The sequence below is a fragment of the Mesoplodon bidens genome, assembly GCF_964165515.1.
Source record: "Mesoplodon bidens genome assembly, chromosome: 14".
NCBI classification, from domain to species: domain Eukaryota; kingdom Metazoa; phylum Chordata; class Mammalia; order Artiodactyla; family Ziphiidae; genus Mesoplodon; species Mesoplodon bidens.
The window spans coordinates 75,995,562-76,067,650 of record NC_138170.1 but is presented as its reverse complement, the minus strand read 5'-3'; the positions used below and the strand labels follow the sequence as shown (position 1 = coordinate 76,067,650).

Sequence of the window (72,089 nt, the reverse complement as noted above, 5' to 3'; positions counted from 1 at the left end):
AAGTGACTTGCTCGCAGGGCTCCCCACAGGGTACAGTAGGATGAGAACCTAGTTTGTCTGACTCTCAAATCTGTATCCCTTCTACACCGTCCCCCAAATATGCCCAGAGTGGAAGCCTGACCTTTCTGTGCTCAGCTTTCACAGATGCCAAGTGGGGGCCCTTTCCGAGCCCCCTTGTGCGCCTTCCCTCCAGTTCACATGTGCCATCCAGACCCTGTGAGAAGGACCTCACTCCAGACTCTTCTGCACTGCAGATGCCTTCTGCAGTGCTTAGAGATTCGGAACACAGTTCATTCTCAAGTAAACAATGCCGGACTTTTGGGATAAGCTTGGTGACTTGAAAATGATTTAACAGCTAACTGCTGGAAGAGACCTGGAAGCATTCTTCTCAGGTGCCGACACAATGTAAACATAGTTTTAGAATAATCTTAGATTTGATGCTAAAGGTGATGAATGGTGCATGAAAATTTACCTTTCCAGCTGCTTGCTAACAGCAGTGTAGACAAATGCTTTGGCCCCTCTTCTACACAAGAGGGCGCAGGCTTGGGGCAGCTAAAGAACCATGGGATCAGGGTCAGAGGGCCCCCAAACACCTGCTCTCCAGTCGCCTGAGCCCCCCACCTCGCCTTCCATGAGCCAAATGAAAATGTTGGAGGCGGAGGGAAGGCGGGTTTTCTCTCCTCCTCTGCCATTCCTGCCTGCTGCTACCCTCTCCTCTAGCCAAACCTCCCTGTAAGGTGCAGGGTTGACCTTCTAGAAGACTACCAGATATTGCTCCCTTACCTCTGACTCCCACTGTGGGCTTTGATCGAACAAAAATGACGAGAAAAACCCAAAGACACCATCGGGTACTTTGATGAGGTCAGAGAAAGTGCCTTTCACCTTTTCCATACATCTCTTTGCCCCCATCCCCTCCCCCCGTGGGCCTGGCTCAGGGTCTGGAACTTAACTACGTGTGGTCTTGCTAGGTGCTGGTCTGAGGCCAGTGATCAGAGGGTGCTGGGTTGGGGGCAGCTGGCAGATTGCCTGATGTGGGGCGGGAACCCAAGGAACACTGGGCACCTACAGCTCGGCGCAGCCGGCTCTGAGGCATTATTGCAAGTCTGCACAACTTAAAAATCTGCAGTTTGGGGGCGGGCGGGGGAGCGCGGGGGTGGGTCCCCGAGCGAGCGTCCCATTTCTCCTCCGGGCGGTTCACTGAGCGTTCTCGCTCACTGCAGAGGGGCGGGCGATGCCTTTGGACCACACGCCGGCCTTGCTGAAGTCCTGGTTCGTTCCTCAACCTCGGCAGAAGGCATCGTCCTCTGACCTTCGGGAAGGGGACCGGACTCGTCCTCCCTGCTCAGTGCAGACGTCCGCCACCTCTCCTGATCTGGTAAGTCGAGGAATGGAGCGTGTGAAACAATCTTGTTCTGCACTGTGCTTGAGTCTTCAGGCAGCCGAGCTGGTGGTAAACAGGCAGGACCTGAGTCTGTTTCCTCCTTCGCACTTTGTTTTAAAACAAGTTGGGGGCCGCGATACTTACTAAGAAAATCCCGGCAAATTCGCAGGGCTTGGCTTGGGAGGAGAGGCGGTTGCCGGAGCCGCCGGGGCCGCAGAGGAGGTCATCTGTCTCCCGCAGGTTCAAGGTGCTCCCAGCCCCGGAGGGCTCGCAGGTGGGAGGCGCGGGGCGCGCTCCGGCTTCCCCCCGGCCTGGGCGCGCAGCTCCACGGGTGACTCTGCACTTGGGTCTGGGCGGGGGCGCGCGCCCCGCGGGGCCGCCTCTCTGTCCATCCAACAGTTCTCCTGTCGCGCGGCCTGATCCCGGCAGCCAGCAACCGACCGCGACACAGCGCCGAGCCCTCGGCCAGGGGAGCGCCGACTGGGAGCCCGAGGCGAGGCGGCGTGCGGAGCTGGGACCAATGGGGCGGCGGCCGAGCGGCCGGCCCCGCCCCGCCCCGCCGGCGGCTCCCGGGCGCCGCGCTCCTGCCGGGCGGGACGGACAGACGGACCGACGCGGGCCTCCCGGCTCTCCTCGCCGCCGCCGCGGCGGGCGCAGGGCCGCGCGGAGACGCCTGATCCCTGCGGCGCCGGCAAGCGGCGTGGCAGAGCGGAGCCAGCCAGAGGCGCCGGGACTCCTGCAGGTACCTGCTTGTGTCCCTCCTCCCCCTGCGCTCGGGAGACTTCTCCGTGCGACCCCGCAACTTTCCCCGCCTTTGGCTGCCCAGCCCCGCCGTGGCCCAGGTCACGGGTGCACGACCCCGCAGATCTACACCCGCAGGGGACTTCGCATCCTGCTGGGCGCCTGTCTCTCGCGCTGTCCATCCTCCGGTCCCCGGACCCGTCGTTGCTGGAGTCCTAAGGATCCGCCTGTTGCGCGGGCTGCCGGCAGCCGAGACAGTGTCTGGGTGCCTCGGAAAGCCGCAGGGAGGGTGTCTAGAATCCGCTCTTGAGCGCGGGGTGGAGGACGGATGGAGGCGGGAGAATCGAGGAGCCGGGGAAAGGCGGCACTTCGCGGAGGGGCATCCCTGGGGCGTTTCCTTAGCCGGGAAGCCTTTCCTTCTCTTCCTCGAGAGGAGGCGCTTTCCTGACGAACGTAAGTGCTTCCCAGGCCGCCTGCTCCGCCTTCTTCCCTGTCATTCCCCCCTCCCCTTTGCCCTGCAGCGGTGCGAGGCGCCCCGCGACAGTTGCTGCTGGGAAGAGCGCACCCAGGGCCCTTGCTCTGGTGCCGCGCTGCGCCCAGGGGCTGCCGGCGCGCTCCGGGTGCGAGCGGCTTGGGGCTTGCAGGGCCCGTGTTGAGTCGCCCGCAGACTGCGTTTGGATCAGTGGTAGCGATGGGAGTGGGTGCCTCGGGGTCGGGAACTTTCCTTTCCCGCGCCTCTCTGGGTGGCTGCCCGACTTCTGCAGGTGAATGGGCTGGCGAGCGAGGCAGACCTGCCGGCAGGGGCCGTGGCGAGGCGGGCTGGGCGCCTTTCGCATTGCAGGGATCACTCTGAACCGCCACCAGCGCCGCTTCCCCGGCTCTGCCTCTTGTCGTTTGTGCCCTTGGTGTCTCCAGCGTCTCGGCGGGGGACACTGAGCCGGTAGTCTAACTGAGGCAGCCCACGACTGGGGTGGACGGCAGCAAAGAACTACCTCCACCCGCGGGAATGACCCTGGGGCCCTAGTTGGATGCTGGGGCGTGGTGGTGGGGGGTGTTTCTCCTCGCCCTCCTGGAGAGTAGACTCTTGATTTTTGTCTTTCATGTCACCCTCCGAGAGAGGAGCAGGTGAGAAAAACCGGATGAGAAACCGTCCCCTCCCTTTTCGTGTATTTGCTTAAGTGATTTGCATAAGCGCTGGCTTAGAACTGTGTAAGTTACCCCTAGTTGCTCCCCTTTCTAGACTACTTGCAGATACCTGCCCAGGTAAACAGGCAGCAAGCATTTTCCTGAGCACCTGCCCCCTTGCTAAAGTCAGATGCCTTAGTGCCTCTCTCCCTACGTGTCTCAGGCTGAGAGAGGGTGGCGTTGATTCTGTGGTTGAACTTGGTGTACTGGGCAGACCTCATTCTACGTCTGTTGTAAACTGCTTGAGGACACTGATTCACTCAGAGTGTATCTACAACCAGCCCACAGTGGCTGGGCCAGACCTTGGTCATACCCAGAGCGTGGTGAAGTTTCTGCCTCCCAGTCTATTCCGTTTTTCCTCACCAGATTCGTTCCTTCTCCTGTTCTAATATTAAATTAGCCATTTCAGAACTAGGAATTGTCAATATTAGGGTAGGGAGGAGATGATACTGAAGTACTCAAGAATTCTGAAGCCAGAGCATGTTGTGACTATTTTAAGGAGACTTGCAGGATCTGTGTGGACTCGGGCTTGTGTCTGAGCCATCAATACCTGGAAAATCAGCCTGAACCAAAAAGCCATTCATGAATACAGCAAAGCTAAGGTTTTGCTGCTTAAGTGTGTGAGAGAAACTTGGGAGGTTGGAAGCAACCTTTGTTCTGTTCAGAAATATTAAAATATTAAAAAGCCAATGCTCTGACACTTGAGTTTGCCAGCAAAGCACTAGTTAAGTTTTTTCTTCTTCCTTATGATTATTATTATTTTAAAAAGCAGGGGAAGAGTGGGCACTTCAGCACCTCCTCTGTCTTCAGTGGATTTTGCTCTTCGCTGTAATCCTTCACAGACCCGGCCTCCCTCTGTTCTACCAGAGATCTCCATCTGCCCTGTGTCTGGCATTTGGGGCTGGAATGTGTGTCAGCTCCGTGAGAGAGCAGGCATCACAAGGCTTTTCCTCCACTGCTTTTTTTTTTTTTTTTTCTGGCCTCGCCCTGAGAGGCATGCAGGATCTTAGTTCCCCAGTTCCCCAGACCAGGGATTGAACCCAGGTCCCCTGCAGTGGAAGCGTGGAGTCTTAACCATTGGATGGCCAGGGAACCCTTCTTTCTTTCTTCTTTTTTTTTTTTTCTCTTTTTATAGATGACATTTTTTGTCTGGATACCATATGCCAGCTATGCTGCTTGGCACTTTTCCAGGCATTATATCATTTAATCCTCAGAACACCCCCATTGGGAAGTGAGGCTTCCCTTCTTGGTCACAGTGTTTCAGTGGGAGCCAGCAATAGATGGAGCCCCTGCAGGGCATTCTGAGCCTGATGGGAGACCGCAGGGTGGGGCTGAGCCTGAGGTCTCGCTGGCAGGCGAGGACAGCTATCCAGGGTGGGGTGAGGTAGAGGGGCGGGTGGGCGTGCTTATTGTCTCTACTGATCAGGTGTCAGGAAGGTAGATCTGCCTGGGTGCCACTTGTGTGAAAAACCTACTAGGACTGGGGACCTGGGCTCTAGCCTGATTTCTACCTGCTTATGGCTCCTTGACTCAACATAAGTCACTTTGCTTCTCTGAGCCTCAGTCTATTTAGCTGCAAGGATGTAGACATCTGATATTGTTGTTCCCCTGTACCAGGCACTATGCTGAAAGCTCTCCATGTATTAATTCACTTCATCCTGATGACAACCCTAGGAGGTAGGCTCTTTGATTATCCCATTTTAATTTAATTTTATTGGCTTAAAACAACGGAAAAATGTTCTCTCACAGTTCTGGAGGCTGGAAGTCCCAAATCAAGGTTACCCACAGGGGTACACTCCCTCCAGAGGTTCTGTGGGCAATCTGTTCTTTGCCTATTCTAGCTTTTGGTGGCTCCAGGCATTCCTTGGCTTATGGCTACATAACTCTGACCTCTGCCTCCATGAATTAACCTATTGTAGATGAGAAAACAGAGACAAATGAGTATCGTGTGCAGAGTCACATAATGAGGATGATGTGAAGCCAGGATTCTATCCCTGGCAATCTGGCTGTGGAGCCACTGTGAGATTCTATCCTTCTTGTTTACCCCTATAGCCCCGACACTGTGCCCTGCACTTAATAGGACTCAGACTGGGCTTGTTGAATGGTGACAGGGAGAGGTGGCTTGCTGTTACCAAGTGACTTTTTGGCCCCCTGTCTCCCCTTGGAAAGAAACTTGAAAACTATGCAAGAAAAATGATCTTTTTTTCTTTTGCCAAAGTTATCCTCTTTCCAATGGAATTCTGCCCAGCTAGTTGGGAAGAAAGGAGACAGATCATAAAGATTGTGGGCCAAGGCCACCATCTTTGTGCCTCACAAGGAGGGCAGTGGATGTGGAGGGTCCTTGGAGGTGGTGGAGTTTGAATTTCATCCTGAAGCTGGCTTTTGGTTATTGCTCTTGGCTAGTCATGGTGCTTAGTTGGAGCAGGGGAGGAGGAGAAAGTACTTTTGACTGTTGTTATTTTATTTTGCATTCGGTGACATGGTAGGTGAAACTTGGAGAGAAACCCCAATTGTGATGAACACAATAGTGACGTTTAGAATGTGCAGTCAAATGTAGAAGCTGATTTGGAAGAATTCCCATCCTTGTCTTCCTTTATCATTTCTTTAGATCACCCTTTGCAACTTTGCAACGCACACACCTACCCCTTATAAAAGTAAACTCTTCTTGCTAAGCTATAAGTAGTTCCTAGATTAGGTTATAGTGTTTTTCTTTGTGGGCAAGGGGGTCTTGCTGTTTCTGGAATCCTGAGGAGCCTTGCATCATGTTGGGGTTATTTTTTTCAGAAGCTTTTCCAGCACATTTCTGCTTACTTTCTATTGGTCAGAGTTGTGTAAGAGGGCCTCCCTGGTGGCGCAGTGGTTGGGAGCCCGCCTGCCGATGCAGGGGACACGGGTTCGTGCCCCGGTCCGGGAAGATCCCACATGCCGCGGAGAGGCTGGGCCCGTGAGCCATGGCCGCTGAGCCTGTGCGTCCGGAGCCTGTGCTCCGCAACGGGAGAGGCCACAACAGTGAGAGGCCCGCGTACTGCAAAATAAATAAATAAATAAATAAATATAAATAAATATAATAAAATAAAAAGGATTGTGTAAGAGGCAGAGAAAGCAAGCAGCTTTTTAAAAAAATGTATTTTTTAACTTTTTATTTTATATTGGAGTATAGCTGATTAACAGTGTTGTGTTAGTTTCAGGCGTACAGCAAAGTGATTCAGTTATACATATACATGTATCTATTCTTTTTCAAATTCTTTTCCCATTTAGGTTGCTACATAATATTGAGCAGAGTTCCCTGTTGCACCATGGTTTGCTTGGTGTAGATACCTTACAAAATTGTCTTTAACTGCACAAGCGTTGGATGATAAAGGCCCAAGACCCCCTTTTAGGCAGTAACGTTACAGCTCAGCAGTTAATGTTGATAGCAGCTGGCTACAGTGTGCTTGCTGAAGTTCCCAATGAATGAAGCATCCTGCTGGGGTCCTGAGCAGATCAGCTGAGCTCAACTGAGCACCCTGCACATGCTCACCAATGTTGACTTAATGATTCACTTCTGTGGTCTTGTATATATCCTCTTTACATATACACTTATGCACAAGCATTTATTCAACAAGTATTTGAGTACTTACCCCATATTATGTACAAGGCTGGGGCTGGGTAGGAGACAGACATTTAACAAATAAATGCAAACATTTGAGCAGTGGCAAATGTTCTAAAGAACTTCATCCGGGAGAGTAGCAAGGGTGGGAGGGTGCTAGTTTAGATGGGGGAGCTGAGAAGGCCTTTCTGAGGAAGAGACTTCTCCTTCTGAGGGATGGAGAAGAGTTTATCACGTGAAAAGGCAGAGAAAAAGATTTCCAGGCTGCACAGTGTGAGGATTCTAAGGCAGGAATGAGCATTGATGGTTGGAGGAATGCCAGGAGAACTGGCCAGGGCACTGGGAGGAGGTTGGAGAGGAGGGCAAGGGCCAGATCACGCTGTGCACTTTGGGCCAAGTTCAGGATCTTAGAGTTTATCCCCAGGGCTCCGGGAAGGAGATAATGGAGTAGTGGCAGGGGAGTGTCAGCTTATGTTTCTAGAAGATCACCTGTGAAGGCTGTGAAAACAATATTAAAGAAGAAAAGATTAGAGAGGTTCCAGCATGGCAGGTGGGAGCCTAGTTAGAGGCGTGCTGGGGATGTGGAACCTCAAGCCAGCTTGGACTGAGCGAGAACGAATGGGCGGTGAGGAAGTGGAGACCTGACAGGTACAGGTTGATTATGAAACAAAACAGAGACGAGGTGAGTGCAGGGGAGGGTTTGCATTTATGTCCGTCTGTGTGGAAGGCGACCGTGGCTGAGGTTAGGGAGCTGAGTCCAGCTTCTCAGTAAACCAACACATACCCACCTCTGTATGTGAGGTGACGTGGTACATACTAGCCCTTCTAGAAGGTTAGACATTTGTCTGACTCTGTCTCCAACTGCTGGGTAAGTTTAAGCGTATCACTTGTCCTTCCCTGTTTTTTTTTCCCACAGCCTGGAAATTTTATGATTAAAAAACTAGATAATCTTTCTATGAATATTCTTCTTCCATAATGTCCTTTATATGTGTTAATTTGGATTGTTTTTATAAATTGAATTAGGAGAACTATGAGTGCGTATGTGGGAACATTTGTGGCGAGATTCTAAGCATTTGGTCCTTGATGATCACCAGTAAGCTGCTTTCGAATTGGCTTCAATGGAGAGAAATCAGTGGTGGTGAGGAGATGCCAAGCCTCTCCAAGATGTATGGGGGCGAGGCCCAATGGAGAGCCTGAGGCATGGCTAGAGGCCAGTTTTCTGTGTTTCAGTGGAATCCTCCTTTACCAGGTCTTCCTCGTCACATGAGACTCTTCCTCTTTACTTACTGGTATCTTGTAAAAAGATGCAAGAGAGCAACATATGGTCTGTCATCTGGGAACCCATGTTTAGTGGAGTATGTTGGCCTAAAGATCAATAAGGAACATCACAGATAGCCTGATGGAGTCTTGAAGAAGCGGTGGAGTTCCCAGTGACCAATTTATAGTTGTAAGGAGAGCATAAACAGGACCACATAATTGAAAATTACTCCAAACATTGGTTAAGAGGCCTTTTGAAGACTTCTTTCAGTAATGGTGACTTATATCCTGACAAATAGTTAGTGCGTTGAGATAAAAGAATATCAGCAGACTAACATTTTCGGCTTGAACATGTTTACATTTTTTCACTTACATTCTTCTACGAACTGGTTTGGCTTTCCCAAGCCCTGACTGGCCTGCCAAAGTGAACCTAAAATCATCTCCTGTGATTTACTTAAGGTAAAGAGTTTATTTGGCTAAAGAGATGGGAGATCTCCGTGGTTAAAGATCGTGGTTTGCAGATTTGGATACGCCGGGGTTCTGGCAAAAGTGTTTCAGCACTTTTGTCATTGAGGTCAGTAAATCATACCTTCTGGGTAGTGTTTTCTTGTGGGTTTTTAAGATCCCAGTTTTCTAAGTGTGGTACCCTCATGAGGCCACTGATGTAAGACCTCTGCCCGCCCTCCACCCCTTGGTCATGAGCTGTTGCCTGGCCAAGATTTAGCCCCTAGGCTGTTTCAAGGTTGAGCCTCCTTGGTGAAGCTTGTCTCCTCTGTGCTAAATGTGTAAATAAAAAGTGTCATTATGTGAGAGTGTTTATCGATCTATCTATCATCTATGCTGAGGTGCAAAATGATCTCAATATCCCCATGCATTATCATCTCCTTAAATCACAAATCCTACAGTGTAGGCTCTCCAAATATGCAAAAATAGGAATCTTATGAAAGTTCATATGGGGCCTAAGAGCTTCACCGTTAAGCAGTTTCCCCAGGCTTCTGGATCTAAATAGAAATCAAACGTCAGCATGGTGCCTCTTTTTGGTGATGAGCCCTGAGTTCTCTTCTCCCAGCTCCTCCAGGCTTAAAATGTGGCAGGTGCAGCACACTTTGCCTCCTCATCTTGTGTCTTTTCTATGGCACTTTGAAGTAGAGAGTACCCAGTAAGATGTACAGTTATGTAATGGGGCCCTAAACTCCCCTGGCTTTGCTTTTTTACCAGTTGCTCCTATCACCCATATCAACAGTTGCATGCCAACAAGCCCTGTATTACAATCCTTCATTTGTAAGTTAGTGTCAGCAACTCGGAAATAATTCCCACTTAAGTGTTAGTAGGCCTCAGGGTTAGGTTTCAGAATGCCCCACGAATGCAGAATTAAGTCCTAAGGAGTGGGGCGGTAGATGGCTTTGAGTAGTGGACGTGCAAGACTGTGTGGTGTAGACGGGAGGGGATGGAGCTCTCTCTCCTGGGGACAGGGTCCTGCCTCACACACCCATCTTCTCAGATGCACAGCCTAGAGGAGGAAGGGTGCCCGTTAGTGTGGGCTGCTTAGCTGATTGGGCGAAATAGACAAATCCACAAAAAAGTACCGTATCGGGTAGAGAGTTTCAGTTTTGCAAGGTGAATGGTTGCACAACATCATGAATGCATTTAATACCATTGAACTGTACACTTCAAAATGGTTGAGATGGTAAATTTTAGGTATTTTACCACAATAAAAAATTTGGGGGCTTCCCTGGTGGCGCAGTGGTTGAGAGTCCGCCTGCCGATGCAGGGGACACGGGTTCGTGCCCCGGTCCGGGAAGATCCCACATGCCGCGGAGCGGCTGGGCCCGTGAGCCATGGCCGCTGAGCCTGCACGTCCGGAGCCTGTGCTCCGCAACGGGAGAGGCCACAACAGTGAGAGGCCCGCGTACCTAAAAAAAAAAAAATAAAAAATTTTGAAGAAGGAGAAATTGAGATTCCAGTACTATGAAATAACGTTTTCAAGTGTTTTTCTCTCAGGACTTTACATGCTTAAAAATTATTGAGAACCCCCCAAGAGCTTTTGTTAATGTGGGTTATATCTGTCAATATTTATATTAGAAATGAAAATAGATGCATTTCAAAGTATTTAATTATTAATTCATTAAAAATAACAGTAATCATCTCATAACATGTTAACATAAATGGCATATTTTTATGAAAAGTAACTAGCTTTTTTAAACAACAAAATTATGAGTGGCATTGTTTTACACTTTTACAAATTTATTTACTGTCTGGTTTAATAGAACACAATGGAATTCTTAGAGGTGCTTCTCTATTAAGTCTGTTAATGTTTTCAAGCATCATACATCCTCTGGAAAACTCCATAGGACACTTGTGAGAGAATGCGAGGGAAACAGGAAAATAACATCTTAGTTTATTATGAAAATAGTTTTGACCTGATGAATACTTTAAAGGATCTTGGGAACCTCAGCGTTTCCTGACCACACTTTGAGAACTACTGCTATAGAATAAATCTCCAGCCAAGTTAATTTTTGGTTGTGTTATATGTTTTAGTCTCTTTTCCTCTAATATTATCTGAATTTGAACTTTAACAATTGCATATATTGCTTATCTATGATTTCAAATGAAAGAACTAGGTGGCTCCTTAAAAAAAGAACTATCGCATTATTTGTTTTTCTCAAGCATGCATTTTTATTTACTGTGGAATGAGGACTTCCTTTTAACATCTCAGAAGGAAAGTCTGCACCCCTTCAGAGGCTGTGCTGAAAGCTGTCCCTGGGGCCCTGTCCGACTGTCACATGTTACTGCTGGGCTCACTGGAGGGCTTGGGGGCTCTCCTTTCCTTCCTTCCTTTTCGATCCCACCTCATTCTTCATTGTATGGAGAACTTGGAAACTCAGAGAGAGGTGAGCACACATAGGACGTAGATACGTCAAATTGAAAACTTTCTGACTTGCATCACCGGGGATCTCCTTATTTTATAATGTTTTTCATATTGATAAAGTATGGAATTAGTCATAGCGGATAGTTCTGGGCAAAGCATTAAAAAAAATCCTCTCAGGATGGTTTTCAGGAGCTGGATGTGGATGTTTGTGAAGCATACAAACATTTTTTCTCCCTTCCGAATAATGGATTAGGTGTTCTATAAACCATCATATTTATTAGATGCTATATAAACCATCATATTTAAAATGTTAAGTGAAACTTCTTTTTCCACCCCATGAAATAAATCGTCACTGTGGCAACTTACTACAGCAACAGACATTTGGCTGTTTCAGAGTTTTGTTGTAAATATGCTGAGGATTTATGATTTGGCAAAATCTGTGACTCCTAGCAGCAATAAATACTTTTCTACAATCCTTTGGAAAGACCATAATGTGTCAGGGGTGCAGACTAGGTAGAAACAATAGCTTGGTCAGGCATTCTCATCCTGTTGTCCTGGAGTCTCCAGGAAAGACTGTATGATGTGAAGGCCCCTTCCAAACAGCCTTCTCCAATCTTTTGAGCAGGAAAATCCTTGTCCTTTACCCTCGTGCAGAACGTTAATTTAGTGATGCTTCCACCAAACATCTCTCCCACTTCTCTGCTGTATATCGGATGCTGATACCACTGTGTATTGGTGATATTGCTTACAAACATGGTTCGGTTCTGCAAGCATGGAGGGTGGTGCCTATGTAGCATGAGATGTGTATGCGGGCGCGTGTGCACGTGCGCACACGTGTAGTACATCAAGGGGGAGTGTCCTGGAAGAGGTGACACTGGAGCTGATTTCTTGAAGACAAAACTGGAACTAACTGGAAAAGAAGGGAACAGAGGGAACAGCTTCAATGAGAAAGAGAGTGAACCGTAAGGTTGGGGATGGGAAAGAATCTGATGGGGCTGAGACAGAGGGGTCGGAAGTAGATTGGGGGACACAGCCGTCAGAGAGGCAGGCAGGGGTGTTCTTGCTTTGACATCAGTGGAGGAGTTTGAACTCTATCCCAAACACGCTGGGGAGCCACTGAAGCTTTATCTACACGACACCTTCTGACCTGTAGTTTAGAAAAGCCTCTCTGGCTGCCTGCGGAGGCAGAAGGGGTGTCAGTGAGAAGGGGGGGCAAGATGCTGTCACTGACTTGTCTACTAGTGGGATTTGGGTGCATTAGAGCGGGGCCTCTATCACCCAGGTAGTTAATTTGACCTGTTCCTTAGACCTCTACATTCTTTTTTGGCGGGGGGTACGCGGGCCTCTCACTGTCGCGGCCTCTATGGTTGCGGAGCACAGGCTCCGGATGCGCAGGCTCAGCGGCCATGGCTCACGGGCCCAGCCGCTCCACGGCATGTGGGATCTTCCCGGACCAGGGCACGAACCCGTGTCCCCTGCATCGGCAGATGGACTCTCAACCACTGCGCCACCAGGGAAGTCCAGACTTCTACATTCTTTATCTTTATATTTTAAGGTCAAGAATAGAGAACTCTCTGGGAAGGTTGAATGGAATTTTTGGCCACACATCTGTTTCCACTTCCTGCAGCCCCATAATTTCCTTTGGGTAATTATTCCTCCCTGTCTGAACGTTGTCTTGGTGGGATGGTAAGTGTTAAGGATTTCCCCGAGGTTCCTCCTGCCCCAGTCCAGCCATTGGGCAGGCAGGTGGCGTTGCCCAGCCTATCAGGCGCTCTGTCAGTGGAGGGTCTGGAGGACGGAAGAGTCCGTGGCGTGTTCCTTGCTCTGCCTAACCACACGTCTTCTTCTATCAGTCGTTTCTGTTTCCATGTCCTTCAGAAGTGCCCTGGCTCCGGTCTGTTGCCAGGTGTGGTTCTTCAGACTTCTCTTTGGTCCTGAGAGCTTCAGATAGCCTTCTGACTGACGCACATTGGATTTGCTAGTGAGCCACCCGGTTGCTGTTTGTATCCAAAGAGCCTCCGGTGATGTGGGAAGTGTCCGAAGGCCTTACTTCACACCAGAGCCTGAAGACTAATCTCATAGCCTTTTCTACTGGTTTTGCAAGGGGAACAGGGCAAATACAGGATAGCGTTTGCTGAAAGGGAACAAGGGAAGTACTGAAAGGGACACAGGAGACTAAAGCCCTGACAATGAACGATGCAGGCCTCCCAGTGTGGCTGCAGGTGATCCTGGCTGCAGGTGTGTCTACCTGGGTGTGTGTGTGTGCGCGTGCATGTGAAAATAGCATCAAAGAGATGGGGCAATCGCTGTGTATTTAGAATTTCAGTTCTTACTCAGATGACACTCAGGGCTCTGGCAATATTTATGTAGTACTTATATAAAGTATTGGGTACTGCTCGAAATGTGATATACATAATAACTCATTTATTTCTCATAATAATACTTCGAGGTAGGTATTATCATTTTATCTTATATTACTTGTTCATCTATCTAGCTATCTAATCTATGTATCTACCAACAGATGAAGAAACATCAATGAGAGATTTTAATAATTTACCCAAGTCATAGAACTAGAAAGTGGCAGAATTGGAATTCAAATCAAGTCAGGCTAAGTACAGAGTCTATGTTCTTGCCTATGAATTTGAACCTTAGCTTTAGATACTATCAGGAAGACTGACTGTACATACTTTGTTGAGAAAAGTACACACAAAAATTGTGACCCTTGTATTGAACACCTGTGCTCTATACAATGAACTTTGAAGATATTTGTAGCTTCTCGTAGAAAGAACATGAGATGATAAAGGTTACATGTATTCTTCCCACACTTATTTAGGGATATAGGATAAAAGTGAAGTTTGCTGTAAGTACATGAGCCTGGTGTGTGAGGACAGACAGCCAACAGGAGCAGAGTGTGACCAGCTTACCCACACGGGCCTCACTCGGGGAGCCGGGCATGGGCCCAGGGCTTGCCCTCTCCCATGTGGACTTAACCATTCTGAACCTCAATTTCCTCATCTGTAAATGGTGGATTATAATAATGCCTGCCTCTCTGGGTGGATCTGGGGATGAAAGATCATTCATTCATTCATTGTTTCTTGCTGGGCATTAAGAATGCAAAAATTAAGAAAAAATAGGCCCTGCCTTTGAGGAGCTCACAGGGTCATGGTGGAGGCTTTGAGGAAATTGTTCTACTGCAGCTCAGCAAGTTATATACTCAGATGGAGGGAGATACTGGTGGATGGGGGATGGGGGGGGACCTGGTTTTGGGGTAGAGAGAGGTCAGGGGTCAGGGCTTGGTTTTGAGGAATATGATAGAGAATATGAGTCTTGAAGTGCATTCTGAGCAAACAAGTGACAAGTTAGGGGCACTTGTGGAGAATTTCAAGTAATTCTTTACAGCTCTAGAGTTTGAGGTGGGTTGTGACAGGCGAGGATAATGGATGAGGAATGATAATAATACTGACAGCTAACATTTAATTGAGCATTAACTATGCACCAAGCACAGAGAGCTTTATTTGTATTATCTCATTTTTAGTCCTTGTCACTGCCTGATGTGCTATGTGATATTTTGTAGCCATGTTTCACAAATGAGGAAATTGAGGCTCAGAGGACTTAAATGACTTGCCCAAGTCACATGGCTAGTGAGTGGCGGAGCTGGGATTGAGACTCAAGCGGTCTGGATCCAGAGTTTATCCTGAAGGCCAAGGGAGCCATCAAGCACATTAAGGTTGTGCATTTTAGAAGGTAATTTTAGCTTGGATTGAAGAAAGAATTTGAGACTAGGGAATGGGGACAGGCCTAAGGCAGGGAGGATGGTCAGAAGTCTATGGAGTAAACCATGGAAAAATACCAAGTGTCTGAATTAAAGCAGAGGCAGGAGAGAGAGAGGGGAAGGAAAGGGATTTGAAAGATATTTGGGCCAGAGGATGAAGGGAAAGTGTGGATGTGTTTATTTCAAGGTCCCATTAGGACAGTTGAGTGGATACATCCAGTAGGCAGTTCCATGAGTCCACAGTGTAGGAGGAAGCTTAGTGCTGGAGATCCACACCTGACCTCTGGAGTTGGGTGAAATTTTCAGGGAGAAGAACAGCGGGATGAGGAAGTACCCACGGGGTGGGGAGGTGACACAGACTTGAGACCTGCAGATTGTATCCAGGCTACAGATCTGTTTGATTTGGCTTACAGTATTAAAACATTAACAACAAAGTTGATAGCAGTGAAAAAGTTGGGAAAGTTCCCATAAAAATAAGATTTGTGGGCATTCTTGACAGTGTGGGGCAGTCTGGCCACCTGATGCTCACAGATAAGGGACAGCGGTCCTTTTTTGGCAGGGCTGGTGCTCTCCTGCTTGTCACAATGGCCAGGTGACCTCCTTTCTTTTTTCTTCTTTCGTTTTTTTTTTTTGCGGTACGCGGGCCTCTCACCGTTGTGGCCTCTCCCGTTGCGGAGCACAGGCTCCGGACGTGCAGGCTCAGCCGCCACGGCTCACGGGCCCAGCCGCTCTGCGGCATGTGGGATCCTCCCGGACCGGGGCACGAACCCGTGTCCCCTGCATCGGCAAGCGGACTCTCAACCATTGCGCCACCAGGGAAGCCCACCTTTCTCATTTTGGGCACCTGCTGAGCCCCCGCAGGTATTTTATTTTGTGACCTCAGATTTAAGATTTGGGAAGAGGAAGCAGAGTTTCATAGGAAACCAAGAATAAGTAGCCAGACAAGTGACGTCAGTGAACGGCAGGGGCCGCGAGGTCAGCAGTGACAGATGCCTCGGACAAGTGAGTCACGCACAGACGGGTTTGGTCCCCTGAAGGTGCCTTTAGCAAAAACACTTAGTGCGGCGTTAGGGTAGGTATTGTAGCAGAAGAAGGAAGGATGAGTGTAAAAAATGTTTTCAAGCAGCTGTGTTGCGAAGAGGAATTTGGGGTTGGGAGATTTTATTTTGTGTTATTTTTTGATATGTGAATGCCTTCAGCATATCTATATAAGGACGTAGGTGATATAAAATAGTACTTTCTTCACTTACCCTTGACTTACATTTTATAACTACAAGGAATCCAGTCTTGGCTTTGGTTGTTTAGCAGATTATCCTACAAGAAAAAGGTTGTTCTTATTAAAACTACCTGCTCCCAGGGTATAGAATGGCCTGAGGTACTTTATATGCCTATGAAGACGGCCCTGTGAACTTCTGATTTTACCGGCATTAAAGGCAGCTTTGCTATTCTGATATGTAAGCAGCAGTGCCTTCAGAGGGGTAATTCTACATTTTAACAACAGCAAGTTAAGTCAAGCCGTGGCCATGTGGTGATGTATAACCTGCATTTACTCATGCCTTTCTAAGCTGTCCATTTCTTTTTTTATCATTTGCCAGGTGGAATCTGTGTGATGATCTTATCAACCAGCATCCCTTCTATTTCAGTCTGGGTTCGTGTGCTTTTATTGGTTTTATGCCATATGCCAATTTTTCCATTTACTTTTTTTGTATTTGTTATGCTATAGCTTGATCTAACTTATTGTGTGTGTGTGTGTGTGTGTGTGTGTGTTGGAACTATCTTGTCTTTGATGTAAAACTCTTTTTATTAAGGAAAAAAATGTATCTCCCTTCTTCAGTGGCTGATAAACAAGCTACTTTTCCTCTGTGGTGGCCACAATTTCAAACCCACATCTGCTATGATTTTTCTTTTCTCCCAGTAGTGCAGTGGGCAAGAAAGACTTTAAAATTCGACATGGGATGGAAGCAGCCAGTAGCCAAGCTATGTGATAAATATAAACCAACTAATTGATTATCAGTCAATTCAACATGTAATTTTTAAGAACCTCATATGTGTCATGTGAGGTTCAAGGCACTGGGGGATACAGTGATGCATAAGGCAAAAGTTTCTGCTTTCATGGAGCTCATATCCAAGTGGGGAAACAAACTATAAATAAAATAAAGAAACAAAGCATATGTCTCTACGTGTATTTTAGGGATTAACAAATGCTAAGGGGAAAAAATAAAGTAAGGAAGGGGGCTTGGAGTTTCATCGAGGGATATTTTAGATAGGGTAACCAAGGGAGGCATCACTGAGAAGCTGTCATTTGACTAAAGACCTGAGAGAAGTGAGGAAGGAGCCATGCAATCACCTGGAGAGAGAGCATTCTAGGCACAGAGATCAGCCAGTGCAAAGGCCCTGAGGCAGGAATGTGCCTCACTTGGCATGATTAAGGACTGTTACAGAGACCAGTATGGGAATGAAAGAGAGTGAGAGGAGTAGGAGATGAAATCAGATGTCAGGTGGGGGAGGGGAGATTTTACTCTGAGTAACATGGAAGCCACTGCTGGGTTGAACACAGGAGCAAAGTGAAGTGACTTACATTTTGTCAGGATCTCCAGCTAAGGCATTCTCAACTCTTTTTGTGCCACGGACCCCTTTGGTAGTCTGGGAAGCCTATGGACCGCTTTTCAGAATAGCATTTTTAAATGCAAAAAAAAAAAAAGTCACAAGATAAAGAAGAATCCAATTGTATGCAAATACAGTTATCAAAATACTAAAACCAATTTATGACTTAGCAATACAGGTACATGTTCTTCTTTATTAACTCATTAAAGATAATCTAGCCATTTCAGATCACTGCAGTTCCTGGTGCACTGCTCTACCTGGTGGCAGCCTCTAATTTTTCAGATGTTCTAGAACAGTGATAACTCCAAGAGGGTTTTTTTTTTTTTTAATTTTTCTGACTGTTTCCTTGTGGCTGAACAGTTCAGGAGACCTGGGGTGTGGTCCCTTTGTTTCAGCAGATTCTCTGTATGGCCACATGCAGTCCATTTCCCTTCCACAGAGACATCTCTCACCTGGGTAACTCCTGGCTCACAAAGGTGTGGCCCGTACAGGCAGAATTCTTCATTATTCTAAGAAGAAAGAATCTATTTAAATATGCCCAGGGAATTCCCTGGCAGTCCAGTGGTTAGGACTCTGAGCTTCCACTGCAGGGGGCCTGGATTTGATCCCTGGTTGGGGAACTAAGATCCCACAAGCCACACGGCATGGCCAAGAAAAACAAAAAGTTAAATAAAATAAGTAAATAAACAAATAGCCCAGGTCATAGGGCTATATCTTGGCCAAACTCACCCATTTTCCGCTCTCTGTACCTACCACAAGCTTTTTAGCCTCCACGCCTTTGCACGTGTTCTTTCCTCTGCTTGGAGAACAGCCTTAGGCTTACCTGTCTCCTTTACTTGTTCACATCTGACCTGAGTCTCGGGGCTCAGCTCTGATGCACCTGGTTATGTAGTTGTCCTTCCTTCCCTATCTGAGGAGGACCCTTTACTTCCTCTGAACTGCAGCACCGTTTTGGTACCTCCCCTAGTGTTCATATTCTGCCTTGGGTTGCAGTTGTTTATTTACCTATTTACCGCCCTCCAAGCTCTCCTAAGGTGCTGTAAGCTCTGAGGCCAAGAGCCATGTTGTGTTTTGTTCTCCGTAGTTCCCAGGACAGGGCCTGCCCTAAAGCAGATGGGAATGAACAGCAGGAGCTTATGATTCCTACATATGACGCCACAGCACGTCGGCAGAGGGTCCTCTTTCCCTCAGATCTGGAAGTTCACTTAATGTCTACCCCACTCCCCCTCCTCCCTTCCCAAATACTGACCAAGGCTGCTTATGACCTTTTATGTTCTCAAGTAGAAACAACTCTTTTCTTAAGTGTTTTGTAATACTTGTAAAGAAATTTGCACAATGTTGGAGGTATAGAGTAGAAGGGAAAAAATCACCCAAATTCCATCATCCAGAGAGAATACATTTCACATTTTGGTGCATATTCTTATAGATTTTTTCTTTTCATTTTATAAAGTCAGACATAGTTTATAAAGATCAGAATCCTGACACTACTGTATTATAATTATTTTCTTCCTTTCCTTAGCATATTGTGACTATCTATTCATGAATCTATGGGCAGTGGAGCACAGTGGATAAGAGAAGAGCTTTAGAGCCTTATTGTTTGAGTTCAAACCATGAAGCTATCACTTAAGAGCTGTTGACCCTGGAGAGTTAGTTAACTTCTCTATTTACCAGTTTCTCTGTCTGTAAAATGACTCCAATAAAAATATTAGTTGAACCAGTGTTGTGAGATTAAGTGTGTTCAGGCACGCAAACACTTAGAGCGGCGCCTGACTCAGTATGTGGAGCTGTTACTATCATTTCAGTGTTTTTAATGGCCACAGAGTATTCCATTGCATAGCTACCTCCTAATCTATTTAACCATTCCCTTACTGATGGCCTTTTAGGTTCCCTGTGACTTTTTACTCTTATGAATAATTAATGATGCAGTGAACATCCTTATCTCTACATCTTCGGACACGTGTCTGATTTATTTCCTCAGGATGCATTCCAAATTTTGTGACACACATTACTAGTGTCCTCCAGAAGTGTTCCTTTAACCGGCTGATCCTGCTACTGTCATTGCATGATAGTTTTTTTTTTTCCCTGCACCCCCCAGAACTGTTTGCTTTCAGTTGCTTATTTTATCACTGTGTTAGTGTAGATGTTTGATGCATCAGCCATTGAAAACGGGACAGACGAGCTCAAGCACAGAGTCTAAAGTCCCCGGGTGAGCTGATTTGCCTGTTTCCTGGCTGCAGGCTGAGCCCCTGTTTTTGGTCAGCCACAAAGCAGGGGGACTCCTGCAAGGTGGAGGGAACCAGGCTGTTCCTTCCTGGGACCGGTGGAATGGTGGCAGTCCTGGAGGACCATGAAAAGGTCAGTGGCTGTGTGGTTCTGCTTTTTCTTATGAGGTGCTCACCCTTCCACAGGGCTTTCTTTATGTGGATTGTCTTTGGAGGTGACTCAGCAGCAGCCTGCTCCCTCCCTCTGTTCCCCAGGGGAGGTTGTCTAGGAATAGAACCTGAGAAGAGGACAGTGGTGTTTAGTTACCTGTGCTTCCAGCTCTTGGGATTTCTGGGGATAGTATTGCATTCACTCATTCTGGATGGCCAAGAGAAATATAATTTATATTAACCTTTCAAATGTCATTTAGAGGCCTTGCTTTAGAAAGCAGTGACTGGTTTCCTCTCCGAAGACCAGAACCCCTCTCAATTTATTTTTAATTCCTGAATATGTTAGACCCTGGGAAGTTTTCATTTTCTTCTTGGGACAGAGCAAAATAAAGGGGAAAAAATCATTGTTAATTCAAGGATTTTTCAAATTAACTTAAGGTACTTCTTGAAATTTGATAGTTTGGAAAAACTGAGTCATTTGGAGATATTCTAAATAATCTACTTCCTGAATCAACTAGACAGTGTTGTATTATTCTGATTGCTTTGGATTATAGGATTTAAATACAAACATAATTTACTGGCACATTAAATTCCATTATGGTGGCCTGGTTGCGATATTTTAATTTTATTTAAGCAAAACCCTGGACCACACTTCTCACTAGTGAAGCAAGGTAGAGGTGAGGTCAAATTTCACCTTTTCTTATTATTTGTATTATCTCATTACTCTTTGATTTTATTGAAAATTGGTCTGTGGATGAATGAATAGGGGCGAGACTACAAAACTGATATATATTTGCATCTTTTCCTGGAATATCAATGAGTTTCCTCAAGATTGACAGATTTGGTTAGGAGTGGGTGTGGCCAGGCGGAGCACCATGTCCCACAGGAAGTAGGTCACATCTTTGAAACTATATTAGTGCACGGGCCCTGTGTGTTATTCTGGCACCAAAAACATTAGCAAACATAAGACAGGCTCTCAGAGAAAATCACTAACCTTTACTCCTGACTCACGTTGTGTGAAGCATGCTTTGAGTTTCAACAAAAGGTTAACCTTGCTTTTATCTTTCCTCATTTACAAAGTTTTGCTTGTCTGACACCAGACGTGCCGGGGTTGAATTCTAAAAGAATAAGTGTTTTGGGGAAATTTCCCCAGCCCTTCTCAGCAGCTGAAGTGTTAGTATTATCTCTCATTCTGACCTTCCTCAACTTCCAGATCCCAGATAGGTGTCTGAGGATTTTTCCACTCTGCTCGTCGAGCAGTGGTTCACAACTGGGGATGATTTTGTTCTCGAGGGGACATTTGGCAATATCTAGAGACATTTTGGTTGTCACACCATGGGGGGTTGGGAGGAGGTGTACTGTCCTCTAGTGGGTAGAGGCCAGGGATGCTGCTCAACAGTGCATAGGACAGCCCCCAGGAAAAATAATTATCTGGCCTCAAAATGTCTATAGCGCTGAGGCCGAGGATCCCTGCTGTAGAAGTTTGCAAAGTCAGGATGTCTCCAGGGGAGCTAGCTGGTTGCCAGGAGGGTGCTTCAAGGTGTCATTTACCTGGTAGCCTTATCACGGATTGGGGTCGGCTCTCTCTCAGACTTGCAACTTCAGAAACTCACTTTCAGATGTCCCAGAGCTGATTAAACTCTAGGAGGCTGACTTGAATAGAAACCCCCAGGAAGGTGAGTAAATAACCTTCTTTTTGCCTTATTAAATTCCACTAATAAATAGAACTGGTGGACAGAGTGGACGCTTGTGTTGGCTGCATAGCTTCTATGCTGTCTGTTGGCAAGGAGCCTAGGAAATGAAATTGCTAGCAGGTGCCTCAGGGAGCCTGGAATCAGAACAAGGGGGAGATTTGGGGGTATCTAGTGATCCCTGAAACTCTGAGGTCTTAAACCTCCACTCAAGATGTATCACGTCAGTGTTGGAGATGCTGTGTCTTCAGGATAAGACTCTTCTCCTTTAGGAAGTGCTGGAATGGGTCTTGGCAACCCGTTTTGATCTTTTACACTTTTCCTCCTCTGTTTCCATTGCTGACCCACAGCCTTTCATTATCCATATTGATTCTTTTAATTAATTTACTTTTTGGTCTTGTTGGCTTGGGGGAGAGGAATTGGTTCAGTGAAAACGTGTCAAGCATCATTGGGTAACATCGTTTGAAGATTGATATTAGGACTCTGTCCCTAAATGGAGGCTTCTCAGTCTACTGGCTGGCACTGGGGTGACAACATTTCAGAAGAATGTGAGCAGGGCCATGACAGGTGCTCCCAGGATTCTCTGCAAGTACAGAGGACCCAGACCTCGGCTGCAGTGTCACTTGGAGTGTCTGCTTTGAGCTCTCAGGCACTGATTTTAGAGTTTAATTTTGGGAGAGCAACCTTATCCCTGTGATTCTGAGTTCTGGGAGAAGGACTGAGGGCATTATTATCACTCCTTGTACTGTCTGCTTGTTCGTTTGATTTTCCTCGTTCTGTTCCAAGATCGGATGTCAGGCCTCAGGATGATGGAAGAGTCCGATATGCCACTTAATCTTCACCTTTTCCCTCTCAGTGTTGGAGGCAGTCATCTTGTTCATTTTTGAAGGCTGTAGTCAACCCACCAAGACATACAGCCAGGCTAGAGGGGAGTCCAAGGATGCCGCAGAGGGTCTCCCTTTGTCCTGTGACGAGAGGAATTATGCAGAGGCTAGCAGTACTTGAGTGAGCTCGATGTGTTTTGCCAGGATCCTGCTGAATCACTGAGCACAGTCAGAAACCTGCTTAAGTGCTAAATCACAAATGATCCAGTCTTTTTTTTTTTTTTTGAACAGTTGCACACTGATACGGATGATCGGAACACAGAGAAACAGAACCGCTTGGTGGGATTGTTAAGCAGGAAGGAGAGAACGTGTTGGATGTCCACAGTTCTCTTCCCCCCAGACCTGCTGGTGTGGGCCATGTTCTGCCGTCTCTACCAATCCTTTCTTAACTTCCCCCAACAACGAAAAGAGGACCTTGATTTTCTACACTAACTGAAATCAGGCAGACCTACCTGAACTTGACTTCTGTCTCTGGCACTCATTAGGTGTGGAACTTTGGGCAGACAGCTTCTCTGAGCCTCAGTGTCCCACCTATAAAATGGGGATATCAGCACTTACCCCTTACAGTGGTTGAGGAGGGAGGTGATGTGGGTGAAACACTCGGGAAGGTTCCTGGTGTGTTGTAGGGACTCGGAAAATGATAGTTACCATCTTATGTGGCGAGGTCACACCTAGTGTGTGAATGCCCTAAGCAGGGAGTAAACGGACATAAATTCACGTAGAGAGGTACTGACTAATTTTACGTGTTTTCCAAAAATCCAGTTTTTTGGACAGAAATCATGGTGATGGGAAATGAGGGAAGGCACAAGAATTCTGAGTTTTGGGGGAAGGAGAGAGAAAAAGATAGCCTGGGATGTTATTCGTGCATCAGACATTCATGCCCACGGGGCATCAGTTTTTGTAAAAAAGATAATATTTGGCTAACCTCACAGTCTGTCCCTGGGCCAGCCCCAACCTTCTGGGTGCTGAGCCAGTGCCCAGCAGTGCTGGGGTTTCTTAGAAGTGCTGAATAGCCTAAGGACTTTGTTAATTTTTTTCTTCAGTAATTAATATAGTCATATCAAAGCTGTTTGCAGTTAATTAATTATCTCCTAGCCAGATTAATCTTACCTTTCTTTAAAATGTGCTACATTTGGAAAGGCGTCTGCTAGGGAAAGGAAGCCTATATATATGTGCTGTATCCTTTAAAAAAGGCACAACATTTCTGCATTTCAAGTGAAACACAAATATCCGGGGCTAACCCTTTGAGGTGCTGCTGGGAGTCTGTGGAGGAGAAAGAAGAGGAGAGGGAGGAGGGGAAGGAGGATGTTAGCTCCTGAATGGATTTTATTTATCCCTGTTGAGATTTCTCTACCTCTTTTGCCACGTGTCCCATCTCAGAAGTTCAGTTTGGGTAATGCTGCATGTTTTTCTGGATTCTTCCTCATTATCATCTCTATTAGAGCTGGAAATTCACTGAAGGATTGATCTGGCCACTGTTGGGACCGGCTTGGAAACCATTCCTGCTTTGCTCCCTCTCACTGCCCCCTGGGTGTTGGTAGGACACCTCCCCTTGTTTGTTGTTTGGTTTGGGGTCTGTGGGCTCCTGGGGTGGGGTTGAGGGCAGGCACTGCGTCTTGTTGTAAACCCCGTGCCCTGGATAACGCCGGGCAGAGCTTCAACTATAATAAAAGTTTGCAATGACTGACGTAGCTGGGGGCACTGCTTTCAGTTTTTTCTGAAGCTCAGAATCAATCTTTTCTTCTTTATCTTCTCCTCCTCCCCTTTGAACCTATAGCATTGATCGGAAAACGTGAAAGTCAATGGATAGATGCTTAGATACTAGTATAAATCTATGGGGATGCGCCACCGTGAGGCAAAGCTTACCTTGTTGGGAATTGAAGGGTTTTTTTTACTTTCTTTAATTTTTTTCAGAGTGAAAAATTGAAATTTGTCCTTTTATTTGTTTTGATCCAAACTTAATTCTCCCCCACACATCACACACACACACACACACACACACACGCGCGCGCGTTAACTAGGGAACTTTGATCTAACACCTGTAGTTATTTCTGATCTGTGAAATATGACAATGGCCAAATGAAGCAAAATGGAATTTGGCCAGCCTTCGAAACCTATCGATTTCAAACTAGAGTGGCAGTATTCATTCTATTAGCGCAGTCACACTCAGAACTTGGTCTCTAATGTGGATTAAAGGTACTCATTTAGAGGTTTATAAGTATATCCTTGATGAATTAGCTAATATTATGAATTAGCTAAAATAATGCTTCTAGAAGACGCTGCGTGGGACGTGACTGCAGCCCTAACTCTAGTGCCTCGTTTTATCCTTGGATATTTTCTTGGCCTGGGGGTCAGTGGAGATGTCCCACGTGTCCACTCCAGTCACGATCTGAGGGTCCTGGGGCCTGAAAGTGGTTGTGAATCATTTCCTGATGTCTCTGTAGCTACGTGTCCAGTGGGAGTCACGGGTCCCTGAGAGTTAGATGGAGCTCTAAGATATGGGTCTAATCAGTAAAACACCCAGGACATTGAGCCTGAGATAAGACTTCTTGTATGTGTTTTCCCCTTGGAGTTCCAACTTGACGCATGCTTTCTTCTGCAGGTGAGAGTGATTTTCCAGCGACTGCTTTGGCCAGTACAACCAGAGAACAGGATTCTTCTCTTCTTTTTGGCCACTAAATGCCTCTGTGCACCACACATTCCAGTGAAGGAAGAAGGGTGGAGCTTCTTGGATGACGATGGACATTCCGCTGGGCAGGATGAGGGCAGAGTGTGTGACATCAACACCACAGGGGTAAGCGCTGCCTCTCTGACGTTTTCTCTGACACCATGACTTATCAAAGGAAGGGGAGAGCAAACCTTATAGTGCAGTGACAGAAATGAAAGTCAGACATCAGGGAGACTCTTCCGACTGTAAAATCCACGGGGCAGTTGGGGCAAATGACTAAGGGAGAAAGGGAGAGTGCCAGCCTGGAAGGATGGGGCTGCAGTTATCCTGGGAGGCATGGCAGGTCAACTATGGAAGATTCTGTCGTCTGTGTGGCTCACCCCCTTTTGTTGTTTGTGGTTCAGACTTGAGGGAGTGACATTTGTGTCCATTTGAGTCAGTCTGGCCTGAAATCGGTGCGTAGACCTGGGGTTGGTGAGAATCTCACTCAGGTCACAGATTGAGGGCTTATTGGCAGTGCCTGGACCGGGGGTACATTTTTGTTTGAGCCACATAATGTTAAAAACTTTCTGGATCAATTCTAATTACAGTTGAGATATACCACGTAAAAAGCAGGATTTCTGGGTTTTCCGGGAGCCCTGTAAGATACACCTAGACTGGCCCTCTGTTCCCACAAAGGACTCTGGTGCTGAGTAGCCTTTGCCACTTAGACAAGCATGGGTGGTTCGCCACAGTCCCCAACCTGACCACTTCATTTGTGTAACTTACTTGTTTGGCCACTGGAAGCATTTCATGTCACCATGGCTGATCTAGATCCTTCTGCTGGCTCTTTCACAAAAACAGTGATCGTTTTTGTTAATTCATCCAGATAAAAGTGTCTTTCACTAGTCGGTGGAGAGCAATTAGCATAAGGGGCTGTGAAGATGATGAGACATGATCCCCTCTGCAGAAGAGCTTGGAGTCTAGTGACAGCCATGGTCAGACTTGTGGAGGATAAAGAGAATTGTAAAAACACTATAATCCCTTGTGGTAGGGGCTCAAATAAAAATGCACCTGCAGGGCTGTGGGAAAAGGTGAGCAGAGCCGGCAAGTAGGGGCAGTGGTGAACTATTAATTTGGCGTAGGTGCATTCACATGCTCCAGAACTCCCTCTTCTGGACACCAGAATGTCACTCTGACAGCCGTTTGTATGTACGTCTGTCCATGTAACATGACTCAGGTGGAGCTGTGACTCAGATGGAGCTACTGCAGAGTTAAGGCTCCCCTCTTGGGGCAAAGTCCACGTTTTTCTTGTTTCTGGTTGAAAATCTTTCAATTTGCTTTTTACAAATAGGAGAGATTTCTGGCTTTTTGTCTCACTGAATCAGCCCTCTGAGCAGCCCTCCTGCTTGGAGATGAGCTGCATGGATTACAGGGATCCCTGGAGTTTCCAGAGGGGATTGGCCACACTAAACAGAGTCCAGAGGGAATAACTACCAGTCTAATATGACCGGTCCAGGTGGACGGGGCAAGAGAGGGAAGGGAGTAAGGAGGGGCGGGAAAGGGGAGGTAGGGATACTGTTACCTTAATGTCTTATTTTCGGAATAAGGTTTTACATGTATCTTATGCTTTGTGTTTTCAAAAGACTTTTGCCTTTGTTATTGTATCATCAAGGTGTGTACATCATCTTTTGTAGATCAAGAATCTCCCACCCAAGGTCATGTAGCTGGGGAGTGGCAGCTCAAGCACAAGTTTTCGGAGTCTTGACATTTTTCTCTATTCTTTAGTTGCTTCTGGTAGTTCAGCACAGATAAGGGGACCTGGTGGGTTCATTTCTTTCAGTTCAACATTTAAAAGTTGGGTTTAGGGATTACCTGGTGGCGCAGTGGTTGAGAGTCTGCCTGCCGATGCGGGGGACACGGGTTCGTGCCCCGGTCCGGGAAGATCCCACATGCCGTGGAGTGGCTGGGCCCGTGAGCCATGGCCGCTGAGCCTACGCATCCGGAGCCTGTGCCCCGCAACGGGAGAGGCCACAACAGTGAGAGGCCTGTGTACCACAAAAAAAAAAAGAAAAAAAAAAAAGTTGGGTTTAGGTGATGAATGTTCTGGATTAGGGCGACCTGGGACCTATGCCATTGGTGTGTTGTCAGCTGCACTTAATGCTGTTGGAACATGTCAGATGTGGGATAGACCAAGAGGGAGTTTCCTTGATGTTTATTTGGCCAGTGGGAATCACACTTTATATCCAGGCTTCCTCACTGGGCTGGGAAGAAACGTTGGAAGGCTACTGGGGGATTGGCTCCATGTAGAAGGCTCAGGATGCCCAGGAAATGCTGATCCCCAGAAACAAAGACTTAAATCCAGCAAGCTCTTTGAAGTTTTGTGTGTCCTGTACTCTGGCTCTGGACATGTCCTCCTAAATGTCTCATAAACAGCTGTTTCTTTCTCAGGATTGTGCTATTTTAGCTGCTGTAAAAACGCTCTGATTCACAAAGGCCGGAATCAAGGACCACTAGCATTTCCATTTCCAAATTCATAGTCAGGGTGGACCGCGCAATGCCATTGACATTTCATTATACTCTCTGCTCCTCTATAGCCCCACATTGACTTCTGATTTTCTTTCCCTTACACGTTACCCACCCCAGTGCACGGGGAGCTTGCTGTAGGAGAAGATCATCACCAGGGAAGGTGCCTGGTGAGAGGATGCTCAATACTTGGGTGTGGATTGAATTTAGATTTTCAAGTCTGTTTACATTTGTTTAGTTATACTTGGAATATTCTCATATGGCATGGCCAGAAATACAATTTAGTATGACCTGCCCTTTTTAAAAACATAAATTATTTTTCTTTTAAATTTAATAGAATGAAATACAGCTCTTTCAGAAGAAAGTTCCAAAAAGATGGCATTATTAATGCAGAAAAATGCCCCCCCCCCTTTTTTTTTGATTTCATGATAGGACTAATGTAGATTTTGGACAAGTGGGAAGGAAAAAAGAATCAAGGTTTTCTGTTTACTTTTATAGAATTGATTTTAAAAAGTGGTTCTGCCCAATAAAGCAAGTACAAGTGGCTTGTATTTGTTTTGCTTTTGTTACTTTTCTGAGCAAATCAAGTGCATTATCAAATGCCACCCATGCACATGTGTGCATGTATATGTCTCACCCTTGAAAAGACACAGGTTTTTTTTGTTTTTTTTTTTTTGCGGTACGCGGGCCTCTCACTGCTGTGGCCTCTCCCGTTGCGGAGCACAGGCTCCGGACGCGCAGGCTCAGCAGCCATGGCTCACGGGCCCAGCCGCTGCGCGGCATGTGGGACCTTCCCAGACCGGGGCACGAACCCGTGTCCCCTGCATCGGCAGGCAGACTCTCAACCACTGCGCCACCAGGGAAGCCCAGAAAAGACACAGTTTTGAGAGTATTTTAAAAGTGATTTTGAAAGCGTGAAGCAAAGAGAGCGGTAAGAGATTAATGGCTTTGGAAAGGCTTTATGGGTGCCACTTGGAGAGAAGTGGGTCAATGTGGTTTTTCTTTTAAGCTGCCAGAGAATATCTTGGATTTTTGACATCTGTTCTTTCTTTTCAATCTTACAAATACCAAGAGGAACAAGGTGGCCACATACAGTATATGGTGTTCTCACCATGAGTGATTTGGGTTGGTAGTAGGCAGGAGGATTGATACAATGAACCGAAGCTCTTCTTGAGGAAGAGAATGAAAATAGCATTTGATTTTTCTACCTTGCGGCCAGATGCCTTTGGTACCCACAGATGTGCCTGATTTGAGACCGCAGGTGTCCTTGGCATGCTAGTACCAAATCTCCTATCAAAGGATATAGCATTCGTTAATGAGGATGACTGATAAAATATGTAAAATTGAAGCTCAACCAGTCCCTCCTTCCTCCCACTTAAAAAAAAATTAAATACTCATATTTGAGGCATACTGGAAAGAGTTTGCCCTATAAAAGCTGTATAATGTTGGCTAAACTATGAGCCTCAGATTTCCCTGTTTGCAACATGGGGTATAAGATCTACCCCTTAGGACTGTGGGAGAATTAAATGAAATGGTTCAGTCATTCAGGGATACTTACACTGAGGTACTGCTTGAAATTCTGGGAGTTAAAAGGTGCACAATAGTGTCTATGAAAGCATTTACCACAGTGCATGGCTCAAAAAGGTGCTTAGTAAACTTTTCTTAAAACATTGTGGATGGAGAATTTTAACATGTACAAAAATAGAATAATGCATTAACCTCCTCTGTACCCATCACTCAGCTGATTGTCATAATTATTAATTCATGGCCATCTTGTACGTCAGTGCCTCCACCCCGTCCCCACCAACCCCACATCAGTGGATTATTTTGAAATGAATCCTAAATGTTGTATAATTTTATCCATAAGATTTTAGTGTATATTTCCAAAAGATAAAGATTCTTTTTGAGAGCATAATTACAATACCATTAGCACATTGAAAAAATGACAGTTATTATTTTATGTCATCAAGTGTCATTTAGCATTCAAATGTCCCTGATTTTCATATGTATTTTTAAAAGCATTTGGCTAGCTCAAGTCAGTATCCATACAAAGCCACATGCTGGATTATTTGATATGTCATGTATTTGATCCATGTCATTTGTCCTGTATAATTTCCCACAGTCTGTTTTTTGCTGATTGCATCCATATAGTGTCTTTGAACATGTTCCTCTGAAGTCTCTATTTTACTTCAACTGGTAGATCTAGAGGCTAGATCAAATTCAGGTCTGACGTTTTGGGGGCTGGTATAGTTCAGGATTGTGTATATATTTCCATCAGGAGGCACATTCTATCTTGTTGTCTCTTTTTGTTACACCAGGCTTGATCAGTGGGTTCAGGTATTGCTCCTCTGATCTACCAGTTATGAAGCTCCCCATCAGCTTTATATCTGGGTTTTAGCAGCCATTTATGATCATTGCCCAGATCTGTTATTTCATTATGAGTTGCAAAATGGTGAGATTTTAATTCTATCATTCTTTCACTGTTTTCCAAAATGGCTACCCATAATGCTTGAGGGTTCCAATTTCTCCACATCCTCACGAACAGTTATGGTATTATAACACAATACAATATTGTATTATTATTACTTTTGGGGTTTTTTTTTTGCGGTGTGCGGGCCTCTCACTGTTGTGGCCTCTCCAGTTGCGAAGCACAGGCTCCGGACGCGCAGGCTCAGCGGCCATGGCTCATGGGCCCAGCCGCTCCGCGGCATGTGGGATCTTCCCGGACCGGGGCACGAACCTGTGTCCCCTGCATCGGCAGGCGGACTCTCAACCACTGTGCCACCAGGGAAGCCCTATTATTACTTTTTGATTATAACCGTCCTAGTAGTGTGAAGTGGTAATTCATTGTGATTTTGATTTGTATTTTCCTAATGACTAATGATATTGAGCATCTTTTCATGTACTTTTTGGTTATTTATATATCTTTGGAGAAACATCTAGAAAATCCTTTGCCCATTTGTCTTTTTACTGTTGAGTTGTAAGAGTTTTTTTTTTTTAAATCCTATTCTGGATACTAGACTCCTATCAGATATACGATTTGCAAGTATTTTCTCCTATTTTGTGGGCAGTTTTGCTAGATATGTCCAAATTCCCCTTCATAAGATTCCCTTTCATTTTGTATTCCCAGTCTGTGAAAGTGTTTGCTTCCCCATATACTTGATAATAGAGTCTGTAGTCCAATTTTTGGATTTTTTTTTCCATTTTGGTATTGGATATGATACTGCACCATGAGTTTAATGTGCATTTATCTTACTATGAGCAAGGTAGAACTTTTTTCTTTCCTGTTTTAAGACCCATTTGCATTTTTTTCTGTGAACTGTCTGTTCGTATCTGGTCTGTTTTTCTATATTGTTGTTCTCTTTTTTCTTCTCTGTCTAAAGCTTTTTACATGCTAGGTACCACTTGTCTGTGATGTAAGTGGCAAATACTTTTTCCCGTATTCTCTTTTTTAACATTGCTTATGGCATGTTTTTCCATACCAAAATTTTTACTTTTATGTAATCAAAAATTTTTTGGTTATTTATTTCTATATTTTTAGTCACAATTAGAGAAGTTTTTCTCACTTATAGAGGAATTGACCCATGTTTTTATTTAGTGTGTGCATAGTTATATATATATATATGGTTCACACTAAGTGCGGGTATATGTGTATATAACATACATCCCTTTATATGTACATTTACATATAACTTCATATGTAAAATATATACTGTATATAAATAGATACTAAATATATATAGATATACCTTCGATGCAGCAAGTATTTTCTGAATGGAAGTAAATGATGCCTGTTAAATAAATGCTGGCCTGAGTATAGGAATCTTGTAAATAATGATGTTCAGTATCTGCGTTTCTTATGCCACTTTAGATGTGTGAGCCAGCACGCTGTAGAGCAGAGGGTTTGGCCTAAGGAGCCCTGGCTTGGGTTTTGCTCTAACCCTTAATAGCTGCATGATGCCCATTCATCTCTTCTGATCCTGCTTCCTCATCTGCAAAATCCCAAAGTAATAGTGAGGAGTAAATGATATAAGGACTGTTGGTAATTGGCCAGGGACTAGCTGTATGTAAGGGAACCTTGCTACAGTCTGTAAAGGTGGGCGTCTTCTTTTTCCCCGCCCTCCGTAGGCTGCTATGGGCCAGACACAGCCAAAGAAATCAACACTGTACTCTGGCCGCCGTGACGTAGAGAATCTCATCTTGCCCTCTGAGCTGAAGCATGTGATCTGATCCAGAGACGCTTTCCTTTTTCTTTCTTCTGAAAGACCCACAACAAGAGATCCCTGGTTTTATGATGCGTGTTGCTTTTGTGATTAGACTTTGAGGAATGAGTGGACCTCAGAACGGGCTCTCTTTTACTGGCATGGAGTCAATACAAAGCAAGGGGGACAGATCAAGAAGACGGATATTATGGTTGATAACATTGTTCTTTGGAAAAGTGACTGTGAAACAGTTGGGACATGGATGGCACAGTCTCTGATTGAGACTGACTTGAGCAGGTAGTATCATGAAGGCGGACAGTGGCTTTCTACCATTGTGGGTCTCCAGGAGAGCCAAGGAGATAATGTCCATTAAAGCCTTAACGCTAGCTTAGCTGAAACTAGTTCCTTGGAACATTTTACTACTCTACTTGCCATGAGCATAAGCCTGCTTATGAAAGCCTCTGAAAGCTTTCTGAGGTTCCATAAATATTTGGACCAAGCCGTAAGCTCTGATTTAGGCCCTTCAGAGAAGATCTCTAACTAAAAATAGAAAGCAGAGGCAGAAAAAAATCAAGTCTTTTAAAGAGGTCAGCAAATCTATGAAGCGTTTTGCCATGCCAGGCTGAGGTCTCTGGTATCATGGGACCACATTCAGTGCTGGTGAGTCCAGAGCAAATGGCCACGTATTCCTTATGACACTAGGCTTCCTCCTAGGGTGGATGGCAGAGGGCTGTGTTTTCAGGCTGCGTCCTCTGGGGTGTCCTTTTCAGAGGAGGAATCTCTTGTCTCGCCGACAGATTTGGCTTTCCATAAACATAAGGGCAAGAAATTCCTACTTGACCTTTCTGTTTCCTCTAATGATGTCACCCACTAATGCAGAGTAGAAAACACATCCTCCTTTTGACTTTCCACTTCTTCATCTTTTCCTTCCAATCAATCACCAAGTCCTGTCAATGCCACTTTATAAACGTTTGAATTTGTCACTTTATATACACCACTGCTCTATGAGTTTGGGTCCTCTCACCTATTCTATTGAAGCCCTACCTCCTTGGCTCCAGCCATTCCCACCAGCAGTCTTCCCTCCTGCTGTCAGTGGGGTCTTTCCAAGTTACAGTCACAAATATAGCCACGCCCACTTATTGATTAAGACGATTTCGTGGTCTTACCTACAGGATCAAGTCCAGACTCTTTAGATTGATACACAAGTCTCTTTACAGTCTGGCTTGTGCCCACCTTTTGATACCTTCGGTTGGGAATGTCCTTTTCCCTCTTTGCTGAGCTCTGCTTAAACCTTTAACATTTGACCTGAATAGAACCTCTTCCATGAAGCTTCTCCAGACAGAAGTCATTGTTCTTCTCTCAATAAACCCAAAGATGCTTGACTCATTTCTGTTATAACACTTCCCACATTGGGTTATTAAATTATAATAAGGAAAAAAAATAGGAAGGGATGGGGGGGATGTGTGTAGTGGAAATAGCATGGGCTTGGGGGTTAATCCAACCTGGGTTTAAATCGTAGCTCTAGTCCACTTCTCTGAGTTTCTGTTTTCCTATACACCTACCTTATAGTACTGGAAGGATTAAAAGACGTAATAAAAACAAAACATCTACTAGTACTCGGTTGGAACTCAGTATATAACAGTTTCCTACCTTTCTTTTATTTGCATCATTGGCTCTGAGGAAGCGTCATTCTATTGGATGATGGTCAAAATCTATTATTTTTCTCTCTGAGAAATGGTTCTGGTACATCTTGGTTAGTGTCAAGAATAAAATAGCCTGTGTGTGCTGGACTGGTATAGACTTGGGTGTCATAGATTGGGAGCGTGTGGGAAACTGTGAAGGGAGGGAGGAGACGGCAGAGGAGCCTGTTCGTGTCAGGAAACTGATAGTGCAGTTAACTTGAAAAGGTTCCCTAAGTCAGTTTCTTCCCTTGTGGATGTACCTGAAACCCCATCCCGTGAAGTGTAACTGTATCTTTTAAGATACTTACGGACAGGGAGATAATTATATCCTCTTGATTGTCCACATCGAAACGTGGGGAATAGGGCTTTTTCTAAACGGAGTGAAACCTTGGAGCGTAAGAGGAAACCTACTTCTTTTGTAAGAGCTGAGCTGAGCCCCCAGGGATGTGTGGGTTGCGGACGAGGTGCAGAGCAGAGGAGAGAGCTGTTCCTGAGGGTGCACGACCAAGCCCTAGGGGCCAGGAGAGATGAGCTACAAGCCGGGCAGCAAATAGCCTGTCACGTCTGAATTGAGCGTTTCCAAATGAGGAAGCCTCGTGGTTGAGACTGGAGATGCTTGTATTGTGTAAGTGATCCCAATTGCATTGCTTTTGGGGGAGTGGGAGGTAATTTTGGATGGCTAAAAAATAGAGAAATAGGAATTGGGGTTCATAAAAATTATATGACAGTCTTTTTCCAAAAAATGGATATATAAACCCATTTAAAAAAAAAATGGAAACCAAAAACCTGTCTTGTGTCGATTCTCTTCTAATCAAAAAGGGGATAGCGTATTCTTTTTTTTTTTTTCCTGTTTTCTATTTTGCTTTTAATGTAGCCCATCATCCTGGAAAGGGCAGTTTAAAAATAAGCTTGGCACGGCTGGCTGCATGGGACAGGGCTAAATGCCGTCTTATGTTCCTTCCAGGTCCAGCGTGAACTCCATCTCCCTTCCCAGCCAGCTCACCGCCGCCTGTATCCACCATGGTGTTTGGTGAGATTTTCCACCGCCCTGGACAAGACAAGGAACTTGTCAACTTGAACGTGGGGGGCTTTAAACAGTCCATCGACCAGAGCACCCTCCTGCGCTTTCCTCACACCAGACTCGGGAAGCTGCTCAGCTGCCACTCGGAAGAGGCCATCCTGGAACTGTGTGATGACTACAGCGTGGCCGATAAAGAGTACTATTTTGATCGGAACCCCTCCCTGTTCAGATACGTTTTGAACTTTTATTACACGGGGAAGCTGCACGTCATGGAGGAGCTGTGCGTGTTCTCGTTCTGCCAGGAGATCGAGTACTGGGGCATCAACGAGCTCTTCCTAGATTCCTGCTGCAGTAATCGCTACCACGAGCGCAAGGAGGAAAACCACGAGAAGGACTGGGACCAGAAGAGCAATGATGTGAGTACCGACTCCTCGTTCGAAGAGTCGTCTCTGTTCGAGAAGGAGCTGGAGAAGTTTGACAAGCTGCGATTCGGTCAGCTCCGGAAGAAGATCTGGATTCGCACGGAGAACCCAGCCTACTGCCTGTCGGCCAAGCTCATCGCCATCTCCTCCCTGAGCGTGGTGCTGGCCTCCATCGTGGCCATGTGCGTCCACAGCATGTCGGAGTTCCAGAACGAGGACGGGGAGGTGGACGACCCCGTGCTGGAAGGCGTCGAGATCGCGTGCATCGCGTGGTTCACTGTCGAGCTGGCCATCCGGCTGGTTGCTGCTCCCTGTCAAAAGAAATTCTGGAAAAATCCTCTGAACATAATCGACTTCATCTCCATTATTCCCTTTTATGCCACGTTGGCTGTAGACACCAAGAAGGAAGAGAGCGAGGACATTGAAAACATGGGCAAGGTGGTCCAGATCCTCAGGCTTATGAGGATTTTCCGCATCCTCAAGCTTGCCCGGCACTCGGTAGGACTTCGGTCTCTCGGTGCCACACTGAGGCATAGCTACCACGAAGTTGGGCTGCTGCTTCTCTTCCTGTCGGTGGGCATTTCCATCTTTTCTGTGCTTATCTACTCTGTGGAGAAAGATGACCACACGTCCAGCCTCACCAGCATCCCTGTCTGCTGGTGGTGGGCCACCATCAGCATGACAACCGTGGGCTACGGAGACACCCACCCAGTCACCTTGGCTGGGAAGCTTATCGCCAGCACGTGCATCATCTGTGGCATCTTGGTGGTGGCCCTTCCCATCACCATTATCTTCAACAAGTTTTCCAAGTACTACCAGAAGCAAAAGGACATTGACGTGGACCAGTGTAGTGAGGACCCACCGGAGAAGTGTCACGAGCTCCCTTACTTTAACATTAGGGACATTTATGCCCAGCGGATGCATGCCTTCATCACCAGTCTCTCTTCTGTGGGCATCGTGGTGAGCGACCCCGATACCACAGACGCTTCAAGCATTGAAGACAACGAGGATGTTTATAATGTGGCATCCTTGGAGAATTGCACAGCAAAATGAGCAGGGACGTTTGTGCCTGTACCTTGTGTCCCTTACCGATGTTAGGTTAACACAGCTTTATAAACCTCAGTGGGTTTGTTAAAATCATTTAATTCTCAGGGTGTACTTTTCAGCCATAGTTGGACATTTCATTGCTCTGAAATGATAGAAACGTCTTTATTTTTTTCAGTGAGGCGAATTAAATGCCTTGCTCTGAAATATATTCTTTACAAGAGAGAGTTGTGATATGATTTTTGAAAAACAAAAGGTAGATGGTACTGGGTGGTATTTCTTGCTACGGCTTACGTATCATTCTGTGTTTATCATTTACTCACATTGAGCTAACTGTCAATTACTGACAAGTAGAATCAAAGGCCCAGCTGACTGAAGACTACAAGCATGTAAGATCCACAAAATGAGACAATGCATGTCAATCCATGTTCACGTTCTAAACATGGACATTAGGAGCCTAATAAACTGCCTAATTCAGTATGGAGAATGTCTTGGTCGTATGTTTTCATGTCAAGTAAGTATATTTCAGTATATTCACAACTGGCTTGGGAGGGAAAAGCTCTTTTTGGCACACATGAAGAGCCCTTTCTGTGTGTTTCTGAATTTTGGATATACATCAACAGTGGGCTAGTTCTTTTGTTCAGTAGACTTGGTAGTGGTTGGCAAGTGGGAGGATCACATTCATGATTAAACCACACTGTCCACTGTAACCTGATTATACATGTGCATGTTTAGGACATACTCAGATTGGCATATGTGCATGAAACATGTGCCCTTACAGATATGTTTCCAGTGTATATTTTCTAATTTCTACTGCTCAGATAAAACCTCATCACCTGAAAATTACAGAGCAGTGTTAACTTACACACTCACAGGCAGAGATACATTCAGTGAATGGAAGAAAGGAGAAATGCTGTACAAACACAGATGTGATTCACTATGGCCAGAGGAGTGAGACTTAAATCACTGAACAAAGCTATGCCAGCAGCTGTGAAATGAGCCAACATTTAAAAATAGCCTGAGAGGCAGTCCTGTCCGCCTCTTATGTTTCTACCCCTCATAACGAAAGACATGCATACTCATATCCAGAGCAGTGACAGCAATTCTATCCCAGGCGGAGAGAATTTAGCTAAAATCTTAATTTTGGAGATGTATGGCGACTCTAACTCATGCTGTCAGACTGGGTTCTTTCCATGAGATCTTCTGAATGGAAGAGCCACGTGGATTTATGATCCAACTTTTTATGTTTGCAGGTGGGTTTTGTTGAAAGAAAGACATTCTCTGTAGGTTACCTGATGAAGGTAACCTTCTGACTCATCACTCCTTCTAATGTTTTCTTGACTTCTGAGATGGATACCACTGAACAGGGTTTATAGTTATTTTATTTTATTTATTTATTTATTTATGTTTTTGTGGTACGCGGGCCTCTCACTGTTGTGGCCTCTCCCGTTGCGGAGCACAGGCTCTGGACGCGCAGGCTCAGCGGCCATGGCTCACGGGCCCAGCCGCTCCGTGGCATGTGGGATCCTCCCAGATCGAGGCACGAACCCGTATCCCCTGCATCGGCAGGCAGACTCTCAACCACTGCGCCACCAGGGAAGCCCTATAGTTATTTTTAAATCTGGAGGTTTATTACATGCATGTGTGTCATCCCCTGCCCATTTAAAAAAATGTTTCTTTTTCCCCAAGTGCCTTTGATGTTGGCATAAATACAGTTTTGAAGCATGGTAGTAGAACTTGGAACCCAGTTTTATTTAAGATTTCCCAAATAGTCATATAGTGATTGAAGACTGCTTATATAGTAACAGTAATAGCAATAGTAATAACAATAGCAGTGGTAATAACAGCAACAGCAATAATAATAATAAGCTACTATGTAAAGGCTTTACCTATATAATCTCATTTATTCCTTACAACATCCCTAGCAGCAAGGCTTTATTACTGTCTCCATTTAAAAATGAGGACACAGGACTTCCCTGGTAGCACGGTAGTTAAGAATCTGCCTGCCAATGCAGGGGACATGGGTTTGAGCCCTGGTCCGGGAAGATCCCACATGCCGTGGAGCAACTAAGCCCATGCGCCACAACTACTGAGCCTGTGCTCTAGAGCCCATGAGCCACAACTACTGAGCCCACACGCCATAACTACTGAAGCCCGTGCACCTAGAGCCCGTGCTCTGCAACGAGAGAGGCCACCGCAATGAGAAGCCCGCACACCACAACGAAGAGTAGCCCCCACTTGCCGCAACTAGAGAAAGCCCGCATGCAGCAACGAAGACCCAACACAGCCAAAAATAAATAAATAAAATAAATAAATTAAAAGAAAAAAATGAGGACACAAGGTCACAGGAAAAATGGCTTAAGTTCACACAGGGAGTAAGAGTTGGGCTTAGAACCCCAGGAGCCGGATTCTAGAGCCTGTGCCTTGAACACGGCACTGCCTCCTGCTCTCCTGGGTTCAGGAGTGGATTTAAGGTTGCATCAGGGCCATGTTCATCTGAAGGGCTAAAAAGCAATAAACTCTGTCCGACGTTGATTTTTCCAGGAAGTGAGTGGAAAGGGGAAATGCTGGCTTATGTACCGTCCCTCTCCTGACTCACAAAGCAGACACATTTGTTGACAGGGCAGAGTTTTCTAGAAGCTGGAACAGGCTCTGAGGGTCCTTCCCTGCCCCCGAGTGGCAGAAACAGCGGGAATCCTGTGGTTCTACAAGAATCCAGGAATGTCTCTCCGCTTGTGGGTCCTTAAGAAGCGCTTCCAAACTTGGATGCTTGTACTCTGAGCTCTTGCAAGGTCGCAGCTGTACGGGACTTGTGTTTCCGCCGGTACTGCGTGTCAATTCGTGGAGGTAGCTCGCCAGACCGCCTGAGAGCGTGCGGAGTGAATGGTGCTGGTGGTTCCCCCCTGGGCTTGGCCAGCTGGAACTCCTTCCCCCAGGACCTCACCTCAGTCCCTGCCATGCTCTTCAGTCAAAACTCACGCCACCCCATTAGGCCTCTGTAGCAATAGAGCTGCAGTGCCTTCTGTGTCTATGCCTCTCAGCTTTCCCGCGATGCACACAGGTCACCTCTTGGTCATTCCCACATGGTAGGATGGCGGAGTCCTTCTTGTGAGGGGGGGCTGAGTCAGTGGCTGAGCACCCGCTGCACAGGGATGCTGGCGGTGGAGTGGGCGCAGAGGGCAGGGGAAGCCAGGCAACCTGACCTAATCGGCACTGCCTCTACATGAGTTGATTCGTCCCAGGCGCCAGGGTGCATTCGTTCCAGTGGGACCAGGCCACTTCGCAGAGTTTTGTCTTTTAATTCTTTCAAACTCCTTGTCCCTACCCTGTGACCTATGTGTGCCTACTCTTCAGGATCCACAGTTATCATTTCATAAGAAACTTATTTTATCTCTTCCTCGACTCACTTCCTCTCCTCCCCAGGTTATTTTGAAGCAACTGTCAGTCATATCGTTGAATCCATAAGTATTTCAGTATCTTTAAAAGAATAAATTTTTCTAAACACAATTGCAAAGCCATTAGTAAAACTAAAAATTAACAGTGATTCCTCAATACTATCAACAATCCAGTCTTAGAAGGTATGGCAGAGCCATGACTTTCCAGTTACCTGGCATCTCTAAACACCTGGTTCAGGTAAGAATTTCTATGAATCATGAATTAAAGAGTCACAGGAAAGCAGGGAACCTCAAGAAGTAATTGAAATGATTTCTGCTTAGACCTTCAAATGACCTGAGACACATACCTGTTTTCTCCAGATTTAAAAATCTCTACAGGCTCAGAGAACACACCTTACAGCTTACGTTTAACCTAAATGTCAACCGCAGTTTAAAATTCATTTGACCTTGTTTCACACTCCCTGGGGGTGGAACCAACTACGACTGTCCTTGAATAAGGAATGTTTGTGTCCTTCGAGCTGTTCAGTCACTGTTCTGAGCTCTCTTCTCCTGTTATAAAGAATCCCCGTTTTGAAAACTTTACTCAGTTTTTTTCCAGGAAGATAAGAGAAGATAAAATATTTATTAGTGTTACTCAATTTAACCAACATCCAAATAAAGGTAGGTATTTTAGTAGCGAGCTGAAACAACTTTCCCAAGAGTAATCGCTTCCTGTGGCCATTGTGATAACTTGCCACAAACTTGGTGGCTTAAAACAACAGAAGTTCATTCTCACAGTTCTGGAGGCCACAAGTCTGAACTGAGTCTGAGGGTCTAAAATTGTGGCAGGGCTGCCTCCTTCTGGAGGTTCCCGGCATGGTTCCGTTCTGTGCATCTTCCAGCTTCTGATGGCTGCCTGCACTCCTTAGCTTGTGGATGCATTACTCCAGTCTCGGCCAGTGCGGTCACGTCACCTTCTCTTCTGTGTCGCACTTCTCCCTGCCTCCCTCTTATAAGGACACTTGTGATTGCATTTAGGATGCACTCAAGTGATTCAGGGTAATCGCCCCATGTCAAGATCTTCAATTTAATCAAAGCTGTAAAGTACCTTTGCCCTGTAAGGTAACAGTTCCAGGTTCTAAGGATGAGGACCTGGATATCTTGGATATGTTTGGGGGCCAATATTCAGCCAACTACACCAAAGTTACACGGTTACTAAGAAGCCTTAATTTTAATGGTATGTGAATATATTGCATCGTATTAGTTGGGAGAAAGGAACGTTGGATAAGAACATGGGTTTTGGTGTCAGACAAGCTTGAGTTCTAATCCTAGCTTGGTCTGTAATCATAGACAAGCTCTTTAACCTCTCTGAGTCTTGGTTTTCTCATCTGTGCATGGGGTTGACACCAACCTTCTCATAGAGATAGTGTAAGGATTAAACTGGCTAATCAATACAAACTATCTGGTGCAGTGCCTGGCATATAATATGCACTCCATAAATGGTCTTCCATGTTATTTTAGTGCAAGACTTCTTTTGATTTATCTCAAGTGGTACCCAGGCAGGACCTGGTATTTTCGGTCTGATTGCAGTACATTAATGAAATCAAACACAATTTGACTGTAAGGCATTTACAGGTGTCAGTAGAAAAATTATAAAGTATTATTGTGTGAAAAGACACCAAAGCTAATTTAAAATTAAGAAACATAAATCTAAGACAGAAGAATCGCATTTAATGTTGGGTCAACTTTTAAGCGGATCATCAGGGTTTTTGGAAAACAGAAAATGTCACCAAGATGCAACGGCTTTGAAGATGGAAGACAGCATCGGACCTGGAGTCGGAATACCTTTTGTTTGCATCCAGATCTGCTTATTTCTTTCTGAATGGGCTTGGAGAAGCCACTTCACCTCTCTAAGCCTCAGTGTCTTAACGTATGAAAAGGGAACAACAAGACCATGGTTGTGAGGATGCATAAATGCTTCATGCATGTTCTACAAACACTGCATAGTAAGAAGCTATCATGAGGCCCTTTTCTCTTATAAGAAAGATAGAGAAGCAACTACATGTGTATCAGTGATGGACTTTACTGCATCATTAAAAAAAAAAAATCAATGAACCTGGTTCCTGAAGCTTTGTGCAGCTTTATTTGAACACAGCTTTCTTTCCAAATGAATCCTGCCAGCTACCAACACGAGTATACGTTTTATAGAGAAGTTCCATGGTGCTGCAAGGCCAGATGTATGAAGCACACGAAGAGCTCTTTTTCCAGTAGCCATTATCTGATGAAATTGCGCCTTGTCTGCAGCAGGCGAACCGGATCTATTCCCATGGGAATAGGGAGCACGTGCTATGGTATTTATAAATTGTAAAAGATGTTTGTCAGCGCGCACAGCACGTACATTCAAGCCTGTGTGCTGGCAAGAAATAGCCTCCTTGTTTCTGAAGAGCTATTCATGGATTCATAAATTCTGTCAGCAAAGCTATTCCTGCAAGGGATTCTCTCCATGGATGGTGATGACCCCAGCATGCGCAGTTCTGATTGTGGACTGAATGGAGTGCAAGGCCCCGGGTCAGACACTCGGCCCATTCTTCCCTGGGTCAATCCCAACAGATTCCAGAAGTGAGGGAAGAGTCGTGGTGTACAGCCCTCGAGGTCACAGTCCCTGATGGATCGGGGGAGGTCAGCACACTCACAATCCTCATCTTCATCCTTCCCACTGCCCAGCAAGAGGAAGCTTTCAGAGCCATCTCAGATATAATTCACTGCCATGCTGGGGGGTGGGGCCTGAAAAGGCCAGGACATTTGAATCCTTTCCAGGTTCTCAAGGGGGTTGGCTGTGTTAGGATGGGGGCAAGAGTGGTTCACATCTGCTATACCTTTTGCCACCAGGCTAACCTGCCTCCCTAGCCCATGGAAGTGAGTTGCCAGTCCACGGCCATCAACCCAGGCCCTCTTGTTCACAGCAATAGACTCAAGCCCTCTTCATTGGCCCCTTCCAGCTTCCGATGGATCTGGGTGGTGATCTGGCTCCTGACTCTCAGCTTTGACTTTTGTTCATCATCTGCCCTTGGATCTTGGCAAATGATTTCTTTGTTCCTCACTTCAGTTTGCCCTCATCCCCTCAGTCTATTTGTCTCCTCATTTCAGACCATTTTCAATGTGAACCTACCCCCAGCTAGCCTCTCAGGAAAACCCCAAGCCCCAGCCAGCCAGGGATCAGCCCAACCTGCTGAAAGCCCTGCAGGGAGAAACCTGGACATTTCCGGCTGTTGGAATCCATGAACTCAGCTGACCGATGTAGGCCTGATCAGACTTCACTCCAGGCTTCATAGCAAGAGTTATCCACTAACATCAGGGTCAAATCTAAGATAATGCATGATGTATAATAGGATTTTAAATGGGCCATCCTTCCCTTGCATATTCCTGGGACCTCCAGTATAACTGTCCCCTCTTCTAACCAGCCTGCCCCAGCTGCTCCTGGTGGCCAGGAGGCATTGCAGAGTTGAGTCGTTATTGCGGCAGCCTCCCAAGTTGATAGAAGAGGACCCTAGAGCTCTTATTCTGGGTGATTGCCTTCAAGAACCCAGATTATTTATTATGATTTTGCCAGATGTCCAATTTCACATTTTCAATAAAAGTTTATTAAGGGCTCTACTAATAAATATATATATTTATATTTAATATTATATTTAATATATATACATATATATGTATATATATATTCTGATATACTGGTGCAAAGGACACAGCTCCTGCTTACAGGAAGCTCATGGTGTGGTGCAATGGGCATCTGGGGCCGAGGTGTCCGAGGCAGAGCAGGAAGAGAGCACAAGACTTGGAATACAGACCTTGTTGAGGGACTGGCTTCATCACTTACTTCTCTGTGATCGTGGTCAGGTTATTTAACCTCTCTGAAGCCTGTTTTCTCAACTAGTCAAAGGGGGCTAATTCAGCCTATCTCACAAAGTTGAGACAATGCACATTAAAGACACATGGTAGGTGCTCAATAAACTTTACTTTCCTCTTCTTTCCATTAACCAATATTGCACTCTTGGCTAAGCTTTCATTACATAAGAGGAATTGAAGCCTTGACATGTATTCAGTGAATCTGAATAGTGAGGACTGTGAGCCAGATGATTCAGACTTACCGTGTGTCCTTGCTCTTCACCTCATCCTTTGCCTGATAAACTTGTGTTGGTTCATTAGAATGATATTATACGCCCTTGTTGCTCTGAGGTCAAGAGCAGCCTCTTCCACCGCTGGCTGATTGCTGGTACCGACCTTTTCATCTTCCCCTGATGATCGTGTGCATCCTGAGTCAGGAGACCCCTGAACTGTGGGAGCTTCCTTGAGCGGTTATGGACTTGCTGACATTTGTGAATCCAGTATTGCCCTGTCAATGAGGGATTCTAAAAACAACATGGGCCCAAAATAACTGCCTCATGAACGTGGTATTTGAGTGATGACAATCATCACCACGGTCCACAAAAAATTTGGCAAAGGTTTCCATCCTTCACTGAGTACCAGACTTCTACAATGGAGCTGCATAGGTTAGTCCTGGGACAGGCATCCTTCATTTCTGATGGTTAAATGTTTCAGTCCATGTCAGGAAATCGTCTGCAATCAGCAGATCTAATAAAGCTGGTGTTTTGAAAGTAATTTTGGTGCCATTGGAATGTGTTGCTGCATTTGAAATGGCAGCTGTACAGTAATAATATTACATGTATACTTGGCATTTGTTTAAGTGCTTGATATAAATTCACTCATTTAATCCTTACAAGGACCCCATGAAGTAAGGTACTGCTGTTACCCTCATTTTACCACTAAGAAAACTAAAGAACAATGGGGTTATAAAACCTGCCCAAAGTCACCCAGCTGGTAATTCGGAAGTTAGAATTTGAACCAAGGCAGCTGGTTTGACCTCAGATTCATGCTCTCAATCACGACAATATACTGGATCAATACTCATTTAAGTCACATGACTACATGTTATTTAGAAATTTGATTGATGAGATTTTGACTATCTCAAAAGACCGAGTGAATGCTGAAAATGTGTTGTTCCTTATCTTGTTATGGCTGTTTTTGTTAAGGCCCTGCTATGTGATGAGGACTTTCTTGGCTTTGGGAGAGAAGACTGGAGGATTGTTAGATACAATCCTACTGAGAACTGTGTAGAATCTGGAATTTTATCCTGCTTGCATAGTAATGAGTTAGTGTGCCATAGATTCACAGATGCTGGCAGAGGACGCACAATTCCAGGGTCAGAGACAAAGGGCAGTTCATTAGTCACAGCAATGGCAGTCACCAGAGTATCAGCATTTCCACCTGTTCCTGAGCCCATTTCCATAGGGTGATGCAAAGTGGCCCTGAGGAGGACACCTGAACTGAGGCAACTCAGATGTTTCATAATGGGAAGTAAGCATGTCTATTCTTTGCCCCAGAAGGTGACATTACCTTTATTATCCTGCACAGTAAGCAAACCTGCCATTTGTTCTGGAAGACACTACCTGGAGACACTCTCTCCATCTGCTCTGTAAACATCCTTGAAAAAATAGATCAGAATGAAGGCAATTCATGGGTCTCCTGTGTTTCTTCTCATCTTATGAGCATGAATTGTCTCCTAATAGGTCCCTGGGCTCCTAAGACTTTAGAATTTCAGTGTGTGGGTATGAATAACAGACATGAAACAATATCTGAGTAATATAGGGGGATTGCATAATTTTGACTGCAAATATAAAGGGTCTCTTGGAGGGGAAAGTCATTGTGAGCTGGGGGAGGAGTATAGAAGTCTTCATGAAAGAGGAGAGATTTCGCTAAGTAGAAGAAGTTGGAGAGTGAAAAGAGGGTGAACATTTTATGTTGTGTCATAGCTGAGGCTAGGTGCTCAATCATATAGGGCTTTGGACTTGAGGTCAGACCTGGCTTCCAATCATGGCTCAGTGGTTTACTAGTTATGTGTCCTACACAACCTCTCTGAACCTTCTGGTTGTTGTTGATTGACTCTTTCTTTCCTTTACCATTGGGTATGAATACCTATTACCTGCAGATGTAGAGGTCAGAATTTTGGTCAATATCATAGTGAAAAATGGCAAGACCTTTGCTTTTCTACACCCACAATGGAGAGTAAAGAAAAATAAGTTGGATTTTCTTTGTATTGAGGAAAGTTGGTGATATGGCCACAGGTTACTCAGATTCTTTGAATAATTGTTAATCCCTATTGTATTTACCAGCAAGACACAGGCACAAGATCTCCCTTCTCCAGGAAGTTTTCTTTAATTACCCGAATCCACCCCCTGACTTGTGATCATGTCACCCCCTGATCATGTCACTATTGCTCTCAATCCCTCAGTTGTACTCATTGTCCAAGGGTGAAGTTCTGACTCCATAGCTCGGCTCACATGAGCTCTATGAACTGACCCAAGTCTGCCACTTCTGCTTCATACTTTGCCCCTTATACTTTACTAAACAGCTAGACTGAAAGTGGTGTTGTTCGTACACAGACACACACACACACACACACACACACACACTACTGGTTTTTCAGTTTTTCATGTTTTTGCTTACACTGCTCTGTCTCTCTGGAAAGCTTTCTTTCATACCCTCTCACTAGCCCACTCTTGTCATGCCTTATGAATCAGCTCAAGAATTACCTCCTCCACCCCCCTTAAAAATAAAACAACTAAACTTAATGTTCCTAAATTAATTCCTTCCCCTCTCCCTCCTACCCATCTGTCCATCCATCCATCCATCCATCCATCTATCCATTCATCTATCCATCCATCCATCCATCCATCCATCCATCCATCCATCCATCCATCCACCCATTATCTATCTATATCTTGCTGTATTTACTCCTATTGTAATATAAAATGTGTATATAAGTGTCTCTCCATTAGACTGTGGGTCTTTAAAGGTGGATAATAGGTCCTCAGTGGATATTTGTCTAATGAGTGAACAAAAACTATTAAATGATCTTGTGAACAAATGACTGCTTTGGGGCCAACAAGCATATGTCTGAGTCGAGACCCTCATGGCGAGTACACAATGTATCACGACCTCATAGCCTTTACTGCAGGTGGGTGTGCATAGGAAGGTTGGCCGGGGGGCTGGCTCTGGGCACAGCCTGTTTTTCTTTCCAGCTCTTTCTTATTTTCCCACCTCTTTCACTCGCCATCCCTATCACTTATCCCCTTCTCATAGGGGATTAGTCAAAGCTAAAAGCCAGGATTAGAGGAGTTTGGGGGGATGAATCCTCGTGTAGTATAATCTCCTCTCCTTCCAAGAGAACTTTGGTTTTCAGAGAGGCCCCGTGAAGATCGAAGAGGCTTTAGCCTTCTTCCCCTGAAAGAATCCTAGGCAGTGAATTCCAGGCCAGAGAGGAACGCGGTCTCCTCATGGTGCTGCTCCAGCCCCCTCTGGTCTGTCCTCAGGAATGAAAGTGGATTTTGCTCTTTGTTATTCCCATATGGCTTTCAGGGCCATAGTGAGGAAAATAAAATCCATCTATGTAAGCCGATAGCCAACTTTGAGAAAACAAGCATTACCAGGGAAGGTGGTAGACAAGGTCATTTTCTCATGGCATCTCAGTGGCAGTCTGGGACCTTGCTTCTATGAAGCTGAAGCCAGGGAGGTTTTGAGATGTGATCACTGCCCCTTTCTGAGGCATGAAGTGTGTGTGAGGGTTCTATGGGCATTCATCACTTGTGTCTGCAAATTCTCAAGACGTGCAATTCAGTGAATTAGTGGGTCTGAGTTGGCGATGACCTTGAGATGGACCACAAAGCCACGGAAAGCCATTGTTCCTATGCTTGAGTTCCAGGAGGGAGACTTTCACTTTGGGGACATTGCTGGAGAAGTCAAGGTAACTGGTTGAATCTGATGGCACATTCTAGCCCTTTCCACTATTTGGTGTTCTGTGGGGTGTCTGTGTACACCCATGCACACATTTTTGTATGTGTGTGCGTGTTAGCGGAAAGAGCCAGGATTCGTGTGTCTGGTACCCTTGGATTCAGAATTCTTACTAGCTGAGTGACCTGTGCAACTACTTCCATCTTCAGTTTCCCCATCAATAAAGTGGGGAAACCACCCAATTTAGTTATTGTGAAGGTTACATGAAATAAAATATGAAGAGCCCTTGGCACAGTGCTCACCGAATAGCAGGTGCTCAGTAAATGGTATCTATTGTCATTCTAGAAACAGGCTGCATTTATTTGTTTGTTTACTTACTAACACTCCACCTCATTCCCCACCAAAACTGGGGTCGCTTACAAAGAATGAAAAGGGATTAGTTCCCCAAACATGTTCCAACCCCAGCTACCAACTTCAATCAGGACTCTGGAATAGAGAAGAGAGAAACAAGAAGATAAGAATAGATTACTTGAGGAAGAGGTGGCCAAGTAAAATACATTGGAAATTATTTGTACCCTGACTCATTAGAGAAGGGTTTTAACGTCGTTTACGAAGATATATCCATCTAACTTGACAGAATTAAAAGAACTGCAATATATGCATTCATACCCTGACTGCTGCCCCCAAAGGACTTTAACTTATACATTCAAAACAAACAAATGCCAGGAAATTAATAATAATAAAAAAGAACAAAGACGAGTTAACAGAAGAAAAATTGAATAGAGTCAAAATGCGAAGTGTGTGGTTTCTGTGCACAGGGAGTGCCACCTGGTACACATCCTGAGTCTTTATGTCAAGTGATGAACACTAACCGGGGCAGATTGGAAACCTTGAGCGATCATGGTTTTCTGCAATCAGCTGGCTTCCCTTGCTTTGCTTCCAGCCATCTCCTCTTCTGCCTCTGCCTTGACTCTCGACTTTGATTCCTCTTGCAGTTCTGCTCCTACCCAAAGCCTGTTCAGTTCTGCTTAGACACCAAACCCTGTTCTCCTCACTTGACTTCAGCAAAGCATCTCTTGGGACTTGGGCTCAGGACCCCTCTAGCACGCTATTCCTGGCTGCACCATCCTGGGTTCATGGAATCCAAATCCCCATATGGACAGTGCTGTCTGGGAGGACGGGATGCACTGCGTCAACTGGTGGCCCTACATCCATGCTGACGGACTCCCTTGTCTGGTTGTTTCATTTGCATAAGTGTCTGTTTCACCTGCTCATCTGCCTTTGCTGTGGAGCCTGGGCTTGGGGCCCTTCACTTCTTTTGACTGTGTATCAGGCATTAGACTACTTTATGTACCATTGGTGGTTTCCGTAAGTCACTGGCTGGCTTGTCAACTTGCTGATGGGACACCATGCACACATACTCAGGGCAGTCACTTTATAAAGGATTCTCAGGTGTCTGCTAAATACAATATTTAGACGCAGGAGGGTTTGCTTCTTTGGCTGCAAAACAATAACATCAACAACCCAAGCAACAATAACAGCATCATCTTCAATTTTTGAGCACTTCTGTGGCAGGCACGGAGCTAGACATGTTACACTCACTCTCACAAAAGCCCATGACTAAAGGATAATTTTTAGCACCATTCTACAAGGAACAAACTCAGGTAGAGAGAGGTTAGAGTTTCCCAAGGTCAAACGAGTACGAAGTTTTAAACAGGATTAAAAACGATATCTCCTGACTCCAGTCCAGCTTTCCCCACGCCACTGCATCTTCTGGTTCCCTCAGTCTCATCCATGGCAGCCAAGGGACAGCTGCCTGGAAAAATGTCAGCGGGGTCTCATTTGGGGTCCCTGTGTGACAAGTGTCTCGACCTCTCAACACTCTCTCTCTCTCAATAGCTCCCGAGATAAGTGTTCATTCAAAATGAAAATTTTGCTGCAATACTAGTTATAACCCATAGCAATTTATTTATATCTGCACCCACTCTGGCTTCTTTCCAGTCTAGGAAGGTCTTTCTCAAAGCCATTCTCTTCACCTCCGTCTGTCCATTTGTTTATTTCTTCATCATTCATTCATTCACTCATTCAATACTTACCGATCACCTGCTGGGTGCCAGACACTGTGCCCGGCAGTGGGAATAACAGTCATTCGTCCTTCAATGCCAGTCTTTCAGGGCTTCCACCTACCTGTCACCCCCTTTCTGTCACGGATGCTCCCTCTTTGTCTCGCTGGTTTGTTCCAACTCAGCCTATAAAAATGCCCAAATCTTTTTTAGGGCTTCCCTGGTGGCGCAGTGGTTGAGAGTCTGCCTGCCAATGCAGGGGAAACGGGTTCGTGCCCTGGTCTGGGAAGATCCCACAGGCCGCGGAGCGGCTGGGCCTGTGAGCCATGGCCGCTGGGCCTGTGCGTCCGGAGCCTGTGCTCCGCAACGGGAGAGGCCACAACAGTGAGAGGCCCACATACTGCAAAAAAAAAAAAAAAAAAAAAAAAGCCCAAATCTTTTTTATGCTCTTCTGCCACTTTCTTTTTGTCACTTTAGTTTCCCTCTTCTGAGCCAAGCTTCTAAAGCATTGCCTACAGGTCCCGCCTTCTCTTCCTTTCTCCACAGTTCCTGCAATCCGGGTCCTTCCACCATCAGTCTCCTGGCACTGCCCCTGCCAAAGTCGTTCCAGTGCACACTCTGAGTCCACACCGTGCTGGGCCTCTCAGCCACACTGGACAGCTTCGGTGCCTCCCTCCTGGAAACGGTCCTTGTGTCTTTGACCCTACTCTCTGGATTTTTGTAATCTTCTGAATGTTCTTTCTCTGTCTTCTTTAGGGCTTGCTCACTCTCTGTCTAGTACTTCAAGATGGGCTCTGTGCAAGCTTCCTGTGGCCCAGTGCTCCCCTTTTCATGTGCATTCTTCTTCCTGCGACCCCATCCACTCACAAGGCAGAGGCAGACATTTATGTGTTAGCACTTACTCCTTCCCCTGAGCTTCAGACTGACAGAGAAATGACCACTGGGTTCTCCGACCAAATCCCCAGCTGAACTCATCATCTTCCTGAGATGATGATCTTCTGTCCTGTCCTGTTTCAGGGAATGGCAGTGCCATCCACCCAGTGACCCCAGCCAGAGGCCTGGAGGTCACCACCTGGAGCTGCCCACGTGAGGTCCTCCCTCCCCCACCTTCCTTCTTTCCTTCCTCCAAGACCCATATTTCAAGTCTTAATGCTAGTTAGCGGAAAAACAAAAGTAAGCATAAAACAAAGTCCCAGCCTCCACTTTCATGAACTTATATTTTAATCAAAATAAAACTTATATTTTATTTTATTTATTTATTTATTTATTTTATTTATTTTTTTTTTGTGGTACGCAGGCCTCTCACTGCTGTGGCCTCTCCCATTGCGGAGCACAGGCTCCGGACGCGCAGGCTCAGTGGCCATGGCTCACGGGCCCAGCCGCTCGGCGGCATGTGGGATCTTCCCGGACTGGGGCACGAACCGGTGTCCCCTGCATCGGCAGGCAGACTCTCCACCACTGCGCCACCAGGGAAGCCCCAAAACTTATATTTTAATCAAAGAACTCTAAAAACAAAAGGAACACTGCGTTTGTGATAAATATTGGTTTGGAAACATAAGTAAGAAGCTTCCCCATAGGAAGTGAGATTTAAGTTGATATTGATGGGAGAATATATACTAACTAGTTAAAGGGTGGAGGACAGGTTCTCAGCAGAGGGAATAGAATGTGCAAAGGACCTGGTGAGAGGAAGCCAGGGCCCTGAAGGAACAGAAACAAGTCTGGGCAGGGCTGACCATGCAGGGCCTGTGGGGTCACCTGAGGGGCTCCGGTCTTCGTCCTACAAGTACGTGAGAAGTTGCTTAAGGGTTAAAGCAGAGCAGTGATATGATCCTTTTAAAATTTTGTCTTAAAATGTGGAGGATGGAGAAGAGAGGAGAGAGCATGGGAGGGAGATGCTGGTTCAGAGGCGTGAGATGATGGTGGCTTGTTCGTATCACCTCCCAAACAGAGAGCTGTAGGTCACTTTACACGAAGTCTGTCAATTTCGGTTTGCAATAACTCAGTTCACCTCTATGAATAACTTGAATCCTCCTGAAGAAGCTGCTTTGCTGCCAACACGAGACCAGTTTCCAGCGATTCCTCCATGGGCGCCGAAGCCTCGTCAGTCGGACGCGAGCCAGGAGGCTGAGGTCACCCTGTCAGCAGTGTCCTCAGATCTCTGTCCAGGGCGATCAGCAGTGCCTACCTCCCAGCGGACACAGAAGGCCCCCCCAGACAGCACCAGTGCCTTGGGGAGTGGCGGCGGCCTCCCCACTCCCGGGCCTTGGGTGGCCTCTGAGTGAGGCAGCCGCCCCCTTGTGCTGAGGCTTTGACACCGGTGGCCCAGCGGGGCGTCACATGCAGCCTGGGTTAAGTGAGGCCGCTTTTAACTGCCAGCTGGACTAGGGTTTTTAAATGAAATGATTTTTTATCATTAAACTTTATTTTTTAAAACAATTTATTTATTTTATTTGTGTTTGGCTGCGTTGGGTCTTCGTTGCTGTGCGCGGGCTTTCTCTAGTTGCGGCGAGCGGGGGCTACTCTTCGTTGAGGTGTGCAGGCTTCTCACTGCGGTGGCTTCTCTTGCTGCGGAGCACGGGCTCTAGGTGCACAGGCTTCAGTACTTGTGGCTCGCGGGCTCTAGAGTGCAGGCTCAGTAGTTGTGGCGCACGGGCTTAGTTGCTCCGCGGCATGTGGGATCTTCCCGGACCAGGGCTCGAACCCGCGTCCCCTGCATTGGCAGGCGGATTCTTAACCACTACACCGCCAGGGAAGCCCTATGATTAAACTTTAGAACTGAAATAGGGGATGGAACTGGCATCGGAGTATGAAATGCAGCTTGAATTTTCCCTTAGGGACCCCTTCCTCCCAGTCATATGGGTGTTTATTGAATGAAGTTGCAATCTATCTGCCAAAGTTTTAGGAAGCCTCATTTTGCAAGAACATCAGGACAACAAGTCAGGATTTGGAGGGGCCACTGGAGTGTATGGGTGATGGGGGGCATCCCACAGGAGGGGGGACACTGGGGGTACACTTGGTAATGAGGGCGCTCTGTGGACAGAAAGAGGTGCAGTAGCCGCCCTGTATTATCAAATCTGAGGGAAGAGGAATATGTTCAAAAAAGATTTTAAAGAAATTCTGCTGTGTGTTTTATGGGAGCGACAGTCTTCTGAGTTCCTTCAAAAGCCTTCACTAAAGTTCTATGTTATTCTTCAAGGTCTTTGCAGTTAGATTTGTGTCTTGTTTCATGGGTCAAGAGGCAGAGGCACACCTCCAGGCAGCCCAGACATTCTGGTTTACAAATAAACAAAGGAGCATGTCTGGACTACTTCACTCCTCTGTGTTTCTGGCAGGATCTTGGTGTTGGCACTAAGCTTTACCAGTGTCACAGGCTATTGGTGGAACCATCAGTACAGGGGCTTTATACAAATATGTACATTGGCTCATCCTGGGCTCTCAAAAATTCATAGGCTGTCAGAATTTATAACTGGAAGATTGTAAATCATTTAGCATTTTACAGATGGGGACACTGAGGCTCACAAAAGGATATTGCATGATATCAGGTAACTTCTCAAGAACTGGAACATTCCTGGGACAGGAGCTTCTTTCTTGCTTGCTTCTTTTCCCCAGTTCTCTCACATACGTAGGCTTAGTAGTCAAAGTGGACTTGAATTAGAAACTCCCTGTGTCCATGAAGACTCTTTTGGTTGCAAACAACAAAAAACGTCTCTAGATAACTTAAGCATAAGGGGAGATTCATTAGAAAACTCGAGGGAGACTCATTGATTCATAGGAAGAACAGAACATGTGGATTTCATCCCTATATCAGGTAGAGTGATAAAGGGTGGTAAACTTTCATCACTTCATTATTCTCCCTGGCCTCATACTAGTACTACTGGTTTCTCTAGACTATTGTAGGCAACTCGTCAGTCACCTGTCATACCTCTGCTTTGATTCCTCCCTTCTGCCAATGCAAGAATCTCTTGGTATTAGAGGTTTTCCTGATTAACAAACTTTTATCGAGCGCTATAGTGTTTGCACATTTCTTTCTCCAATTCCTTTGGTGGCAAAGATTGTCTTTCTTCTGGGGAAACCCATTCCCGTGCTCTCTGAAGAGGCTAATGCTTCCACTTGGCAGCCACGGGAGTGGGCAATGCCCCAGGCCTTTTAGGTACAAATGGGAGGGAGGGGGGGGCGCTCCTCTCCTTCATAGGATCATTATTTATAAGGATGATGTGAGCTGAAACTCTTGGTTCCCAACATTGCCGCCACATGGGGAAATTGCCTGAGAAGTCAGAACAGAAACGCAAAGCTGAGGGATGGGAAAACAGAGATGTTCTCGACCACATTCTCGATCCTCTTTCTTTTGACACACCTCAGTCAGCTCTATCCCTTCCACCTACCTGGGGCTACAGCCCATCTTGTGTGTACACCAGCTTAAGTTGGGTTTTTGTCATTTGCAATCAAAGTATCCTAAGTGATACAACTGCCAGCCATTTCATCCTATTTATTAGGTTTCGTTGCTTATTTCTTTTACTTCTCTGGCATCCTCGGGCACCAGCTGGTCCAGTGATCTGCACAGAGTGGACGATGGATGGACACCCACTTCTCATGAAGGACAATAGGCAGGTGGTTTTCAGCGAGGTGGAAGGTCTCCTGCTAAGGTTGCCAGATAAAATAGAGGATGCCCAGTTAAATGTGAATTTCAGATAACTAATCCTTCTTTTAGTGTAATTATGTCCCATGTGGCATTTGAATTTCAGACCAAAGCCAAATAATTTTAGTATAAGTAGGTTGCATACAATGTGTGGGACACACTTATGCCAAGAATTTCAGTGCTTATCTGAAATTCAGATTTGAGTATCCTGTATTTTACCTGGCAATACTAGTCTCACCAAATAACCATACTTTAAGAGCACGCTTAAAATAATATTATGAGTTTTCTAAATTTAGGAGAGCATCCTACATGAATATCATTCATACGTACAATGTAGAATTTAAACTTAACTGGGCATCCTGTATTTTTATTTGCTGAATATGTTCCCTACTTCAATTATCTTCCTGATTTGATGATACGGCACCTAAATTCTAGTATCCAAGAGCCATCTTGTTTTTCTACTCCACAGTCAAAGAAGCAATGTTTGGGTTCAAACCTCTTCAATGGGCACCCATCTCTCTCAGGTATCTGAAGGCAAGGGTTGTTACTGTTTTTTTAAAAATTAATTTTATTGAAATATAGTTGGTTTACAATGTTGTATTAATTTCTCCTGTACAGCAAAGTGGTTCAGTTATACATATATACACATTCTTTTTCATATTCTTTTCCATTGTGTTTTATCACAGGATATTGAATATAGTTCCCTGTGCTATACAGTAGGAACTTGTTGTTTATCAATTCTACATATAATAGTTTGCATGTGCTAATCCCAACCTCCCAGTCCATCCCTCTCCCATATCCCCTCCCCTTAGCAACCACAAGGGGTGTTACTGTTAATGAAACACTCTTCCATGGCCCGTGTTGGGAGGGGAGAGAAGTCAGGAGAACTAACACTTGCCAAGGTTCTCTTACTTGTTAAACTTTGGGGAAAAGCTTTGTGCCCTTTGACTTATTTAATGTTTGTGACAGCCATGTGAAATAGAGAGATTCTCTCTATCCCCATTTTAAAAATAAGGAAACTGAGACTCAGGCAGGTGAAGTAATTTGCCCCCAGACTCATAGCTTGAAAGTAGTACCAGGTTCAACTGACCCCAAGCCCATGCTCTTTCTGTAGGTTCAGTTTCTTGGGAAAAGAACAACTCCTGGTATCTTTAAGCAGAGTAAGACATCCCCAGGGCTGGGGATGTCATTGTCCCTCTGCTGGCATTGAGAGCAGAGCCAGCAGAGGGACAATGACTGCTAATGTCCAACTTTTGACCAGAGAATCTGAGACCATTCCTCTCTGCCCACACCCAGCTTGAATGGGTGCATAATTCCATGCCTTTCCTTGATATAGCAACAAAAGCAAAGCAGATGGACCTCAAACATACGAAAAATGTTCCAACATACTCATAATTAGAGAAATAAAAATTAAAACACCTCAAGACACCATTTCTTACCTATCAGGTTTGCAGAGATGAAAAAGGTTAATCAACTGGTTGGCAAATCTGTGGGGAAACAATTATTATTATACATTGCTGGGGGAATGCAAACTGGTACAAATCATCTGGAGGGGAATTTGGCAACACTTGACAGAACTATAAATGCACTTACCTTTTGACACAGCATTCCAGCTTCTACAAATCTGCCCTGAAGACATATCTCAACAATATGAAAATACATATGCACCAGTTTCTTCATGGCAGTATTGTCTGCAACTGTTAAATATTGGTCTGTAGTTTAGTTAATAACTTTGCACCAGTGTTAATTTCCCGGGTTTATAATTCTATAATTTTGCTCTCTGGTTATGTAAGATGTTAACATTAGAGCAAGTTGGGTGAAGGGTACTTTTCTATACTACTTTTACAAGTCTAAAATTACAGCAAAATAAAAAGTTAGAACTACAACAAGGAAGCAGATTTCTCATCACTTTATGTGGGGCATGAGGTCAGGACTGGACCAGAGGTGAAGGGTCATAGCTGCCCAACGGCCTCATCCTCAGGTCCATTACATCCTGGAGAAGTGGGTCGGGCTGACCTTGCAGGCAGGAGGTCATGAGAAAGAGAGTGGAGGGGTGCAGACAGCCATCAACCATATCCTTGCTGAGAGTCTGAGGGTCAGCACACTCTGGTGGGAGAAAAATAGAGGACAGCATACCTGCCCGGACCGCTGCTATCTAATGTTCAGATTAAGTCTCTGAAGGATGTCCTTGGAAACAGTTCCATTATTTTAAAGTCTTATCTCACCTGTGTGAGAGATTTACTGTCCTTTCCCAGTCACTGGTTATTCGTACCCTATATCCAAATATCTTGAACTATTAAGACGATACACAGCCCTCTCTTTATGTGGCATTTTCAGTCCTACAAAGAGAAAAGCTATGAATTGCTTAAGATGGGGAATCAGTTCTCTCTCCGGAATGACTTGATCAGAAATGCAGTGCTTGGGCTTCCCTGGTGGCACATTGGTTAAGAATCCACCTGCCAACGCAGGGGAGACAGGTTCAAGCCACATGCCGCGGAGCAACTAAGCCCGTGCGCCACAACTACTGAGCCTGCGCTCTAGAGCCCACAAGCCGTAACTACTGAGCCCGCATGCCATAACTACTGAAGCCTGCGTGCCTAGAGCACATACTCTGCAACAAGAGAAGCCACTGCAATGAGAAGCCCGCGCACCACAACAAAGAGTAACCCCGCTCGCCTCAACTAGGGAAAGCCCGCAAGCAACAACGAAGAGCCAAGGCAGCCAAAAATAAATAAATAAATTTTTAAAAAGTTTAAAAAAATGCAACGCTCTTATTTTTAAAAGATGGTAAAGTTGACAAATGCATCAGTGTCCTTAAGATGACTTGGCTGTCTCCTAACATTTTTTTATTATTTCTAATTTATGCTTCACAGTAAAATAGAGATTAGCTGCTTTTTATCTGCTCTTCTAAATTATTTTGCCAGAGTTGGGCTTTGGACTTCAGCGATACTTCACCGATACTTCACCAAATTATTAAACCCTTAATCCTGTGGAGATAGGGTGAATTAATAGGTGTATGGGGAATGTTTTAACCATGTAGCTTCCCTAAATCCATGTTTACTCTGCTGCCAGCTTCCTGGGGTCAATACCAAGGCAGGGCAAGCCCAGTCCAGTCGTGAGTCTTTACTTTCAGGGTGGGGTACATGTCCACGGGACATCCTACCTTAAGCACCTGCCTAAACCAGTACCATGCTGAGGCTTACACAGCATTTAATCACCCCAGTAGCCCTGTTAAGGCTCAGAGAGGTTAAGTGCTTTCCCAAAGGTCACAAGGCTAACACATAGTGGAACTGGGGTTTGAATCTGTCTGACCCCAAGAAATCTTTTCAATAAGCACACTACCCAGCAGAGGGAGACCAACGTGGCTGATTCGGCCACCTACCCGAGGCCTGGCTCTGCCCATGTTTATGGGAAAAATAATGGGGTGCCCTCTGTCAGCACAGGCACCTCATCTAGACGTTGGAGCATAGGTCCACTGTTCCCATTCAAGGTTCATAATATTTTCCCAGCATCAAAGTCATTTTGAAAGAAGCCTCATTTGCTAGTTAAGATTGGCCTACATAGGAGGTCTCAGAGCACACCCAGCCTTACCACCTTCTGACACTAGAGCCTGAGGACCCTGGCATACCAGCGTGGGTGATGCCAAGGACCCTTTCCTTTCTTTTCAAGGGAAGGTTCCATCTGTGTTTCAAAAAGAGCATAGGCTTAGAGTCACACCAGAGTGTGACTATTGTCTCACCACTGTGTTTCCTTGGATAAATGAGTTCACCTCTCCAGATTTGTCTTCTTTTCTATAAAGCAGGGACAGCAATACTTTTCACAGAATTACTGTCCGAATTTAAGGACACAAGAGAGAAAGCAGCTACTATGTTGCAGGCGTTGAGTAAATGTTCATTATTTTGACAAGCACTACAAATTCTCAATATAACATTTCTCCCATATATTCCCTCCCCAGGGCTTGGTCTATTTCCAATGAAGAAGAATAAAGTTGCAAAGCATGCTGCCTCTCAGAATTACTTTATTTCTAGAGGACGGAAACTCTGCCAAGGAGGAAAATGGGAGTTATTCCAGGCTTTTGGGCAGGTTTCATTTGTACGCACAAGCAAGCAAGTCAAATTCTTTGTTCTGAAGATGAATTTCATTCTAATGGTGCCAATGAATCTTTCAAAAATTTCATAATTGCCATTCCAGCATGTTCCAAACGGAAAGATAACAAAAGAATTAGGTGGCCAGTTCAGATTGGACTTGGAGATGGATGCATCCACATATGCATTTGAAAATGCTTCAGCTGCTCCCTGAGTCATCTCAGTCCACGGAGTCGTGCAGCTGAGCTAGATCGTGCAGTCAGCAACATCAGCCCAGTCCTGGCCAGCCTGCCAGCAGTACTGAGGAAGGCTATCGCATGGGGTATAAATTGGGGCATAAGAAGAAAAGACGATCCAGAGGCTACAGTGGGATAAGTTCATGAGAGATAGAGTTTATGAGCACATGCAAACAAAGATCTAGTAAATGTTTTGGCACTTATTCAAACCGAGAAAAATGGTGGAAGAATTTAATTATTATATGGTACCAGGTGGTAATTGCATCCTATGACCTTCAGGGCATATATGTTCTAGAGTTACCCAGATAAAGTATGATTGAGGGTGGAGGTGAAATTATCAACCTAAAAATACCTGTTTTTGTTGCCTATAATGACAGAATGGTCTGCTCCACCTTCTTCTGGCTAACTCTTATTCATCCTTCAAAACCCAGCTCGGTGTCAACAACTGCAGGGAATTTTTCCTAACCATCCTTTGACTCCGCAGAATGTATTAGGTATCCCTCCACTGTGTCCCCATTTCACTCCATGAGACCTCTGTTATGGCCCTGATCTGTCTATCCAATGAGTAAGGATTCCTCATGTGACCTAAAGTCTTGAATCACTTCTCTCCAGCACATTTGGGAATAATGTCTATTTCCAAGTTTGTTCACATTCAGCTGCTTCTTTGTGGTCATTGTCTTCTACAGCCACTTTCTGCTTCACCCTTTAGACCTCTTGGATCTCTTTTCTCCCTCCATACCTTGCCGTCACCAGCGTGTTGGTCCCAATGTGTAAGATATGCTTCTCTTTATTACCCCATCCTTTTATTTCTCCCAACACCATCAATATAAAGCTTCAATGTAGTAGATTTTACTAAACATTTGAGATAATGAGAACATGACAAGAAACATTAAATCAGGCTGGATGTTAAATATCACTGTTTCCATCACCTAAGAGGAAGATTAAAAGGTTGATTCCTTTGTAGAGATCCCCTTATGACATACCCCAGGTTTTTCCTCACTTTTTCTGTTGTTTTTTTCTTTGTCAGAGAGAAAGCACTTCTTCAACCCTTTACAGTAAAATTCTTTTCCTGTTTGAAGTAAATCACCATCCCCTGCTCACAGAAGTTGGCTTCCTCCAAGACTCTCTCCTATAGATCTCTTCTGGCTTAGTTCAGGCTGCTACAACAAACTACTACACTAGGTGGCTTAAATGTCAAACATTTATTTCTCATCGATCTGGAGGCTGAGAAGTCCAAGATCAAGGTGCTGGCAGGTCCAGTGTCTGGTTAGAGCCCTCTTCCTGGTTAGCTGGCAGCCATCTTTCTGTTGTGTTTTCCCAAGGCAAAGAATGCAAAGTCTGATCTTTTTGCAAGGACACTAATCCCAACATGGGGGTTCCACCCTCTTGACCTCATCTAAACTTAATTAACTCCCAAACCCTCACCTCCTAATACCATTGGGGTTTGGGGCTTCAACATATAATTTTTTGAAGGCTGCAAACATGCACTCCATAACTTTCTCTTACACAGGCCACCCGTGGGGCAAAATGATTTGTAGCTGTTCATTTCCCAGATTTGGCTGTGTGAGAAAGGAAAGGTCTTGGCAAACCAGGTCTGCTTTGAGGTCACTCTTAGTGGGATATGAAGATGTGTGTTTGCTCTTCCCGTGGTCTCCCAACCAGCTGAGGACAGCTCATGGACACAAATCCATATTTGGGTGCACACTCACACCTCCTCCAAGGACACATGTAAATGCTTGCAGGCAGTTCAAACTACTTCCAGGCTTAGGATAAGAACAGTTTTCCCGAAGACAATATAATTTGTAATCCTTTCCCTTACCCACAATGCAGGCAACTCTCTCCCTTTTTCTTCCCATCCTCTTGCTTTCAGATTCGTGTACAGGAAACCTTCTGTGCATAAGAAGTGGAAATCCATTACAGGGTCTTTCTGAACAGCAGAGACATCTGCTTCGTATTCAGCCTCTGGCTACAAATAAACTCTCTACCTCTATGTCACTCCTTTGCCTCTGTTAATCCATTATTGACTGATGCCTGAAGAATGAGGCTTCCTTAGAATCAAAGTATTTATTCTTTTCCCCAGCTCTCCCTGCTCCTTAACTTCTCCTTTCTCCACCCCAGCATCTTTTTCTGCCAGTGAGCTACTGGAGTCCTCGCTCTTCCGAGCCCAGATTTTATGGGTCCCAGGTATCACCAGGTAAGTGGCCAGGTGGGTGAGGCCATTGATTGCAGGGACACTTTTGCCCATGGAGATGTGGTTGCATTGAGATACAGTGACTTTGGTTCCAAGTAGGCTCTAAGTAAATCTGATCCTTTAGGCAAAGAAGATTTATATTTGAGTGATTAACGGTGGGAAGTTTCAGGTATGTATTGTGTGACCAGGTAATTGAAAAATGACTTCCTGTTCTCAGCTGGCTGCTGCTAACCACAGACAAATGACGATGCATTTGACAAACTTCTTGCGAGTTTTGTTTCTCAGCTCAGCTCTAAATATTTAAGGCAGTCTGTTCTCTATTCAGCATGCCCTGCAGTGAGCTTCTGAATGCAGCATATTTTGTTCCCTGTTTAAACTACCCAAGCTTTTTAAAGTGTTGAATAAAAGAATAGACAGTAGTAGGTCTGGGCTGTATCTGGCTGTTGGAACCAGTAGAGGCTTATTTACCTGTAAATCCTCTGAGGAGTAGCCAGTAGGAACATTGCTCATTTTTCCATTTCTCCCAGGAATTCTTTTATAAAGTTTGAGCAAGGCTGCAAAGTCTCCTCTTCCTATTATTCACAGGAAAACTTACATTTGCAGAGGTGCTTGGTGCCATTGTGACAGATGCCAAAAGGATGCTTAAAAGGATGACAGTGGATAAATGTCAGAAGCCCAGTTTCCTGATCGGTGGTCCTACTCTCTTTACGGGAAGAGCGTCCACTGAAAGTCCTCTGCTGTTGCTGATGTCATATGGTTGGAACTTAATGAATGCTTTTCTAGTGTGTGATCAAGGCTAGGTGAATGGCACTTAGGAAACTACATTCATTATAAAGTTCTCTGAGTCCACAGAGCTTACAGTCTGCCATAAGGAGACCTAGGTTGCTATCCCAATGCTGTCCCTTTTCTAGTCCAATGACCTTAACTCAGGACCTCAATTCCTTTATCTGCAAAGGGCAATGATTCTAGTTACCATCTGTGAGTAGTAAGTAAAAGGATGCATGACAAAAATTGATATAAATATATTTTTATTTAGTCTTAATAATATAAGTGGTAAATGAAGAGAATTTTTTGCTCTGTTATTAAGACAATTTGATATTTTTATGTTTATGTTTATATTTTTATGTTTAAGAGTTAAGGAATTATTTGATATTTGAGCAACACTAGCAGAAATAAAGTGACTATATTCTGGGTATGTAATATGAACGCACAGTGTTTCTAGCCCATGGGGGTGGGGATGAGGGGAAGAGCTTTGATTAAAAGATAAATAAGTACAAGTCTTTAAAACATTTTTTTATTATTTATTATTTTAAAAATTTTTTATTGGAGTCTAGTTGATTTACAATGTTGCGTTAGTTTCTGCTGTACAGCGAAGTGAATCAGTTATACATATACATATCTCCACTCTATTTTAGATTCTTTTTCCATATAGGTCATTACAGAGTATTGAGTAGAGTTCCCAGTAGGTCCTTATTAGTTATCTATTTTACATACAGTAGCGTGGCTACAAGTCTTAAGCAGTTTAGGTTACACTGATATCTTCGATATCTTCTCTTCAGAATTCCTACAGTACTTGCTTTTTCTGCTATTCAGTGAGCACTTAGTCAAGTCAGGACATGTGATTGAAGGCAAATTATTTACTTGAGAGAGTTCACACTTTTCCCCTGCCAAAGAGAATTTGTAATTGGCAGCCACACACACCATTTATCTCCTAGTCCATTCCCGAAAAGTTATCCTTCACACTAAACATTTATTGTAGAAACAGAGAGGGAAGGCAGGAAGAGGAGAAAGAGAGCAAAAGGGGATGGAGAGGAAGATTTTTCTAGGGGTATTTGCACGTGAGAAGTTCTTGAGACAGGTGACTATAAAAATGTGGTGGAGAAGAGAAAGAAGTATGCTAGTTATAAGACAAGTAAAGAGCGGAATTACTTTAAGAATCCTTTTTGCACGTTGACCTCCACATGGCACTTCTTACAGACTGGTCCCTGTGGTTCACAGCTTTAATAGGGTTACAGATGAAAAGCACCATGAGATATTTCATGTGAAGATTTTTCTCCATCCAACCAAATAGTCTCATCTTTTTTATCACCTCCCAATCGACTCTCGCCTAGTTTATCCTCCACTACCAGCCACCAGAATAATTTCTGTGAAACACAAACGTGATTATATCAATCCTTTGTTTCAAACCCTCCCTAACGATATGGACAAGCCGTCCCCTGTTAGTCAAGTGTGACTCGCAGGCACATCCATCCATCCATGAGGTTTTTGCCCACGTGACTGCTCTGGATGGTGTTTCCAACTTCCTCATGTAGGTGGTCTTCTGTAACCCAGTAAACAACACAGATTCTTCCTCAAGGGGTTGAGAGGGAGATTTCTCAGCAGGAGATGAGAGCAGGGATGACCTCTTGGATGACCTGATAATCTCCGCCCAAGCCCACAAGTAATGCCAGCCAAAACAGCAAAGGGAGCAGCCACATCCCTTGTGAAATCCAGTCATCAGCTAGAAACACCAGTGACCTAGCGTGGAGCAGGGGTGCGGTGGGAGTGTCTGCCCTGATCCAGAGCCCTGTTTCATCACTGCCATTGTTTGAAATTTCCAGCATAGGAGAGTACTTGGTTTTATTATTGCTTTGAAATTCTCTACAACAAAGCACCCACTGACTGCCTTTGCAGACTGCTCCCCCAAGGCAAACCGCCCCCTCTCCCCACCTCCTTTCCGCCACAGGACAGCACCCCCCCCTCCCTTTTCTTTTGCTAGAGATTGAGGAGCAAGTGCATCACAGGCTTGAGCTGACTGATGCGGAAGTGCCTGGTGACCATTGGAATGGCAGCCTCTCAGGACTGCAGAAATCACAATTGGAAGGTCAGGCACTATAGGTTCATGCAGAGTAAGACCAGTGGAGCAATTCCATCTCTTGGACTTTGGAGATGGGGTGGTGGCCCCAGAAAGACGAGACATCACGACAGAAAAAGAAGCACTGAGGCTGTTTGTACAGGAGCAGTTTGGACATTAACTTTGGCTGGCATATCTACATTCACTTTCTGAGCTGGCGATTGTTTTCTGAGTACTTACAGCCATTAAGTACTATTTCTTTGAAGCGGGCTGTGTTGAATTGTTTTGCTTCTGAATTTGTTATACTTTAAAGGTGCTTTATAAATTGGGTTTTTTTCAAGTGTCGCTGTTTTAGTTACTTTAAACCCTGACGAATTTTGATTTAAATTAAAAACTCTCAGCTCGCTTAAAAGGGGCAGATAGTTGCTATTGTGACTTGTTGCCAGCAAAGCCTTAAAGAATAAGTGCTGAATCATATGGTACAGAGAGGAGGGAACGGGTCAAATACTAAAACTAATGTTATCAGCAGTCGGACAGAAATGAGAAAGGGAGGGCCTGGCTTGGAGGGGAGGCCGGAACTTTTGATAGAGATCCTTCCTGAGCCGCATAACAGGCATAGCTTCCCATCACCTGCAAGATAAGCCTGTGCTCCTAAATGTGGCAGATACAGGCTTGGAACCCTGCCTACCTCTTCCAAGCCATCTTTCTACATTGTCCATTGCATATATTCTAACTCTGTGCTCCAGGCACCCAAAGCAGCCAGTCCCTGACTGTGACATACTCTTTCGTGCCTCTGTGCCCTTACAGGTACTGTTTCTCCTCCCTGGAGAGCCCTGTTTTCTTCTTTCTCCATCTTCCTATATTCATCTTCAAGAATTAGCAAATTATCTCCCCTGGACAGCTCTCTGATTCCATTCTCAGTCACATCCCAAGCAGAAGTAATTGTTTCCTCATCTGTGATGTTGTTCTGGCATGGGAATGCCAAGTTTGGCTCATGCCTCCACCACTTAATGCTGTGTGACCTTGGACAAGTTACTTAACCTCTCTGTGCTTCAAATTCCTCAACTGTATCATGGGGATAATAACAATAATAATACTATGCCTTATAAAATTAAAATGAGGATAAAGCTCTTAGAAAGTTTCCTAGAATCACATAATAACTTAACGTCTTAATTATCTTTATTGTAATTTATTACTACCACTACCATTATCATCATGTATATACCTCCTTTGTGCTTTTATTCACACCAATTTTATTCACATGATTATTATTGTTGATGTCAGTCTGCCTCAATCTCATCTATCTTTACTCCTCAGGGTTTAACACAATACTTGGCATTAACAGGTGTCCAGGAAATAGGTTTGAATTTTACAGTACTTATTGGCATCTATGTCTTCTTCTCCTTATCAGATTATAAGCTCCTTAAAGTGTCTTTTCTGCTTTATCGCAATCTTCAGGGACGCTAGTCCAGTACCCTACACATAATCAGCACTCAAAATCTACTGAAGAAACCAGTGAATTAATGAAGAGTGTGTACAAATGACTATTTAGTTATTGGCTTCTAGCTAGCAGGCAGACCAGTGGTGTCATGGGACACTGACTCCCAGCTTGTCATGTGGGATCAGCTAGAGAACTGAAAGCAAACAGTTTGGTCCACTTGGTTTTTTGTTTCATAAACTTCTGTTGAATTTAAAAGGCAGTCAAGATGTAGTTAAAGGTGAGGGTCTGCCTTCTGAACCTGAAACCAGTGTATGGAAGTGGTATGGGGTAGATTAGAGATTTGTAGATGGACTAACTTAAATCAAATATCCTTTGTAAATCTGACAGAAAGCTTCTCTACCCCATAGTTTTAAAAGTCTGCCTTTCCACAGAATTGGATCTTATAATCAAACTTTCTGTGTTTCTTCAAACTATTTAGTGGAGGTGTTTTGATTGGATGTTCCATTATGTTACATTGTCAGGTTACAAATAAAGTCATAATTTTCTTCAACTAGAGACCAGACTGAGTGGAACACTTGCATCCAAATTCTAAGAACAGGACATCAGTATTTCCATGGAAGTGTTTAAAATGGTTTAAGTTAAAAAATGGGAAAGTGACTTGAGTCTAAATGTAACCTTTTGAGATTTTCCCAGGGAACTGAAACACATAGGAAAATATGTGGAGCCATTATAAACGGAATGTAAGACTCTTTACTTTTCTTCTTTAAGCCTCTGGAAATGAAAAATGTAAATAGAAAGATAAATGAGGGAAGGATTTTGAAAGTTCTTCATCAAGCAGTCGAGTTGTTGCCTGAAATGGCAAGGGAAGTAAAGCGGATGCCTTTTGAAGAAGCCTCAGCCAGGCCCATCTGCCCAAGAACCCTGAGCATGACTTCCAGAACCCATCCCTAAGACAGTTCATTTGCCATCTCTGCTTTTGTGCCTGCCACTGACTCTAGTAGCTTCCATTCTTCCAAGCTGTAGGCAGCATGCCTCTACTAGTTCAATCTATCAATCTCCATCTTCCATCCTATTGCTGGTGTATTATGGAATAAAGACTTGCCTAGATATAGAAGAAAGTCACACACCCTGCAGCCGTCACCCCAAATTTTGCCTTTAAAAACTCTTCCTCAAAAACCTTCTGGGAGTTTGGGGGTTTTGAGCATGAGTCACACATTCTCCTTGCTTGGCCCTGCAATAAACCATTCTCTGCTCAAAAAAAAAAAAAAAAAAAAAAGACTTGCCTAAAAGTGAGAACACAGTCATTTACTTACTAAGAAACTTTTTTTTTTTTTTTTGAACCCACAATGTTATGCCTAGCGCTGTGATAAATGCTGGGAGTTCAGGGATGGTGTGGCTTGGGTGCTCATAGACCAGTTTCCTTTTCTTCCTGGGCCCACAGGTATTTTTTAGTTCACTTGCAGTCATGTGACACCACGTGACTAGATTCTGGTTAATGGATTTCAGCAAAAGTAATGGAGGCAACTTCCAGGCCTGGCTCCTAAAATATCTTGCGTGATATTATTCTCTCTCCCTCTTATATCATCTCTAGCTGAATGCAGAAGATCCAGGAAAGGACCCCAAGGCCCACGGAGTCAGCTCCATTGCTAGACCACAAAGTCTGTGTACCTGAATCACCACGTGGAGGAGAGCAACCTGGGATAACTGTCTGCCTAGAAATATCCTGCATTGGACTTTGCGTGATCAAGAAATGAACATTAATGTTGTTAAGCTACTGCGATTTCAGGGTTCAGTTAATGGAGTAATACAATATAATAATTATATAGTAGTATAATACAAGAATATATTATACTCTCTGACTAATAGAGATGAGTAAGATACAGATCTTGTCTTCAAGGAGTTAACATTTTGGTTGGGAGAAGCATATAAATGATTCCAAAACAATGTGATCAGTATAGCAAATGAGATGCATAACATACAATGGAAGTAGCACGAGGAGAAAGATGGGGATGATGATGGTGATACAAAGACTTTCTGAAGGAAACCCATCATTGTGTATTTCTTGCAAGTGTAGGCAAGGCTGGGGAGGGTGGCTGTAGGCTGAGAGAAGGGGAGAATGAGAGGCAGGTCAGTGTTGCAGGAGCAGAAGAGATGAGCTTGAGCGTAGTGACACACGGAGCTGGAAAGAGAAGCAGATGTCAGAACTTAGAGGGTCTTACATGTCACACTGGTCACCTGGACTTTCTGAGATCAGTACTATTCAACGTGCTGATCTGCGATGATGTAAGAAGCCTGTGGCAGCATGTGTATCAGCACTCTGCTTCTTTCATGGAAAATGTCTTGCTATGAAAAAAAAAGTCAGCTGAACTAAATAGCAAGATTAGTGATGTGATTGATGTGCATTCTGGCACAAGCTTCTTATTTTGTCATGTCCAGAAAAGTGTTCCCGTGTCTGAGGACCACACTTGGAGTGGCCCCGTATTAGGCAAGTTATTCTGTTTGCTGTGGACAATTGGTGTGAAGGGTGTATATTCATGGCAGGGAGACCACTTAGGGGGAATGGGGAAATAATTCCAGAGGAAATTGACAAAGACCTAAATTAGAGCAGTGGAGGTATTGATGGACAAAAGAGAATGGATTTCAGAAATATTTAGTGCAAGATCAGGGTGTGGTATGGACTGTGAAAGAATTTTTTAAAAATGAGTCAAGTTTTTTTTTTTTACATCTTTATTGGAGTATAATTGTTTTACAATGTTGTGTTAGTTTCTGCTGTATAACATAGTGAGTCAGCTATATGTATACATATATCCCCATATCTCCTCCCTCTTGAGCCTCCCTCCCACCCTCCCTATCCCACCCCTCTAGGTGTTCACAAAGCACCGAGCTGATCTCCCTGTGCTATGTGGCTGCTTCCCACTAGCTATCTATTTTACATTTGGTAGTGTATATATGTCCATGCCTCTCTCTCACTTCGTCCCAGCTTACCCTTCCCCCTCCCTGTGTCCTCAAGTCCATTCTCTACATCTGTGTCTATTCCTGTCCTGCCCCTAGGTTCATCAGAACCATTTTTTTTTCTTTTTTTAGATTCCATATATATGTGTTAGCATACGGTATTTGTTTTTCTCTTTCTCACTTATTTCACTCTGTAGGCCCAACTCTAGGTCCATCCATCTTACTACAAATAAAAAACTAAAAATAGAACTACCATATGACCCAGAAATCCCACTACTGGGCGTATACCCTGAGAAAACCATAATTCAAAAAGAGTCATGTACCACAATGTTCACTGCAGCTCTATTTACAATAGCCAGGACATGGAAGCAACCTAAGTGTCCATCGACAGATGAATGGATAAAGAAGATGTGACACATATATACAATGGAATATTACTCAGCCATAAAAAGTCCTAAGTTTTTTGATCAAGTGTCTGGGTGGATGGGAGAGCCATCAGCTGAAGAAGAGTCCATACATGGACTTAGTGGGGTCCATTAACATCCAGTGCTGTAGAAAGTGAAGTGGATAGGGAACACCTGGGTAGATATGTTGAAAGGCCAGTTGGAGACGATTGTCTAGAGCTTGGGGGAAGAGCTCTGGGTTGGAGGTTCAAATTTGGAAGTCACTATCATAGGAGGTATGGAAAATGGGAGTGTAACTCTACAGAGTGAGAAAGACAGTGGCCCAGGATGAAACCCTGGGGAACACCAAAATTAAGGAGACAAAGATCTCCTTAGACAGACCTGACCTTGCAGAGTAGTGAGAGGTGCTGGGAGCCCAGAGGGCAGAGTGTTTTTCGATGTTCTGAACCAACAAAAGTAGCAGGGTGGACTAGTAACATATCAATGCAAATGTCTCCACTGAGACATGAATCTGAATCAAGATGTCTTTGGTGAAATCTGGGCTACAGCAGTACCCACCAGTAGCAGACACAGTAGCAGAATTATAAGGGATTCTAAAACCATCAAGAGATCTAGGCAAGCTCCTTTTCCTCTCAAGTCCTGTTTCCACCTCTGTAAGATGAGAAGTCAGACTAAGTGAGATGCTTTCAGTTCTAACATTCTTAATAATAGATACCATTTTGAACACCAAATATATGGTAGTCACATAATTTTGATAAAATTGTGCAAGATGCTGGCATGCCACTTCTCCCGAGGCTCAGAGAGCTTAAGGATCATGCTGAGGTTCATACACTCAATGAATTTCTGAACTGAGAATTAAACATTAGGTTTGTCTGACAACAAAACCTGTGTTCTTTTCACTATCCTGCACTGTACGATGATTGTAAGGAGAGATAAGGCACCAGGCCGAATGTGAATTGAATTTTGGTAGTGGATCATGTATAAGAGCCATCCTTGCTATATTTTCACAGACAATATTCTTTAATAAAGGGCAGAATGTTCCTTTTGAGGAACATAAACAAAATTCACTGCAAGGGCTTTGCATTAAGCTGATGTTAGGTATATAAAAAAGACCAGGTTGATCAGCAAGTGACAGGGAAATTGGGGGACTTTTATATAGACAAAAAAAAATCAATATTAGCATAATAGTTTACAGACGCAATGCAATTTTCAGTTAAAAATCTCTGAAGACAAGCTTAGTAGTCGGATCGGTATAGAAACCCTTGAGGGCATGATTCTCATTCAGTGCAGGTAGGTATTATCTGAAGCCAATTATCTGATATAAGAGAATAGCTCATGCCTTCTCAAGGTGTCTTTCTTTGAGTACGTTTTAGGAACGATTGCTTTTAAAGTTAGCTAGCATACCAAGGGGAATTTCTATATCTACCCAAAGAGAAAAAGGAGGAGAATATTTTGAATATGACACATTTAAAGAACCAATGGTGTCGTTGGGCTTTAAAAAACTGGGGAAAAGGCATGGCCAAGGTTTTCAGAAGCTTTCTGATTTAACTCTTCAGACTTTTCTATAGACTCTTTCTGGTGCAAACACTCTCTGTCCAGAAGGCTTGCAATTTCTTCTTATGCCCTCAAGTAGTCCATCAGAGAGAGTCTATGTAATAAAGTGTTTTAGATATTATTAAGTCTGAATATTCCATTTTAAAGTCAAAGAAATGGAACACAGATAGGGGAGGGGTCTTGCCCAAGGTCGCAGTTAGAGTAAAGCTGTGACTAAAGCACCGGGCATCCTAGCCTTTGGTGCAGTGCAATTTCTGCCACACTGAGTCTGGGATGTAAGCTCAGTGCAAAACAGGGCTCTAGCTTAGTTGTTGTTATATCCACCATAGGACCTCGAAAGGTACCTGGCACAGAGTGTTGGCTATGTAACTATGGTAAAGGAGAAAGTGCTTATGTTTTAACTTCCCAGCAACACAGAAAAGATTCTATTGTGGGTTTCGCCATCTGTTGTGTTCTAATTCCACCAGGCTACCTGTCCTATAGACTACTTAGCCCCATCCCCAGCTCATACTTGTCTGAGGATCTGGGAGTAACCAAGCCCCAAGGTGGTAGTAAGGTGAAGAGACTGGAGGCTCTGTACTCAGGCAAGCTGGCTTGAGTCCAGCTCTGACCTGGCTTGGGTTATTGCTGGGTTCTTACTCTACCTTGATTCAGTAATTGAAGTTATTTGTAACAACCCGAGGTCTCAGTCTATGCCTTGATTTCTTGCTCATTATCTCTTAGACTAATCTAGGCTTTAGTGTAGTAACAAACAAGCCCCCAGATCTCAGTGGTTCAATACATAAAGGTTCATTTCTCATTCATGAGTCTGGTAGCTCTCTGGGATAATTCCTTTTTAAACCATGAGTTAAGGACCTCAGTTTCTTGTATCTGGCAGCTGTACCATGTGGAAAACATGGCATCCAGGTCAGCTGGTGGAGGAAGAGTGAGCTGGAGGGCTGTGTACTATCTCTTAATTGCTTTAGCTTGGAAATGACACACATCACTTCTGCTCAATGCTGATTGGTCAGAATTAGTTACTTGGCCTTCTCCAACTGCAGGGGCTTTGGAAATTTAGGAAAGCACAAAGGCTTTGGTAAGTAACAAAGATCCCTGTCAGAATCAGGCAAATGAGAGATCACCGAGGTTTTCATCTTTCTCTTTTTTCCTTCCTTAAAAAAAACCCCAAAAAACCCAAACTTGCAATAAGCTGACTTTGCACAATGGAATGTTCTTTGTGGCTTAGCAAGACATAAACAGCACTATTGGTAGGTCTAGGAAACATATACGGTGGGGCCTTAGGCTCTTGAGAACTTTGCCAGCCCCAGCGACTGCTCTGAGTTTAGGTCACATGAGTTGTCTCACTGAGTAATAAAATGTGGGGTGGACTTGGCTGGGCTGACCCCCAGTTGGTTGATTATTCAGTTCAGACAGAACTAAAGCAAAACAGTTGCCCAGTGGCCTTTCAGTTCTGCTCCTTTCCTGTTATTTCTTCAGCCATTTAGAGTCTAAGGTCTGGATAGAGCTGGGCCAAAGTTTGGCAGGATTCAAGGCAGATAAATCATTTGCAGACCAGCTTTACTAGGAAAGGGAAAATTGGAAGCTTGGATTGGGGTGTATCTATGGGTCCTTTTAGTGGCCGAGAGTGCTTTCATTTTAACCCGCACTGAGGCCAAGCACAATTGTAGAATCACACATTCTTTTTTTTTTTTAACATCTTTATTGGCGTATAAGTGCTTTACAATGGTGTCTTACTTTCTGCTTTATAAAAAAGTGAATCAACAATACATATACATATATCCCCTTATCCCTTCCCTCTTGCGTCTCCCTCCCTCCCTCCCTATCCCACCCCTCTAGGTGGTCACAAAGCACCGAGCTGATCTCCCTGTTCTATGTGGCTGCTTCCCACTAGCTACCAATTTTACGTTTGGTAGTGTATATATGTCAATGCCACTCTCTCACTTCGTCCCAGCTTACCCATCCCCCTCCCCAAGTCCTCAAGTCCATTCTCTACATCTGTGTCTTTATTCCTGTCCTGCCCCCAAGTTCTTCAGAACCTTTTTTTCTTTTTAGATTCCATATATATGTGTTAGCATGTTGTATTTGTTTTTCTCTTTCTGACTTACTTCACTCTGTATGACAGACTCTAGGTCCATCCATCTCACTACAAATAACTCAATTTTGTTTCTTTTAATGGCTGAGTAATATTCCATTATATATATGTGTCACATCTTCTTTATCCATTCATCTGTCGATGGACACTTAGGTTGCTTCCATGTCCTGGCTATTGTAAATAGAGCTGAAGTGAACATTGTGGTACATGACTCTTTTTGAATTATGGTTTTCTCAGGGTATATGCCCAGTAGTGGGATTGCTGAGTCATATGGTAATTCTGTTTTTAGTTTTTTAAGGCACCTCCATACTGTTCTCCATAGTGGCTGTATCAATTTACATTCCCGCCAACAGTGAAAGAGGGTTCCCTTTTCTCCACACCCTTTCCAGCATTTATTGTTTGTAGATTTTTTGATGATGGCCGTTCTGACCGCTGTGAGGTGATACCTCATTGTAGCTTTGATTTGCATTTCTCTAATGAATAGTGATGTT

At 44.7% G+C, this 72,089-nt stretch overlaps 1 protein-coding gene across 1 annotated transcript; it reads left to right on the top strand.

The window, feature by feature from the left end:
• Nucleotides 1-25,033: 25,033 nt before the first annotated feature.
• KCNS3 (potassium voltage-gated channel modifier subfamily S member 3) lies at nt 25,034-36,219 on the top strand. Its single transcript, XM_081253999.1, has 2 exons — nt 25,034-25,139; nt 34,367-36,219. The coding sequence occupies exon 2, from the start codon at nt 34,423-34,425 to the stop codon at nt 35,896-35,898; it is 1,476 nt and encodes a 491-aa protein (XP_081110125.1). The 5' UTR covers nt 25,034-25,139; nt 34,367-34,422; the 3' UTR covers nt 35,899-36,219.
• Nucleotides 36,220-72,089: the final 35,870 nt, after the last annotated feature.

Bases quoted from the DNA above. Each gene is read 5' to 3' on its own strand.
- KCNS3 (XM_081253999.1), top strand. From the start codon at position 34,423: ATGGTGTTTGGTGAGATTTTCCACCGCCCTGGACAAGACAAGGAACTT.